Below are 70,403 nucleotides of genomic sequence, written 5' to 3'. Positions count from 1 at the left end.
TGAGAATTATTGATGGGATGGACAGACAGAGCAGTAAATAGCAGCATTGGCAGGTCGCTCTAAGGAGATTTCAGGCCCCACCAACATGGCAGGGACTCCAAAGAGGAACGGGTTTCTTTTTGTATCCTTCTGGGGATAGGGGTGGTTTCACTGCACAAGCTGAACCTGGAAGGAGGCAGGAGAGGGAACAGGATGTTTGGTCACTAATACCGTCATTGACGAAAATCACTGTCCAGGTAGAAACCCTGGACCTGGATGGAGCAGGTCAGCTGGAGAGAACAGTGTCTGGACAGAAGTGTCTCTGTGAGAGGTGAAGGGCGGTGCTGTGCCCTGAGCAGCAGCTGGATTCTGACATCACAGTCTTAGGGTGCAGAGGACAGACTGGAGGGGACCAGGCTGTGTCACTTTGCCACAGTGGAGCTGCACATGGGGATGAAAGGCCAGAACCAGGAAAATGTCGAGGCAAAAGCTTTCAGACTTTGTGATTAGCCTGGTGTGGTAGTGCATGTCTGTAACTCCAGTGTATGCAAGGGGCAGGCAGGAGGATCAGTAGTTCAAAGTCATCCTTGGGTGTGGAAGACATCAAACAAACACTCAGTGATTAGATGGATGACACGGGGACCAGGGAACAGGAACAAGTCTAAGTGATGAAAAACACTCTGGTGAAACAACCAAGCCATATAGGGACAGAAAGAGGAAGTCTGTTTGAGAGTGTGTAATGGCGGTTACTTTTCCACTGTGGTGATAAAACATCGTGAACAAAAGTAACTTGTGGAAGGAAGAATTAGATTTGGCTTGTGGTCCAGAAGGAAGGTTAATAGTGGAGGGGCAGCTGAAGCAGGACACTGAGAAGTCACATCTGCAACACAGGCAGAAAACCAGGGAGAAAGCTGGAAGTGAGGCGGGGCAATAAGTTCTCAAAACTCACCCCCAAGTGACACACACCACTTCCAGAAGGCTGCACCTCTTAAATGGTCCATAACCTCCTCAATATGACCAAGATTCCAAATAGGTAAGCCTGTGGTGAAGATTTTTCACTCAAACCTGCACAGGGGTGGGCTGACCAGCTGAGTTGGGGCTACAGTTGAAGTGCCTGTGTGGATCTCACAGAGCAGTGAAAGAAACAAAGAAGAAGAAAGAAAGAAAAGTATACTTGTAAGTAAAAAGAGAAAACTCAGAGAGATGGGTCAGGAGTTAAGAACACTTGCTGCTCTGGCGGAGAACCTGAGTTATGCTCCAGCACCCACATCAGATAGTTTACAACTGCCCGTAACTCTGGCTGCAGGCCAGTCTAAAGCCCTCTCCTGAATTCCACAGGCATCTACTCTCATGTGCACATAAATTTAAAATTCTAAAAACAAAGCAATAACAAAAAACTTTAAAAGCTACAGTAGCTAGATAAAAAAATGAATAATGGACTTTTTCTAAAGAAATACGGTAGCCCTCAGAGAGTAAAAGGTGTCAGTGTCCAAGCCTGGGAGGCACATGGCGGAGGGAACTGATAGATGCAAGTTGTCCTCTGACCTCCATACAAACTGTGGCACCACCTACCACATAAGTGGAAAAAGACTATGGTCATGAAAACAGCATAGTATGCACCAAGACAAACAGACCAGTAGAGGGAAATATAATCCAGAAAGAGGCGGTCTCCAAAGTCACAAAAAGGAAGGCTGGTGAATGCAGAGTAGATGAGGCAGGTGTGGAGTGAGGGGAACTCAAGGTTGGTGAAGGAAGCAGAGGAGACAGGGGTGGACATGGACCTAGCAGAGATCTGGGGAGGTTGCTGTGTAGGACACAGCCCAGCAGAGGGAGCTCAGGCTCCTCTCTGACTGCCTGGGGCAGGTTCTCTGCTCCCCTGTCCTCTGAAGGTGGTCTGAACACAGAGGACAGCTGAGAGGGATGGTGGAGGGTCAGCACTGATGTCACACTGACACTGTTTCTTCCCCACAGGACAGAGGACTAAAGCCGAAACCCCAGCCAGGTGAGCGCCATCAGGGTCCTCTGCAAGAGCAGCCAGCGCTCTTAACCACTGAGCCATCTCTCCAGCCAAATAACATCAAAAAAGGAGAACCACACACAGGGCTCTTCACATCTCCCTAACCACTGACTCATCCTGTCTGCTCCCTCCTTGTCCTCTATGACCTCAGGTTCCTCAGGGGACCAGATTCACACACTGACAAGGAATGCAGGGTCTCAGGAGTCTCCTTCCCAGAACAACACCCCCTTTAGGACTCAGACTTTCTCCCTCTCTCCTTCTACTTCCTGGGCTTCCCTGTCTGTCTCTATTTCCTCTCAAACTTAAACATCTGCCTGGATTCAACAGCTCTCCCATCCTTCCCTTTCTTCTCTCTGTCTTTCTTTATGGTCAGTGAGCCCCGCTGCCCCAGAATCTTTTGTTCCAGATCTTCCACATCTGTTGCTTTTTTCTCTCCACCTCCCAACCTCTCTACCCTTCTCTCCTGCCTCTTCTTTTCCTACTGTACATGGCCTGCTCTGAACCTTCCTCTTCCAACCCCTTTTTTCTGAGAAAAGGTCATATTTAGCCCATGTTTGCCTTGAACTCACTCTGTAGCCAAGGATGACTTTGAACTTCTGATCTTTTGCCTCCACCTCCCACCTGTTGGAAGGACAGGCATCAAACCACACTGGTTTATGAGGTGCTGGGATGGAACCCAGGGCCTTGTGCATATAACTCAAGCATACACAGCAACACTGCATCCCAGCTTCCTCCCTCTCTCCTCTCCCTGGGACTTTTATGACCAGATGCCCTTCCTCCAGTCCTGTTGATACACTTCAGGTTGTTTGGGGGTTCGTTTTGTTTTGTTCAGACAGTCTTGCACTGGGCTGGAACTCACCAATTAGACCAGGATGGTTGGCCAGTGAACATCAGAGTCCCCTGTCTCCACCTCCTGAGCACTGAGATTACAAGCATGCATCACCATGTCAGTTCTTTGAGTGTTTTAACATGTTCCTGTGTGTGTGCATGTGCAGGTGCACATCCACATGTGCCCAGGAGGTTAGAAACCAGAGATCAATGGTGTGTCTTTCTAAATTGCTCTCCAATCTATTTTGTGTTCCTGCATGAATTTGTGTGTGTGTGTGTGTGTGTGTGTGTGTGTGTGTGTGTGTGCACTTGTACATGAGTGTGGTGGTCATAGTTCTATGTTGTAACTCCCCTCAGTTTCTCCCACCTTTATTTAATATTTATTTTGAGTCAGGGTCTCTCACTAACCTGAAGCTCATCACTTGGGTTAGGCTGCCCAGACAATGAGCTTCAGGGATCCTCCTCTCTCCATCCCCACTCTCCAGGCACATCATGTCCAGCTTTTTTCACATGGGTCCTTAGGGATGTAAATCTGGGTCTTCGTGTTTGTGAAGAGGGCACATATCCAGCTGAACCATCTCTCCAGCCCTCCATTTATCTTTTGAGACAGGGTCTGTCCCTGAATCTAGAGCTCTTCTGTTAGTCCAGGCCAGTGAAGTCCAGCGATTTATCTACCTATCTGTACTTCTCCAGCATCCAGCATCCTGTGGGTCCTGGGTCTGCAATCAGAACTTCCTGTTTATGTGACACTTACTTTCCTAACTGAGTAGTCATCTCTGCAGCCCAGCATCTGATGTCTTCACCCTTTCCTGTCCAGATTCTGATATGTTGTTCATTTGTTCTTATGCAGGGACCTCATTGAAAACACCGAGAATGTTGAACCTGAAGGTAAATTCTGCCAGCTTCCTCTTTCCTGACCTGGCTCTGCCTTCTTCTCCCAAGACCCCACACTTACATAAGCACCCCTCTGTATTTCCCCTTTTCCCTCCTTCACCCTGTCCCTCCATGTAACCAAGATCCTAACCTCACTGTTGGAACTCCCAGCCATCTGTCTCCCTTCCTGTCACAGTTTGACTACAGCACTGCGTGTTCCTTTTCTCTAGGACAATATATGGACCCCAAGGAAAATCCCAAGGTAAGCCACTCAGACTCAGGCCTGAGGGAAGTTAAAGGGATGTTGAAGAAGGAGGCAGAAGGGTGGAGGCTGCAGGTATGGACAGGACACTCAAGCTGCAGCTGCTGCAGGTGTGAGTAGGACACTCAGGCTGCAGCTGCTGCAGGTGTGGGCAGGACACTCAGGCTGCAGCTGCTGCAGGTGTGGGCAGGACATTCAGGCTGCAGCTACTGCAGGTATGGTCCGGACATCAGGCTGCAGATGCTGCATGTGTGGTCCGGACACTCAGGCTGCAGCTGCTGCAGGTGTGGGCAGGACACTCAGGCTGCAGCTGTTGCAGGTGTGGGCAGGACACTCAGTCTGCAGCTGCTGCAGGTGTGGGCAGGACACTCAGGCTGCAGCTGTTGCAGGTGTGGGTAGGACACTCAGGCTGCAGCTGTTGCAGGTGTGGGCAGGACACTCAGGCTGCAGCTGCTGCTTTATGGTGGCCACAGCTGCACTGCTGCCATCCAACCTCTTGTCCCCGCAGGATAACAACATCGTGTACGCCTCCATTGCCCGCTCAAGCCCAGCTTCCCCAGGAACACCACCCTGCCAGCCCGTCCATGGGAACCCCCAGGAAGAGACTGTGTACTCCATCGTAAAGGCCAAATGAGTGGGTCTGGGTGAAGATCTCAGAGTCGCCTGTGCTTCTAGTAGGAAGACTCCCAGCTTCCACTGATACCCGCAGCCAGAGACAAAATCTCATGGGTCACTGATACCCATGGCCACAGACAGAAATCCACGTGTCAGGGCGTTTGAGCTCAGAGAAATTGAGAAATTCCCAGTTCCCTTTTCTAACTTCCTAGACTTTTCTCACAAATAAAACAAACAGAATTTGCCTAAATGAATCTATTTAAGAGTCACTCTTGTGACCCCTAACTTCTGGCCCTCTAAGATCCCCTCCTCTATCACTTTTTTCTAGCTGCCCAAGGCAGGGGATGCCCTAAATGTACACCCACATCTGGAAGGTAATAACCAGCACACAGTGACTGGTTCCCATGGACCACCACACTGGACATCAGCAGCAACCCTAGATAGATGGTGTGAGACAGGGAACTAAACACCAGATGGTCACAATGCTTTCCTAAGGCCATGTTGCCCCCAGGAAGTAGGAGAGTCAGGACTCACAGAGATGCTTTTCTGAAGGTTCCCCCAGGCCTGGTCCTGCTGTTGTCCCCATCCTCCTACACCCTTCAGAGAATGCAGGGTGCCACAGGGACATGAAAATTAGTACAGAAGAGGACAAAGAGCAGATGGTGGTGGGGACACTGAGCTAGGGCTGGGACTTAATGTGTTTCCTCATCACCTCCATCCTCCCTGTGTCTGAAGTGAGCAGAAACTGACCACTTCTGTGCCTGAGGTTATTAGACTGACAGACAGACAACCAGTATGGTGGGAGACACAATGAGAAATAGATGAGGAGGGGGAGGGCAGGAGTGGAGGAAATCTGGAGGTGAGGAAACAGTGATAACAGGGAAATGGACAAGAGTGGATAAGACAGGAGGTCAAGATGTAAGAGAGGAGAGCCTGGCATGGTGAGGTCAATTCTATATTTTCCTGTCAAATTTGGTTCTGGGCTTAAGGGCACAGCCATCCTGTCATTGACCATAGGGCAGATCTTTTGCAATGAGGGAAGGAAGATGGCAGAATGATGAAGGAAGTTTCTGGTCACAAGGAGGTGGAGATGGGGACGACCTGCCCCACTCTGTCCTCCACATGAGAAGACTTGGGGATTGTGTGCCCCGTTACCCCGATTCTTCCTGACTCCTGAGCACCCCAGGGTCCCTGCACAGGGCTCCTCTCCTGTGATGGCTCTGCTGGTCTCACTTCCTGGAGGGAATCAGGCCATGGCTTGGATCCTGCTTCTGCTGATGTCAGCTGCTTGTCTGCAAGCTGGTGAGTGGTGGGGACCTTGTTAGCAGGGACTCTGCCTTAACCACAGGAGGGGCCAGTGGGGCTGGGAAGAGCAGGCTGTCATGTGGACAGGGGTCTGCTAGAGGAGCCAGACAGTGCTCTGTGCCCCAAGAGAGCTCATCCTCAGAGTGAGTCCAGCCCAACACATCCTTGTCTGTCCTGTCCTGTATGGAACAGTGGGACACAGGGACAGTCCTGCCCTGTGTCTCACACCTGCCTGTTGATGGTGGCTCAACCAAAGGTCTGAGTTGTCCTTTCCATCCCCTGCAGAGACTTCAGATTCTCCCCATCCTTCCCAGGTCACTCAGTAGGACCCAACAGAGAAGGACTCTTCAATGTTATTCAGCCAACAAACCTCTCTGGTGTCCAGGGCGGCTCCATCGAGATCCCCTTCTCCTTCTCCTTCCCCTGGGAGTTGGCAGAGGATCCACAGATGAGGATTCTCTGGAGATGGAAGCACTTCCATGGGGAATTTATCTACAACTCTACCCCACTTTTCATACGTGAGCATTTCAAGAACCGGCTCATCTTGAAGTGGACACAGCCTCAGACATCCGGAGTCCTCAGAATCCTGAACTTGAAGAAGAAGGACCAGACAAAGTACTTTTGCTGATTTCAACTGAACTCAAAACGAGGCCTGGAGAGTTTGCAGTCAATTGTAGGGACCCAGCTGACCATCACCCATGGTGAGCCACCCTGGCTCTGTCTTTGGTGCCTCTGGCTTCCTTTTCCCCTAGATGTCACCTCAGTCTCCACGACTCTGAGCTTTCTTTCATATTCCTTTTCTTTGGCTCTGCCCAGGCCTCTGCAAACAGGATTTTTACCTTGTATTTGTGACAAGTCTTTGCTGCCCTTCTGACCTTGTCTGTCATTGTCTGCTAAGATGGAACCCTAACCCTCTTTAGGATTCAGCCTGAGCCCCCTCAAGTCAGTTCACCCCTACCTGTCCCAAACTAACACTGCAGGCCAGGCCACTTCTCCAGGACTTCAACTGAGTGACTTCTCCAGGAAGTAACTGACTCACTTGGTACTGGGGCAGGGCTCCCCTGAGTCCCTATATGGAGCATCTCCACACAGCTCCAACCTACACCCAGAACAACCAGCAGGTGCCCGCGGGATGATCTTGGAGTCATCTAGTCCAAGTGTAAACTGCCACCTGTAGCTAAAGATTTCTCCAAATCTGCCTAGCCCATAGGCTGGTCAAATCTCTCTCACCTGCCAGTCCCATAGTAGCTCAGACCAAACCAAGTAAACACACAGAGACTTATATTACTTACAAACTGTATGGCCACAGTAGGCTTCTTGTTATCTAGTTCTTATATCTTAAATTAACCCATTTCTATTGGTTTATAAGTTGCCATGTGGCTCCTGGCTTGCTGGTACCGTACATCTCACTTGTCATGGCGGAGGCTGGCAGCATCTATCTGCCTCAGCCTTCCTGTTCCCAGAATTCTCCTCTCTCCTTGTCCTGCCTATACTTCCTGCCTGACTACTGGCCAATCAGCATTTTATTTATACAGAGTGATATCCACAGCAGCCACTTGTCACTACAGTCACCCATTTTCCCTCGTAGCTCCCCAGCACACATCCCTTACCTGTCTCTACCCACTCCCCTATCTCCTCTCCATTCCCAACCCCCCCTTTTTCCTTACATTCTCACACTCGCCTAACCCACACAAGCTCCAAGGGGCTTAGGAAATAATGTCCCCATTTTCTAGATATTGCTTCTCTGTCTCTTGTCCTTGCCTCTCCTCTGCTGCAGAAATAATTGCATTCCCACGCAGGGGGAGCACTGAGGTCCAGCCTGGTCACTCTGTGACTGTTACCCCTGTGCCCTTCCCATGGCCCTGCAGCAGCTGGGAGACTCTGTTTGCTTAGTTGTTGATCACAGTCTTGCTCTGTGGCTTTTTTTAAAAATTTTTGTATATTTTTATATTTATATTTGGTGTTTTGTTTTTTATATGACAGGGTCTCACCATTTAGCCCTGGTTGATTTGGAACTAACACATATCTACCTGCCTCTATCTCCCAAGTGCTGCTTAGAGGCCTGTGCCACCACATCCAGCTGTAGCTCTTGACTGGACTAAGCCACCCTGTGAGAGGACGCCCACAGCACAGTTCTCTGTGCAGTCTCTATGGCCGCCATGTTGACCTGATGTAATGTCAACCAGCGGCTGCTAGTGCTGAGGGAAGGGAGAGAAAGGAGCTGTTTCATGGGTCTTGAGCAGTGGTTCTCAACCTTCCTAATGCAGAGACCCTTTAGTACAGTTCCTCATGTTGTGGTGACCATGGCACACCATAAAATTATTTTCATTGCTACTTCATAACTGTGATGTTGCTACTATTATGAATCACACTGTAAATGTCTGATATGCAGGATGTCTTATATTCTACCACTGTGGGGGTAGTGAACCACAGCTCGGGAATTGTTGTTTTAGTGAATGCAAATAGGTAAATGGTGTGCAATTTAACCTTAGTAATGTTTGTAGAGTGGATGGATGTGCTCCACCCTGCACTGAGCTGTACATTTATGGCCAAAATTAAGTATTTTTTGTTGTACATTTTCTGTATTCTCTCTATGTGTGAACATGTGGGTCTGTTTATTCAGGTGTGTTGGTTGAGGGACATGTGTGTGAATGTGTTTCATGATGTGCATGTGGAGGCTAGAAAACAACTTCAGGTGTCCTTCCTTTATTTTGAGACAGGGTCTCTCACTAGCTTCAAATTTGCCATGTAGACAAGGCTGGCTGGCCAGTGAGTCTCATTCACACGCCTGTCTCCACCTCCTCAGTACTGGGATCACAGCTCACTCAGTTCTGGTTGGTGTGGAGCTCTATACACAGACAAGGCTGGTTTGAACTTGCAAAGATCTCCTGCCTCGGCTACAGGGCTAAGATTAAAGGCAAATTCATGCCGTTCTTCATATGACTACTAAGGTTCAAACTCAGGATCTAAGGCAACAAGCAGCCAACACTCTAAGGACTGAGACATATCCTCATGTTACCTATATATATGACAAAAACAACAGTGTTCCCATGGCCTAAATACCTGTGCCCAGATGACCATCTGAGAACACAGCTCCAGGACAGGTAGAGAATGAACATTTGAGCTTGCTCTCCTGGAGTCTCAGCCTTCAGCATGTGTTCCCCTCTGTGAACTTCTCACAGCTGTTCCCATCCCACATCCCACAGAGGAGATGAGGTGTGACACTCATACCTGTCCCTCCCTTGTAACACGAATTTTAAAAGGTCTAATTAACAACAACAACAACAACAAAAAATCCAACACAAAACAAACCAAAAAAACAGCCGGGAGGTATTCGCGCACACCTTTAATCCCAGCACTTGGAAGGCAGAGGCAGGCGGATCTCTGTGAGTTCGAGGCCAGGCTGATCTACAGAGCAAGATCCAGGAAAGGCACAAAGCTACACAGAGAAACCCTGTTTTAGAAAAAAAAATCCAAAACAACAACAGAGCCAGGTACTGGGGTGAAAGCTGAAATTTCAGAAAAACAGAAAAAGTCACAACCAAGCTTACCTTACCAACTCCTCAGCCTCCAGACCGAGACTTCCTGTTGACTCACTCCTTATATGGCCATTTCTGTGCCCTGCCATCTTACTTCCTACTGCTGGGATTAAAGGAATGTGCCATCGCTCCTGGCTCTGTTTAAATATGGTCTTGAACTCACAAAGATCTAGACAGATCTCTGCTTCCTGAGTGATGGGATTAAGGGTGTGTGCCACCACTGTCTGGCCTCTATGTCTAATCTCTTGGCTGGCTCTGTCCTATGATCCCCAGATGAATTTATTAGGATACACAATATATTGGGGTACACAATATATCACCACACTCCCTCATCCAGGGGATCTGCTCACTCCTCATCTCTCCCCAGGCATCAGCACCACCATGCAGAGCCCCTCCATCGTCACCTCTGCAGTCACCACAGCTGGCCTGGAGGACACAGAGGGCCAGAGGAATCCTTCACTTGTGAACCTGGGAGCCACAGTCGGGGTGGTGGTGGCCACAGCTGTGCTCATAACCCCCGTCTGTGTGTTGATGGTCTTCCTCTGGTTGAAGCCAAGGTAAGTGGTCCAGGACAGCCCTCACCTGAGCTTCCCCTCTTTGTTTTCTCAGCTGTGGACATGGAGAAGGACGAGCTTGTGCAGGACAGAGTCCAGAGAACAGAAGGACAGAAAGGAAGCTGAACTCACCCAGGACTGAATCTGCACCTCCTTCCTTAGAATCCCAGCTGGAAATCAGAGGAGCAAGTGCAGATGAACACAGAGCCTGTGCTAGGGGATTGAAGGAGCATGCATGTGCCTCTGGGGTAACTGCTCATTTGAATAGAGCTATTTGAGTTGAGAATATGGTGAAAGATCTGTAGCCTAAAAACAGAACAGTGCTGAGAAGTTACACAACAGCCAGGACATAGCTCAGTGGGTAAAGTGCTCACCCAGGAACACAGGACTATGGGTTCCATCCCCAGGACCCACTTAAATGCTGGCCATGTTGGCAGACACGAGGACAGCAGAGTGAGTAGGATCCTTGATTCTGACTGAGCTGCCAGCCTTGCTAAATCTGTGAGAAGCCAATGACAGACCTGTCTCAAAAACAGCTCCTTCAGGACAATACCCAAGGTCCTCCTGCCTGTACAAGGCTTTCCTGAGGGAATCATCTCTCTAGATCCCTTGCATCCCTCTCATAACAAATTTCTCCAAGTATCCCCTCTAACATCCATACATGTGTGCACACATGCCAATGTACATACTGATGAAAAATAAATTAAAAAATATGGAAATACTAAGATATGTAAGGATATTTGCATACAGAAAATTTTTTTGCATGAGGTAAAATTTTATACATTAAGCCCTTACAATGCAAAACACTTGAATTATCAATGCAATCTGAATTCAAATCCCAATTGAATTTTGTAAAAGTAAATGAATCATCTTCTAAAATTAACAAGGATTCTAAGAAACAGCATGGGGACACAGTAGGGGACACCCTCATCCAGGTATTGGGAATGACAGAGAGGAGAATCAAGAGTTCAAGGTCATCTGCAGATACACAGAAAGTTGCAGGTCAACCTGGGCTCATTGAGACCTTGTGCTCACACAACACAAGAGCCAAGTGTGGCCTGTGTTCAGAGCAGATCTAAAGCCATGGTGACTAGAAGACTGCAGGACAGGAGCAGAGATGAGCAGAGAGTGGAGTGTAACAGAGAGCAGAAATAAAGTTTGAAGATGTGGCCCCTGGTCTTCAGAAGGGCTCAGCCCTCCAATAGGTAAGAGGAGCATCTGAGAGCTGGAGAGCAGCAGCCTGAGAGGCAGCAGAAGTCTGACTGGGATTCCAACCCTGAGACTGAATCTGCAGGGTGGCAGCAGCCTGCACTCACAGGGAGAGCTAGAGACCAAAGGGAGACAAAAGGGAGGCGTGGTGAGTGCAGAGCAGGGAAAGCAGGGAGGAGACATGGGTTCAAGGCAGGGGAAGGAAGCAGAGGGAGAAGGACATGGACAAGGGACAAAGGACCAGGAGAGCTGTCCTCTGATTGGCTGTGCTGTGCAGAAGGACAGCTGAGGACTGTCCTCAGGTCCTGGTGACTCTCAGAGCTGTCCCTGAATGTCTGCTGCAGAGCTGTTTGCTGCCCTGGGCCCCTGATGTTGTCTGAACACAGAGAAGAGCTGAGAGGCATATGGAGGATCAGCATGGCTGCCACACTGACACTGTTTCTTCTCCTACAGGCCAGCAGACTAAAGATGAACCCCAGCCAGGGGAGAGCCTGTCATCCCAAGGAACAGCTGAGGGGCTGTGTGGGGAAGTTTGTTATGAGAGGCATGCAGGGGAGCAGAGAGATGATTCAGTCAGAAAAGCCTTGCACATAGGCAGGAGGACCTGAGCTTCAACTGGAGACCCACATTATAAGCCAGTGGGGTGCCAGGAATTGTAATCTCCTTGCTGAACAAGTAAGACTCGTTCATAAACATGGGACTGGCTGTCCAGATACTCCAGCCAAATTGGTGAGTTCCAAGCCAATGAGAAGCTATAACATTAAAAAAACAAACAAACAAAAAAATGTAGCTTGCCAAAGAGGATAAATCATGCTAATAACATTTTCTAAATTTTTTAAAAATATTTTGTTCATTTTGCATACAAGCCACAGATCCCCCTCTAATCCCTCTTCCTCCTCCCCCCACCCCACCTAATCCCCTCCTCCAAAAGAGTAAGTTCTCCCATGAGGTGACAGCAAAGCCTGGTACATTCAGTTGAGACAGGACCAAGCCCCTCCCCCATATCTCAAGGGTGAGCAAGGTGTCCAACCATAGTAATCAGATCCAGAAAGCCAGTTCATGCACTAAGAATATAACCTAATCACACTGCAAAAGGCCCCTCAAACAGACCTGGCTACACAATTGTCTCCTGTACTCAGAGGGTCTATTCTGGTCCCATGCAGGTTCCACAGCTGTCAATCTAAATTTTGTGAGTTCCTATGAACAAAATTTGTGTGAGCCACCAAAATAGCTTAGTGGAAAAAGGAACCTGCTGCCTAGCCCAATAACCTGGATTTGATTTCTAGGGACTGAAATGGTACAAGAAGAAAATTGTCCTCTCCCTCTCAGGGTCACCCATAGGCACTGCTGAGACTTATGTTCTTCCCCAGCTAACAGACTCCAGGGGCCAGGATCTCTCACCAGGGAGGTCACTTTACATCATGTGGTTGTCACACATGGCATCTCCCTGCTTCCCTGCCTCCTGCCTGGAATCAGGGAGCATGGCTGCAGGCTTGTGTGTGAAACATCCTGTCCTTGGACAAGTACAAGAAGAGAACCCCCACTTCTGCCATGTGGGCTCTGATTTCCTCCCATCAGAACACATGTCAATTTGTCTGTCTCTGGTCCTGAGAGCCCTACTGTGCTGTTTCCTGTGTCTATTCAATCAATAACACTTTCTAATAAATATCTTACTCCCAGCAATCCATCTCAGTGTCTCTCTTGACCCCCCATGTGAGACCTCTTAGAGAGTGATGTAATTGTGTCCATGACAGGGGACACAGAGAGAGGCAGGGACCATGGTCCACACACAGAACCCAGGTTCCTCTCTCCCTATGTCCCTGGACACTGACATCTCAGTCAGAGTCCCAATGCCACCAAGCTCCTACTCAGGTGACAGACCATGGCTTGATTGGATCCCATGTTGGGCTTCCTTTCCTCACAGGCCCATCTAATCTAAGATGGTGGAATATGCCTGTAATCCCAACCATGGACAGGTAGTGATGGGAAGATCATGAATTGGAGACTCTCATTAGCACCCATTGAGCCTGAGGCCAGCCTGGGCTACATGAGACCTTGTCTTGAAATAAACAGACAACAAGGTCAACCGAAGCTCTAAACAGTACAGAGAGGTCAGGGAGGCAGGTCATCCATTTCTTCACTTTCAGATGGAGACAGAGAACTTGAAGATGTCACCATTTTTCTATTTGGATTCAGTTGGACTAATTTGTGACCATAAGTAGTTTTAGGGATTGTTTTGTTGTTGTTGTTGCTGTATTTTGGTATTTGGGTTTTTTTATGCAACATATATAATGTTGAAGAAGGAACTGTGTGTGTCTCAGTTTCTGAGACCTCCACTCAATGATTTGTGAGTTTCTGTTCCTGGCCTTGGGCATCAGCAGAAGCTGGGAGATTTCATACCAGTGGGAGATTTCATACCAGAGAAGTAGGAGACTGAGATGATCACCCAGCCTCACTCACTGGGTCTTTAGGACACAGTATAGAGTCTCTTCTTGAGGTTCCCCTGGGTAGGGGTGCAGGGAGGTGCTCATGCTGAGGTTGGCAGCACATGAGGGAGATGAAGATGATGATGTCATCCTAGGGAGAAAGAAGAGGTCAGATGGGGGTGGGGCAACTGTGCTAATGTAAAGTCTCAGGTGCAGCCTGAGTGTCCTGTCTACATACACCACCAGCCGCCATCCTTCCACCCTCTCTAGCATCTCCTCCACTCTCCTCAGGACCCAGTCTGGACATAAGACACTGAGATTCCGTCTAGGGTCTGTATGTTGTCCCTGGGGGAAAGAAATCAAGGAGTGGGAGGATAGGTGGTATGACAGGAAAGGCGGACAGATGGACAGATTTTCATCGAGGTTATCTGCTGGGTCATTACCCACAAAGCTTGTACTGTGTGTTATTTGAGGGAAGTTACTGGAATTGGATGGTTTAGACAGAAATAGGAAGTGTTAAGCCTGTTCTCTGCCATTACTGTTATGGGAAAACATAACTAGGTATTTAAAATCAGAGTCTGGATTCTGGGGACACTATCAGGAACTGGAGTCTGAAGAGTGACATAACCATGCCTGGGAGGCCATGTTTACTCAAGATGAGGACTGGGTAAATGTGTGATGGCAGATCAACTGTGAAAGGTGCCTTGTGTGATTTGTACGGTTCTTTGTGCAAGTGCATGTGTTTGCAAATAATGTGTGCTCATGTAAGTGGAAGCCAGAGGACAACCTCAGGCATTGCTAATCAGGATACGATCCACCTCTGTTTTTTAATTTTTTTGTAGGTTTTTGTTTGATTGATTGATTTTGGAGTTTTTGTTTGTTTTATTTAGTTTTTAGATAAGAGGTCACTACATAGCACTGCTGGCCTGGAATTGAACATATAGACCAGAATATATTCAAACTCACAGAGATTCACTAGCCTCTCCCTCTGCCTCCTAAATGCTAGAAATAAAGACATGCACCATCATGCCCAGCCTACCTTTGGTTTTAATAGTTTAAATTACATTTACTTATTTATTCTGTGGGGGCAGGACACACACATGCTAATGTGTGCAGCTGCCAGGACCTAACACTGCAGTCTGACACACCCATGGTCACGTGTACAGAAGCCCCATGTGTGCACACCACAGCCCCAGGCTGCTCTTCCACAGAAAGTGCCCCTCCCCTCTGAAAGCATCATGGCTGCAGGGCCCAGTCACTGCTACTGCAAAAATGGAGTTGTCGTTGCAGGAGACTGATTACAGCATCCTGGACAGAAATCATCCCACAGCAGGGTCCCTATGGGGGTTCCACTGAGTCCAGGACTTGAAACTAGAACACAGCCCATGACTTGGGACTAAGGATCCAGCAGGTGGCAGCAGTGAGGCTGAGCACAGGGAGCAGCTGGGATCTCACAGAACCCACTAGGGCCTGTTGTGTAAAAACGCTGGGGTCAACACCTGACCCACGGCAGCCACATCAGGTCAGCCCTTCCTGCAGAGACACAGCAATCCAGTGACCTTTTTCACAGACCCCAGAGAGTAAGGCAAGGGCAAATGAAGCCTGGAGGTGAGTGGTCAAGACCAGGAGAGCCCCCTCTAAGGCCTCCCTGTGGATAAAGACAAGGTTCTTTTGGTAGAGAGCTTACCTGCACAGATCCCTGGGTTCTATCTCCAAGAGGAGATAAAGGGGCACAAAGGGGAACACATGTCCCCCAGTATTTGGGAGGGCAGAAAGAAGGATCCATAGAAGTTCAAGGTTATCTTTGGCTACATAAGAAGTTCAAGGCCCAGCCTGAGATATATGAGACCCTATTCAATAACAGCGGTGTGTGTGATGGTTTCTGGTAGGTACAATAGACCCATTCCCTCTCCTTACTAACCATATCAAGCAAACTCATCCCAAAGGTTCTGTGACTCTGCATCTCCAAGGGCAGGGTGGATGGATAAAGAAGTTTGTCCATGTACTGCTGGGAGTGAGGCCATGAGTGTTTGAGCCTGGCTCAAACACATGTCAGAGGACCCTGGGGACTGTGAGGAAGGCAGAGACAGCAGATGTGACAGAGGCCGGCTGCATAGTCACCTGCAGGGAAGCATGGAGAAGGCAATCAGTGCAGGAATCTAAGGAAATGGGAAGTCGCCTCTGCACATGTCACTCAGAAATGATGCCTCTTCCTCTGGAACAATCTTGTCTTCAAGGGAACAGATGGAACCATGTCATGAGGAAGGGTAGGATGACCCTCCTACAGAACCAGCCCTGTGGCCACCACAGCCTCTGCCCCCACCTCACACACCTCCACCCCAGTCACAGGTCATCTGTGTCCACTCTCAGAGTCATCTCAGAGGATATGTCATGAGTGAGACGTTACTGCTCTGAACCTTCTTTGTCCACTTCATCCAAAGAAGATTCTAGAACAGCCACAGCTAGAGGGAGTCACTCAAGTGCTTTGTGGGAACAGTCTCCTGGGACCCAACAGCAGATCCCTGGTCTTTGAGGAGAGCTCAAAGGCTGCACGGAGCAGGCAGGCTGAAGTCTATGTGGAGTGGAGGACTACAAGTCCTTGATGGGACGAAGTCAAGTCAACCTGCCACGTGGCAGACATGTGCCGTGTGCCAGGGTTTCTCTGATCCTTGGCATCCTCTTCTGAAGTGTGTGAAGGTTGGTAGGATGTAGAAAGTCTCCTTCAGAAACTGGAGCAGCTTTGGAGTCACTGTCTAGGGGAGGGAGACGATCACCCAGGAAGCCCAGGGTAGTTACAGATTCGGCAGCAGTGAGCAGGCCAGGGTGAGAGTCTCCACTGGGCCTTGGTTCTGCCGGGTGCTGTGACGAGTCCCTGAAGGACAAGAAGAGGACAAAGAGCAGATGGTGGTGGGGACACCTAGCTAGGGCTGGGGACGGAATGTGTTTCCTCATCACCTCCATTCTCGCTGTGTCTGAAGTGAGCAGAAACTGACCAATTCTGTGCCTGAGGTTATTAGAGAGACAGACAGACAGACAACCAGTATGATGGGAGGAGACACAATGAGAAACAGATGAGGAGTGGAGTACAGGAGTGGAGGAAATGTGGAGGTGAGGAAACAGTGATTACAGGCCACATGGGAAATGGGCAAGACTGGATAAGACAGGAGGTCAAGATGGAAGAGAGGAGAGTCTGGCACGATGAGGTCAGTTCTGTATCTTCCTGTCAATAATGAGGGCTGGGCTCAAGGGCACAGATATCCTGTCAGTGACCACAGGGCAGATCTTCTGCAGAATAGGAAAGAAGAAGTCAGAATCATGAAGGAAGTTGCTGGTCACAAGAAGGTGGACATGGGGAGGTCCTGCCCCACTCTGTCCTCCACATGAGAAGACTCAGGAATTGTCTGTCTCTTTACCCTGATTCTTCCTGACTTCTGAGCACCCCAGGGTCCCTGCACAGGGCTCCTCTCCTTCCTGAGGGCTCTGCTGGTCTCACTTCCTGGAGGGAATCAGGCCATGGCTTGGATCCTGCTTCTGCTGATGTCAGCTGCATGGCTGCAAGCTGGTGAGTGGTGGGGACCTTGTTAGCAGGGACTCTGCCCTAACCACAGGAGGGGCCAGTGGGGCTGGGAAGAGCAGGCTGTCATGTGGACAGGGGTCTGCTAGAGGAGCCAGCCAGTGCTCTTTGCTCCAAGAGAGAGCTCATCCTCAGTGTGGGTCCAGTCCAACCTTTCCTTGTCTGTCCTGTCCTGTATGGGACAATGGGTCATAAGGACTGTCCTGTCCTGTGTCCCACACCTGACTATGGATGATGGCTCAGTCAGCTAGGGTTGCCCTCTCCATCCTGGGCAATAACTTCAGATCCCCATCCTTTTCAGGTAACTCAGCAGGATCCAACAGATTAAATGCCTTTGGGGTCAACCAACCAGCAAACCTCTCTGGTGTCCAGGGTGGCTCCATCGAGATCCCCTTCTCCTTCTACTTCCCCTGGGAGTTGGCAGAGGATCCGCAGATGAGGATTTTCTGGAGATGGAAGAACTTCCATGGTGAATTTATCTACAACTCAACCCCACCTTTCATTCGTGAGCATTTCAAGAACCGGCTCATCCTGAACTGGACACAGCCTCAGACATCCGGAGTTCTCAGAATCCTGGACTTGAAGGAGAAGGACCAGACAGTGTACTTCTGCCGAGTTTTTCTGAACACAAGAGAAGGCATTAAGTTCTGGCAGTCAATTAATGGGACCAACCTCACCATCAACCATGGTGAGCACATCCCAGGTCAGGCCCTGGTGGCCCTGGCTTCCTTGTACCACAGATGTCATTAGAGATCCTACACTTCTGGTCCTTCCCACAGACTCCTCTCATGTGTTCTGTCCCCTCCCCAGAGCTCTGACAACTCCACCTTTCCTCTTCTCCACAACCATCCCCAAGCCTTAGCTGCTCTCTCTGAGCTGCCCCTCATTGCCCTCAGATCCACCCCACCCCCAGTCAGCTCTTCCCAGATGGCCCAGTCTCCTGCTCCTTTCTCCAAACTGACTACCGCCCTGCCCACCCCACCCTCGTTGACACAAATCCACGTGGATCTGGCTTCTCCAGGACTGAGCAGCCTTCACCTGGTCCTGTGTCAGGGTCTCCGTTAGATCTAGACTTTACACCATATCTCGTGCCTTCCACAGTAGGTGCCTTCTGGTCCCAGATACCCCTCCTCCTCTGTCCCCTAACTTCACCAGTCTCTAAGACATACCTCACCTCTCCCTGACCCAGTCCCCCCGCCCCCCGCTTCCTCATTCCCCTCTTCCCCTTCTCCTTCCCCTTCCCCCATCTTTCCCACACAGACCCTCATGTTCTCACCATGATCAGGTTCTCTGGTCATTTCTCCTCCTCCATGGCAGCTTCCGCACAGAGTGCACACAGGCCCAACCTACTCACTGTGTGGGCATTACCCCAGCTGCCTGGCATCACTGCTGGACACACTCAGGGAGACACAGAGACCAGAAGAATTCCACCCCTGCCCAAAGTATGCTGGTGAGGAACAGGCTCTGTAAGGAACCCTTTACCTCCAAACATCTCTCATCCAGTAGACACATGGACTCTGATCGAGTTCACACTATTGCTTACGTCCCTTCTCTCTTGATTTTGTGGGATGTTTGGGGCCAGGCTGATGGGCTGTGAAGCCCATTGATCCTCTTGTCTCCATCTCCCACGGTGTTGTGGTTACAGGTGCTCACGTGGTCTGTCTTACAAATAAGGTGTATGATATCTGAGGAAGGAACACCCAAGGTTAACCTCTGACACACACACAAACACACACACATTCATGCACCATTGTGTGTGTGCACAAAACTTTAATAAAAAATACATTAAATATATATATATAATTATTAGTCAAATAATAATCATCATAAATTGTATCACCAATTCTCAGCAGTGCCAGGGATAAGCGGGTTTTTCTCTTCCAGGTTAGAACAACTTACCTCCCCCTTCCCCTCCACCCCCCTGCCCCTGGCAAACCAGTCCTCATCTTAACCCCTGTGCTAGTTCAGGATAAACTCCACAGCCAGAACTGACAGACACCTTACATCTGCATTTCCTGTGTCTCCTACAAGTTTCCCTAAATGGCTTCTCTTCTTCCAGCCTCCTCCCTCTTCCTCCTTTCCTAATGTCTCCAGCCTTTGAGATATCTATTAGGTACTTGAAGAACAATCAGTTTAAGGCAGCCATGCCTTTCTCTGCTTCAGGCAGACACAACATGTTTTTTTTCTTGTCTCCAGGGCCACGTGCACACTAGACAAGGGCTCTGTCATTGACTAACACCTCACTCCACTATGAGTTTTTCCATCAGTATTTTTTCCATCAGCATTTTAAAAATTAATTCATTAACTGAATATTCCTGCCCATTGTATTTAAAATATTAAAATTAATGATAAAAAGACATTTTCCTTTTTTTCCCATTTCTTCAAGACAGAGTCTCATGTGTCCATGTTATTCTCAAATTGCTATATAACCTAAGATGGCCTTGAACTCTTTCCCCAGAGAAGGGACCAAAATGGCGTTTCACCACTCCTGTGTCTTCTGCTTGAGATGGACTCAGGACCTCGTGCACCCTAGGCAAGCACTCCACCAAATGAACGCATAAACAGACCTCAAAAGAAATGTTTTATCTGAGCAAAATATCCTCATTTAGGGCAAAGATATCACACCCAGAGGAAATATGTGCAACAAGTATTGAAAAGAACCCTGCGGTTGGCTTATTAATTCTTTTTCCATAATTTCATTTTTGTAGCCAATTCAATAGTAGTCTCCTTTGCAATTTTCTCTTTCATGTCTAAGCAAAAGACTCCTAGTGATAGATCTCTCTCCCTCTCTGTCTCTGTCTCTCTGTCTCTCTCTCTTTCATTGGGGAGGGGATCTTTCTCCGCCTGGAACTCACCAAGTGGTCTAGGCCAGCTGGCAGTGGGCCCCAGGATCTGCCTATTTTCCCCTGTAGTGCTGGATTACAAGTGCATGGCAACACACACAGGTCCCTGGGGATGCAACTCAGGACTTTGTGATCCAGAGGTGAACTAGTTCAAGTTTCTATTGTGAAAAAAAACACCATGACCAAAGAACTTGGGAAGGAAAAGCTTTATTTGGCTTACACATCCCAATCACATTCCATTTTTAAGGGAAGTTGGGGCAGGAATTCCAGGCAGGAACTTGAAAGCAGGAACTGAGGCAGAAGCCATGGAGGGGTGCTGTTCACTGGCTTGCTTTCCATGGTTTGCTCAGCTTGCTTTGATTATAGCATCCAGGATTGTAGATGTAACCAACCATCTTATTAAATAAGAAACACAGAAACAATCCAAAGAAGAAAGCCAAGAGATCAGAGCTAAGAGCCTTACCCGCCTGCTGCAGCTAGCCTCTTCAGCCAAGAGATCTCTCTGAAAGATACCTACTTCCTGTCTGTTTGTCTTTATATAGACTTTCTGTTCTGCCTTCTCATTGGTTGTAAACCCAACCACATGACTGCCTCATCACTGCATGTATGTACAGCCCTCCAGGTCTTCCATGGTATTGAAATTAAAGGCGAGTGTCTCCAATGCTGGTTGTATTCTTGACCACACAGAGATCTACCTAGCTCTGCCTACCAAGTGCTGGGATTAAAGGCGTGCACCACGAACGCCCAGCTCTGCTATGGCTTGCTATTAGCACTGACCCCCAGGCAACCTTATTTATTAACATACAAATAAAATCACATTTCAATGCAAATAAAATACTCTGCCCAGACATGGTACCACCCACAGTGAGCTGAGCCTCCCACATCAATCACCAATCAGGAAAATGTCCTACAGACGTGCCTACGGGCAATCTGATGGAGGCCTTTTCTCAGTTGAGGTTCCTCTTCCCAGATAACTACAGCTTGTGTCACATTGACAAAATAACTAACCAGGACACAAGGCCGGTACTTGAGGACTGAGGCATCTCCTCAGTTGCTGACCTGTCGTTTCCCCCTCAGGACACACTTTCCTAGTGTCTGACTTTATCCTTGTCAATGGCTGATGAGACTGTTCCCATCTGTGTTAGTATTCTACCACTGTACTTCCAACACCTTTGTTTTTCCTTTGTTCTTTTGGGACATTCTGGGAGAGAAGGTAATATATATGTATACATCTATGTGCACACACACACACACACACACACACACACACACACACACACACAAACACGTTTGCCTACACACCCTGCTAAAATTAGAACAACAAAGGACATTCTTTATTTAAAGAAGTGGGGCTGGAGAGATGGCTCGGGGCTGGAGAGATGGCTCAGAGGTCAAAAGCACTGACTGCTCTTCCAGAGGTCCTGAGTTCAATTCCCAGCAACCACATGGTGCTTCACAACCATCTGTAACAAGATCTGATGCCCTCTTCTGGCCTGCAGTCATACATGCTGTATATATAATAAATAAATAAATCTTTGCCGGGCGGTGGTGGCACACGCCTTTAATCCCAGCACTCAGGAGGCAGAGGCAGGCGGGTCTCTGTGAGTTCGAGGCCAGCCTGGGCTACCAAGTGAGTTCCAGGAAAGGCGCAAAGCTACACAGAGAAAGCCTGTCTCAAAAAACCAAAAAAAAAAAAAAAAAAAAAGAAGAAGGTCTGGAACTGAATAGTGATGGTGGCTGCTCATAGAATGAATGTGCTATAAGCCACTGAACCATATGTTACATAGTTCAAATGATATATTTTATATTATATATATTTATACATTTGAAAATGATTTTTTTTTTCTTTTAGACAGGGTCTCACTATGTAGCTCCAGGTAGCCTAGAACTTGCAATGTATACTAGATGGGCCTTGAACTCACAGAGATCTGCTTGTCTCTGCTTCTTGAATGCTGGGATTAAAGGTGTGTGCCAACTTAAAAAGTGACTTTTTTAAAGTGGGGTGGTGCAACCTGTAATCCCAGCTCTTGGGAGGTGAAGGTAAGGAGATCAGAAGTTTAAGGTCATTAATACACAGCAAGTTCAAGGCTAATTATTACTACATGGTATTCATCTTTAAATGTGTGTGTGTGTGTGTGTGTGTGTGTGTGTGTGTGTGTGTGTGTGTGTGTGTATTAAGAGTGGTTCAGAGCACTGGCTTTGTGACCGTGAGGACCAAAGTTCAAATCCCAGGAAGCTGTGTGTCCCTGCATATCCTATGACACCAGTTCCAAGGAGGTGGAGGCAGGAGGATTGCTGAGTTTGTTGGCCTTCAGCCTAGCTGACACTTGAGCCCCCATTTCACAGAGACCTGCCTCTGAGGAACAGGTGAAGAATGTTGGAAGAGGACACCACATGCCTCTTCTGGCCTCCACATGTATAATCAAGAGCACATCTCTATCCTCTGTGTGTGTGTGTGTGTGTGTGTGTGTGTGTGTATTGTGTGTGTACCTGCCTGTGTATGTGTGTGTGAACACATGTTCATGTGCACATGTATGTGTAGGTGCACATATGTACACTCACAGACACATACTGTACACATACATAAAATTAATGGCAAAAAGATTTTAAGAAATATTTGATTATTTAAATATTTCCTACATTTCTACAATGTATTTTGATCTTATCTACATCAAATAGAGCAGTGTCTTCAGCAATAGGTTCTTACCATCTAGCTATGAAGGGGCCTCCAAGAGCAATGACAGTAGTCTACGTTGTATTGGGGTCTCTGGGCCTTGCTGACCAATAACCCATAGGGAGACAAGCCAGACCTGGTCCAGAGATTTCCATTCAATAACGCAGGTCTTTAGAGCAGCACTGTCCGCACTTGCCGACTACTTCTGTTCTAACAAGAACTGTTGTTAGAAAATGACTGCTTTTGACCTGTGTGACTTAGAGATTGCTCTTTGTAAGGGATGAAATGAGGGTCTGAGGACATTCCTACCAGGAAGCAGAGACTTGTCCTTGCTCACCCAATTCTCAGGCTCAGCACAAGTGTTCCTTTCTTCCTGTGTGAGCTTCTATGAGCTGGACCTCTCCCTGCATCCCACAATAGAGATGTGATACCCATGTGTGTTCTCCATTCAAAAAGGACCCACTTGTTACTTGAGTGCAGGATCAGAACCTGGTCCCCAGCAGCTCTAACAAGCCAGGCTTGATCATCTGTCATCAACAAGACAATGAAAGAGACGGTCACAGTGAAAAGCAGAGGGAAAAGGCTTACTCAGCATGGCCATATTGGGAAAAAGAACAAGGAGGTTCAGTGACAACCCCCCAACTCCATGAGGCTTAGTCTTAAATAGAAGACAAGACATGTGCAGAGCTGAGCAGTCCCAGGTCTGGTGTGGCCCCGCCCCCAGTGAGCCATCCCTGTCTCTGTCCATTCTCTCCTGCAGGTTGATCTGAGGAGTTCTCAGGACTGTGTGAACTCTCTTTCTGGGAGGCCAGTTCTTCCTCTGGCTGTCTCCAGACTTCAGCCTTTTCCTTCTCCAACATGAGACTCCCTGGGTGACCCCAGTTCCCTGGAGTCCATTGCTTCAGTAGTCTTAGGGGCAAGGAGTGCAGCAGAGGCATCCTCAGAGCATCAAGCCTGTCAGGGAAGTTCCATGCTGACCTCCTTTGTCTCCTCCCAGCCCCCAGGACCACCTATTCAAGCCCCACCTCTGCAACTTCTGCACTCACCAGAACTGCACTCACAGCCACAGAAGGGAAGAAGAGCGGGAAGAGTCAGACCCTGGGTCTGGGAACCAGAGTTGGGTTGGCAGTGGCTGCTGCTGTACTCCTGGCTGGGGTTTTGGGGTTGACAGTGTTCCTCAGGTGGAGGAGAAGGAAAGGTAAGTGGTCCAAGACTGCACCCCCATGACACTTCCTGAGTTTTACACAGAACAGTCCACACCAGAGTCCTGGAAGGGGATTGATGAGAGCGCAGTTGTGAATCCTCAGGGCATGGCTGAGTCAGGAAAGTGCTGCCATGCAAGCTGGAGGTTCCATGACCACAATCCATGTAATCCCAGTGCTGAGGAGGTGGAGACAGATGATCCCTGAGGGTGGATGGCTGCTATACTGGCCTAACTGGTGAGCCTCGGGTCCCAGGGAGAGACCTGGTCTTAAAAAGAAGTAAGGTGGTCAGATTTAGAGGAGCAATAGCGAAGGGTGGATTCTTGCTTCCCCAGGGCAGATCCCTGACGGCCTCCTCCTGAGTCCAGAGTCAGGCTCTGGGCTTGAGCTTAGAGTACCTGGGGTCTGTTTGCTGCTGTGGTTTGTTTGGTGACTGCAGCCCTGCACTGCTAACCTCACTGGGATTCTACCTGAAGCCGCTTCCTCAAGTGAGGTTCTGCAGGGCTAAGTCTGTGAACCGCACAGTCCAGTCATGGCTCAGTGGAGAACAGACTGGAGGGGGCCAGGCTGTGTCACTTTGCCACAGTCGGGCTGCACATGGGGATGAATGGCCAGAACCAGGAAAATGTCGAGGAAAAAGTTTTCAGACTTTGTGATTAGCCTGGTGTGGTAGTGCATGTCTGTAACTCCAGTGTGTGGAAGGGGCAGGCAGGAGGATCAGTAGTTCAAAGTCATCCTTGGGTGTGGGAGACTTCAAACAAACACTCAGTGATTAGATGGATGACACGGGGACCAAGGAACAGGAACAAGTCTAAGTGTGTTGAAGAATACTTTGATGAAACCAACAAGCCCATTTAGGGCCTGAATAAGGAAGTCTGTTCAAATTGTGTAATGGTGGGTATTTTCCACTGTGGTGATAAAACATCATGATCAAAAGTAACTTGTGGAAGGAAGTTATTTGTGGAAGGATTTGGCTTGTGGTCCAGAAGGAAGGTTAATAGTGGAGGGCCAGCTGAAGCAGGACACTGAGAAGTCACATCTTCAACACATGCAGAAAACCAGGGAGAAAGCTGGAAGTGAGGTGGAGGCAATAAGTTCTCAAAACGCAACCCAAGTGACACACACCTCTTCTAGAAGGCTGCACCTCCTAAATAGTCCATAACCTCCATAATATGAACAAGATTTCCAATAGGTGAGCCTGTGGTGAAGATTTTTAACTCAAACCTGCACAGGGGTGAGCTGACCCGCTGATTTGGGTTACAGTTGAAGTGCGTATGTGGATCTAACAGAGCTGTCCAAGAAAACAAAGAACAACAAAGAAAGGTGTACTTATAAGTCAGAAGAGAAAACACAGAGAGATGGGTCAGGAGTTAAGAACACTTGCTGCTCTGGCAGAGAACCTGAGTTCTGCTCCAGCACCCACATCAGGCAGTTTACAACCGCCTGTAACTCTGGCTAAAGGCCTGTCTGAAGCCTTCTCCTGAATTCTACAGGCATCTACTCTCATGTGCACATAAACTTAAAATTCTAAAAACAAAACAATAGAAAAACTTTAAAATCTACAGTAGCTAAATAAATAAATGAATAATAGATTTTTCTAAAGAACACGGTAGCCCTCAGAGGGTAAAAGGTGTCAGTGTCCAGGCCTGGGAGCACAAGGTGGAGGTAACTGATGGCCACAAGTTGCCCTCTGACCTCCATACAAACTGTGCCACACCAACTACCATATAATCAATAAGTGGCAAAAAAAAAAAAAAAAAAAAAAAACCAAAAAAAAAAAAACCCCTATGGTCATTAAAACAGCATAGTATGGACCAAGACAAATAGACCAGTAGAGTGAAATACAATCCAGAAAGAGACGGTCTCTAAAGGCAAAAAGGAAGGGTGATGAATGCAGAGTAGATGAGGCAGGTGTGGAGTGAGGGAACTCAAGGTTGGTGAAGGAAGCAGAGGAGACAGGGGTGGACATGGACCTAGCAGAGATCTGGGGAGGTTGCTGTGTAGAACACAGCCCAGCAGAGGGAGCTCAGGCTCCTCTCTGACTGCCTGGGGCAGGTTCTCTGCTCCCCTGTCCTCTGAAGGTGGTCTGAACACAGAGGACAGCTGAGAGGGATGGTGGAGGGTCAGCACTGATGTCACACTGACACTATTTCTTCCCCACAGGACAGAGGACTAAAGCCGAAACCCCAGCCAGGTGAGCGCCATCCGGGTCCTCTGCAAGAGCAGCCAGCGCTCTTAACCACTGAGCCATCTCTCCAGCCCCTTCAAATAACAATTAAAAAAACAAAAAAAAGGAGAAACACACCCCGGGGTCTTCACTAACCACTGACTCATTCTGTCTGCTCCCTCCTTGTCCTCTATGACCTCAGGCTCCTCACGCACCAGATTCACACTGACAAGGAGTTCAGGGTCTCAGGAGTCTCCTTCCCAGAACAACACCCCCTTTAGGCCTCATTCTTCCTCCCTCTCTCCATCCATTTCCTGGGCTGCCCTCTCTGTCTCTGTTTCCTCTCAGCCTTGAACACCCGCCTGGATTCAACAGCTCTCCCATCCTTCCCTTTCTTCTCTCTGTCTTTCTCTATGGTCAGTGAGCCCTGCTGCCCCAGAATCCTTTGTTCCAGATCTTCCACATCTCTTACCCTTTTCTCTTCACCTCCCAACCTCCCCACCCTTCTCTCTTGCCTCTTCTTTTCCTACTGTACATGGCCTGTTCTGAACCATCCTTCTCCAACCCCTTTGTTCAGAGAAAGGTTCTCCTTTAGCCCAGGCTGGCCTCAAACCCACTATGAAGCCAAGATGACATTGAACTTCTGATCTTTTACCTCCATCTCCCACCTGTTGGAAGGACAGGCATCGAACCACACCCGGTTTATGAGGTGCTGGGATGGAATCCAGGTCCTTGTGCAGATAACTCAAGCATCCACAGCCACACTGCATCCCAGCTTCCTCCTTCTCTACTCTCCCTGGGGCTTCTTTGGCCAGATGCCCTTCCTCCAGTCCCATCTCAGGTCCTTTCTTGCTTGAACCCAGTCTAAGCACCTACCCAGGAGATCTGAGACTTTCTTGTCTTCTAGTTTTCCAGGTAGTGAGAGAGAATAGACTTGGTTCTTCTTATTTCTAGTCTCTGTTCCTGTCCAGGGCAAGCCGATTCCTAGAATGACTCCCCTTCAGCTAGTGCTGAGAGACCTCGGCCAGGCCACCTTCCCAATGGCCTCTCATTCTCTTCCAGAGAATGTCTAATTCTGAGGATGGAACTCAGTCATGCTCATCTAGAGTCACTGAGGATGGCAGAGACCACTCAGAGGGGACCAGCTCCTGGTGTGTATGTGTATGTGTGTGTGTGTGTGTGTGTGTGTGTGTGTGTGTGTGTGTGTGTGTGAGTCTGTGTCTGTGTGTGTTTGTGTGACTGTGTTCTCTGGTGCCAATCACTCTTTTAAATAATTATTTTTATTACATTTTGTTTGTGTATATGTGCATACATGTGTATGTGTATGACTGGATATGGCACACATGTGGAGGTCACAGGACAACTTCTGAGAGCTTTCTCTTTCCTTCCAATTGTGAATCCTTGGGTATTTCTCAGGTTGTCAGTATTGATGGTCTGGCCTGACCACTAAGTCATTTCTCCAGATCCCACTTGGGCCTTGGGTTGTTGTTGTTGTTATTGTTTGGGTTTGTTTGGTTTGGTTTGGTTCAGACAGGGTCTGGCACTGATCTGGAACTCACAGTTGGACCAGGTTGGTTGGCCATTGAATACCAGGAGTCCTCTATCTCTACCTCCTGAGCACTGAGATTACAAGCATGCAACACCATGTGTGTGTCGTTACTGTTCCTGTGTGTGTGTGTGCATGTGCAGGTGCACATCCACGTGTGTTCATGTGTGTAGAAGCCAGAGATCAATGGAGTGTCTCTCAGTTACTCTCCATTCTGTTTTGTGTCCTGCATGTTTGTGTGTGTGTGTGTGTGTGTGTGTGTGTGTGTGTGTGAGTGTGTGTGTGTGTGTGCACCTGTGCATGTGTGTGGAATCCAGAGTCTATGTGGTGACTCCCCTCAGGCAGGGTCTCTCACTAACCTGAGTTCATCAGTTGGGCCAGGCTGCCCAGACAATGAGCTCCAGAGATCCTCCTCTCTCCATCCCCAGTCTCCAGGCACATCGTGTCCAGCTTTTTTCACATGGGTTCTTGGGGATCTAAATCTGTGTCTTCGTGTTTGTGAAGTGGGCACTTTGCCAGCTGAACCGTCTCTCCAGCCCTCCACTTTATCTTTTGAGACGGGGTCTGTCCCCGAATCTAGAGCTCTTCTGTTAGTCCGGGCCAGTGAACTCCAGGGATTTATCTACCTGTCTCTGCTTCTCCAGCATCCAGCGTTCTGTGGGTCCTGGGTCTGCAATCAGGACTTCCTGTTTATGTGACACTTACTTACCTAACTGATTCATCTCTGCAGCCCAGCACCTGATGTCTTAACCCTTTCCTGTCGAGATTCTGATATGTTGTCCATTTGTTCCTGTGCAGGGACATCATTGAAAACCCTGAGAATGTTGAACCTGAAGGTAAATTCTGTCAGCTTCCTGTTTCCCCACCTCGCTGCCGTCTTCTCCCAAGACCCCACACTTACATGAGCATCCCTCTGTATTTTCTCCCTTCCCTCCTTCACTCTGTTTCTCCCGTGTAACCAATGTCCTCACCTCACTGTTGGAATTCCCAGCCATCTGTCTCCCTTCCTGTGACAACTTGACTTCAGCACTCCATGTTCTTTTTTCTCTAGGACAATATATGAACCCCAAAGAGAACCCCAAGGTAAGCCACTCAGACTTAGGCCTGAGGGAAGTTAAAAGGATGTTGAAGAAGGAGGCAGAAGGGTGGAGGCTGCAGGTGTGGGCAGGACACTCAGGCTGCAGCTGCTGCAGGTGTGGCAGGACACTCAGGCTGCCGCTGCTGCAGGTGTGGTCAGGACACTCAGGCTGCAGCTGCTGCAGGTATGGCAGGACACTCAGGATGCAGCTGCTGCAGGTGTGGTCAGGACACTCAGGCTGCAGCTGCTGCAGGTATGGCAGGACACTCAGGATGCAGCTGCTGCAGGTGTGGCAGGACTCTCAGGCTGCTGCTGCTGCAGGTGTGGGCAGGACACTCAGGCTGCAGCTGCTGCAGGTGTGGTCAGGACACTCAGGCTGCAGCTGCTGCAGGTGTGGCAGGACACTCAGGCTGCAGCTGCTGCAGGTGTGGCAGGACACTCAGGCTGCTGGAGGTGTGACAGGACACTCAGGCTGCAGCTGCTGCTTTATGGTGGCCACAGCTGCACTGCTGCCATCCAACCTCTTGTCCCCACAGGATAACAACATCGTGTACGCCTCCATTGCCCGCTCAAGCCCAGCCTCCCCAGGAACACCACCCTGCCAGCCCGTCCATGGGAACCCCCAGGAAGAGACTGTGTACTCCATCGTAAAGACCAAATGAGTGGGTCTGGGTGACGATCTCCGAGTCGCCTGTGTTTCTAGTGGGAAGACTCCCAGCTTCCACAGATACCCACAGCCAGAGACAACAACTCATGGATCATTGATACCCATGGCCAGAGACAGAAATCCACACATCAGGGCGTTTGAGCTCAGAGAAAATCAGAAATTCCCAGTTCCCTTTTCTAACTTCCTAAACCTTTCTCACAAAAATAAAACAATCCACAGAATTTGCCTAATGAATCTAATTAAGAGTCATTCATGTGACCCATAACTTCTGACCCTCTAAGATCCTCTGAAGGGTTCACAACATGCCCCCACGGTCGTATATACCAGGCAGACACTTCCGCCTAGCCAATTCCAAGTCAAGATAGCCATTTCCGGGTCAAGGCGTCTCGCGTGACCAGGATCCGTGACGTTACATGGCCACATAAGCGCGCAACGTGACCATGTGATCTACGCACATGTGTGGAGTAGTGACGTGACCTGGCCACGCCCCCAGCCGGTTTTTAAAGCAGAGCGCCATATTCCCGGCTCTCTCTCTTCTCTCCTCTCTTCTTCTCCACGCACGTGTCTCTCCCACAGGCCTGTGCACTCTGTACCTTTAACTCTAATAAACTCGTATAAGCGGATTCTGTCGTGTTTTGTGACACTTCCTTGCAGGGTAAGAACACAACGCAGCTAAATAATTAACATTTTGGTGCCGAAACCGAGCGGGCGCTTCCGGGTGCCCTGCACCTGGAAGCCCGCAAACCGGGGAATCTGCTCCGTACGCGACAGACCGCTCTCCATTCGCCTGAACTGCATCCAAATTGCATCCAACACCGCTTTCTTCGATTGGTGAGTCCCCCCATTTTTCGGCCAGTGTAAACGGTTTCCTGAATCTGTGAGAACGACCGTTGATCGTCCGGCGCCTCACACGTGTTCTTGAGACCGGGGAACCCCCGACCACGGTCTTCATTGGCTACGGTTGGCCCCTATCGCAGGCCTAACTTTTCTAGCCATCTCCCATGTCTGCAGCCTGAGATATTTCTCAAGTTAGGGCCACCACCGTTGGTGCGTCCTGGGAGCCACGTGAGCCCGGCATATCCATCTCCTTGACGAAGGGGCAAACATTGTCTGGATTCCCGGGGAATCCTTTCCTCACCGTGGAGGGGGCCCCTGCTTCTGTGGCTGACGAGTCAAGGAGCAGCCTGCGCCCGGTATCCGCCCTTGGCCTTTGGGACGCCTGGGGCCTTGGCTCCGGATCACGTTTATTTTTTATTATTATTTTTCTGCCTCCGCTGCAGACATGGGAAACAAGGCTTCCAACCCTGTTAGTCCTTCCTCTCCGTTAGGCTGTCTTGTTGAAGCTTTAAAACCTCTCAGTTTAATGCCTTACGTAAAGATTTCTAAGCTAACTCGTTTATGTTCAAAAAAGTGGCCAAAGTATGCTTTAAAAAATAACAAAGAGCCGCCGAGCGGCTCCTTAGATCCCGATATTTCACGGGAGCTATCCAATCACTGTTGGCATTCAGGCAAATGGAAAGAGTTGCTTTCTTCTTTCTCAACGCTAACCTGTCTCTTCTCTTTTCCTTCTTTCCTGCTCATATGCTCCTAGCTGTACGTAAACCAGAGGATTCTCTGACTCGGAATCTCTGACTCTAGATCTTGCTAAGGAACCAATAATTAAAATTCATGTTCCATCCTCTCTCTCTAACAGAACTCTCTCAGATACAAAGTAAGCTGGGTTCTTATACATCTAATTCTGCTTCCTTTATTAAACAGTTTCAATATATAACTCAATCTTATAGTCTCACCTTTCATGACTTCCTGAGGAGCTCAGGTGTGTATGGGAGCAGGCTAGGACTCATACAGACGAAATTCATCAAACTAACCTTTCACATCCCCCAGGAGCTGAAGCGGTTCCTGACCGAGAGCCACAATGGGACTACAACACCCAGAGTGGCTGTCTAGCCAGAGATAGGTTTATTACCTGTCTCCTGACAGGCCTCTGTAAGGCTGCCCTAAAACCAGTAAATAATTCAGGATAAGGACGAAAATCTGTCTCTTGTTCCCCAGACCTACCTGACTAAAACTTAAGCATCTGGAGAGCAAGGCTCCTGACCCCACGGGCAAAAGAGTCACCTGTGGCATTTAAGGTGTGCCAGGGAAGAGATAAAAGCCCGAAAACAAAATTGCCAAGTGCTGGCACTCACTGACTTCCAAAAGCTGTTGGGTCCCTGTTTTAAATGAGGAAAAGGCCACGGGCTACCGAATGCCCTGCCAGGCCATCAACAGCCTTGTTAAAAGTGCCGCCTAGAAAGACAGAGTCAGCTGACTGCCCCCAGGCACCAAGATGCATGGGTACATCAAGCTAAGACCTCCAACAGACCTAGGCTTGGCTACAGACATGGCAGGGAACCCAGAACGCAGCAGGGAAGTGATCTGTTTCTTTCCTTCTGGACACCAGAGCCACTGACTCAGTCCTGGGAGTTTTGGGATGCCACCTCTCCTTTATTGTCGGGTACAGAGGACAGCCTTACCTGCCTCATCAGACACCGCCATTTAATTGTATTTTCAGAGGCATCCCTCTCTCACACACATTCTTAGTGGTGCCAAGCTGCCCTGTACCTTTAATGGGGAGGGATCTCCTAGCTAAGATAGGAGCGTCCATTTCTTTTGCTCCACACATTCGCCTTCTCCCAGACATGCCAGCAGCTCTCCTACTTCTCCTCCTAGCCACTAACGCTACAGACTCCAAATATGCTTTTCATATCCTCCTGTCCCACACTGTTATTTGGAGGGAGCGTGGACTTCTCACAGCAAAAGGAGGATCCGTGTCTAACTCAGGCCATATAATGGCCATGCTGGAGGCTTCCCACCTCCCCAGGGCTACAGCTCGATTTTACCCATATGCCCACCGTCAGGAAAAGTTAAATATCTCCTCAGACCAGTTCTAACACCAGGTCTTTTTTTCCAAGCCTCCAACTGTTCCAGATAGCCTGTTAACTCCTCTTTTATGTCACCTAAGGTCTATTCTATGGAGCTATGCGGACTGCTCACTGCCTCAGCCGTGTGACAATCCTTGCCCATCTCCAATACACATTGGGGATCAGGTTCTTCTCTTTCCTCCAGGCCAGCGCCCTTTACCCCTTTCCCCTAAGTGGCAGGGACCCTTCAAGGTAATTCTTGTAACCCCCACAGCTGCTAAACTCGAGGGCTTTCCTCACTGGGTCCACCTGTCTCACCTAAAACCTTTTATCTCACCTCCATCCCAGAAAAATCTCTCTTCATATACAGTGAAACAAACAGGGCCTCTCACTCTCAAGCTCCAGAGGACATCAGGATCCACTGCCTTGTCACCAATTCCAGAGGAATAAGGTATCACCCCTCCCTTTCCCACCCAGGGCCACACAGAGCCGGAGGCAAAAAGGACCATCAAAAATATCCAGGCGGTAAGGAATAATGTAATACAACAATTTATCATTGTTCAATACTCAGCAACTGATCACCTGTGTTTCCTAAGTGCTAACCTAATAAGGAAAACAGGTGCCTTAAATGAACCACCTCTAATGAGGCTTGTCTCAGATAGAAATTAAGCAGAGTACTAAGGTCAGATCTACCTCAGGTAAATGTCACATGCCTCTATCTGGGCAATCTACTTCAGACAAATGCCAACTCCAAAATAAAATAATAATGATTCTTTCTCTCTAAGCTCTTTCTATGTCAACAGTATCTTGTCAAACAGAAGGTCCCCAGCAACAGCACGGGAGGTCCCCAACCACAGCACGGATGGACAGCTGCAGAACGAGGAGACAGCAGAACGTCATTCCAGGACCTCCACCATCATTCCCGGACTTCACAAGATACCCCTCACCTCCCCCTCCAAGAGCCAACCAACGCCCACTATTCAGCTGGAAGCAGTCTTTGAGAGAAACGTCGCCCCCATACCCAGTCAACCACAATTTTTTCTTTTTTAAAAAGGAAAGAGTCGGGAATGAAGGGTTCACAACACGCCCGCACGGTCGCATATACCAGGCGGACACTTCCGCCTAGCCAATTCCAAGTCAAGATAGCCATTTCCGGGTCAAGGCGTCTCGCGTGACCAGGATCCGTGATGTTACATGGCCACATAAGCACGCAACGTGACCATGTGATCTACGCACATGTGTGGAGTAGTGACGTGACCTGGCCACGCCCCCAGCCGGTTTTTAAAGCAGAGCGCCATATTCCCGGCTCTCTCTCTTCTCTCCTCTCTTCTTCTCCATGCATGTGTATCTCCCACAGGCCAGCGCACTCTGTACCTTTAACTCGAATAAACTCGTATAAGCGGATTCTGTCGTGTTTTGTGACACTTCCTTGCAGGGTAAGAACACAACGCAGCTAAATAACTAACATCTTCTCCTCTATCACTTTTTTTCTGGCTGCCCAAAGCAGAGAATGCCCCAAATGCTGGCAGACAGTCTACATGATGGACACCCACATCTGGGAGGGTAATAACCAGTACACAGTGACTGGTTCCCATGGACCACCACACTGGACATCAGCAACAACCCTAGATAGATGGTGTGAGACAGAGAACTAAACATCAGATGGTCACAATGCTTTCCTAAGTCCATGTCACTACCAGGAAATAGGGGAGCCAGGACTCACAGAGATGCTTTTCTGAAGGTTCCCCAGACCTGGGTCCTGCTGCTGTCCCCAGCCTCCTACACCCTCCAGAGAAGGCAGGTTGCCATAGCGACATGAAAGGAAGCACAGCCTAAACAGTGGACACAGAGACCTGCTTTATTACCCATGATGCACAGCTCTGACTTGAAGCATGGAGCAGGTCACCAACCCCAACATTCAACATCTGCTCAGGATCACTGAGAGGCAGTCAGCAGTAGAAGGACCAGAGCACACTACTCCTCAAAGAGGCCCGCCAGGAACTCCTCTGAGCCATCCCTCTGCTGCGACTCCCCTCTCTCTTCTGCCTCTCCAGTGTCTTCCATGAGTTGTTCCAAGTCCAGGTCACTGGAACCATCATCTTCAGGGGGAAACTTGCTGCCTCTTATGTCAGGGGCTCCTGAGGTCCAGTTCCTTCCTTTTCCAATGGACAAGCCCCATGCCGAACTGGTGGAGCAGGGCACTTTGATATGATTTTAATTTCCTTCTCCTCGGGTAAGCTGGTCACTGAGGCCTTGCTTTCAGGAATCTTAATTTTTTTAGGGCCTAAAGAGAACAAAGGACAACTTGAGAGTCCCTTTAAGTCAACCTATCCTGATGTTTTACAAGCAAGATTTCTGGATTCTTGTGTTTAAAGCATCTGAAAGGATAGAATGAGGAGTATGGGCTTTCAGGTCACACTTGGACTCCAGCCTTGTGTTAGCTGTGTAGTCAACATGTGTCTTGAAGAAATCTGAACTCTTCAGTGTCTAACTTAGTACTTTTGTATCTGAAATGTCAAGGGGCTGGAAAGATGGCTCAGCAGTTAACACAACTTGCTGCTCTTGTAGAGAACTGGGTTTCAATTCCCAGTGCCCACACAGTGGCTCCCAACCACCTGTAATTCCAGTTCCAGAGAATATGACATCTTGAATATTATCCATGGATCAGCCTTAATAATATTCTTCCCAGGGGCCCAGAAGAAATGCTACCATTGTCGGGGGAATGAATCTAGATTCACCAAGTTCTTTGTCCATTTACTTTATTCCTCTATGACAAATAGCTTGAGCCCCATCCTCACATTCAGGTCCTCTCTGTAGATGAATTTCTGAATGATCTTATTAAATAAAAAACATGGAGACAGAAATTTGGGTTAAAGCCTTAGAGAGATCAGAGAAGCAGAACAAGCCACAGCTAACATCACCTGTCCTACTTCTCAGCCAATCCTGTTTCCACAACTGGAAGCCTCTGAGTCCTCATCTGAATGGATCTCAGCTGAACTGCTGCTCAAAGGCCTAAAGCTTAAAAAAAGCTCTAGTTCCTGGTTTTCATGCCTTATGTACCTTTCTGCTTCCTGTCATTACTTCCTGGGATTAAAGGCATGTGTCTTTCCCAATCAAGACATGAGATCTCAAGCTCTGGGATTAAAGGTGTCTGTCACCACTGCCTGACTCTGTTTACAGTGTGGCCTTGAACTAACAGATGCATCTCTGCCTCTGGAATGCTACGGTTTAAGGCATGTGCTACCACTGCCTAAACCTCGACATTTAATATAGTGGCTGTTCTGTGAATTTGAAGTCTGCAGAAAGATGATGGGGCCCCACCTCTCTGTGCCTATTTTTCCTGTCCTCATAGTTTTAGTAAGCTCCTATGCTTTTGACCTCATCTTCATCCTCTGTTCCTTTGTCCTCCATCTCGCCTACTTAGCTCCTTGCTCCTGGCTCTCAAAAAACTCTACAAGAGATCTGCCTTACCCTCTACAGAATCTTCCTCCCTTATCTCTGGCCATGTGGTTCTGTCTCCCAGGAATCCTGTTCCACCTTTCCCTGTACCTGGATATGTAAAAACCTCCTTTGTTCTCAGTCAATTGCTCTGGAGTGCCACTAGGCCTGAAGGCAAGGGATGGTCTCAGATGTTCTGTCCCCTGCTAGTCCTTCAGTGCTTTGTTTGAGGCTGCCCCTACCTGAAGGGGAAATTTGCAAAAGGCAGACACCCAATTCAAATGTTAAAATGGAGCAGGGAGCTCAGAGGCAGAAGTCCCTACCTTTGTGACCTTATCTAAGTACTGGCAAAAGCAGGATGCTCATACATACATGTTCTATGAGAATTATGAGCACAAGAAATTCATCAAAATGAGCAGCTGAATATTAAAGCTGAATAACACCAAATATTCCATGATAAGTGGCTTCCCACTTGAAAGAGCCTTGGTCGGCCAAGGCATAGCTTATTATATACAGCTAGACTCCTTATATTCCACATATTCGTGTGGCTCACCTCAATGACACCCTCTTCTGGCCTCTGTGAGCACCAAGTATGAATGTGGTGCACAGATATATGTGCAAGCAAAACACCCATACACATACAAATTTTAAATATGTATATTAAAAATAAATAAATAAAATGTCAAAATTCTAAGGCCCATTCCATGAGATGGAACCCATACCTGGCACTTTCAAAGGGTCCAAGAACCTGTGTGTAGACAAATCTTAGGCCCTAAGGAAAATCCACTCCCATCCTCTACTTAATGGACATGGAATTAAAGTGACTCTAACAACTTCACTGCTGTCCCCACAGATCTGTGCGTCTCTCAACCTTGTCAGAGCTGCTTCTCCTTGCAGCAGGTGACAATCAACAGAGTTGCTAAAGGTGCCTACATCATTTTGAGAATAAGAGATTGTGGCATCTCAGTCCTCATCAGGACATACCACACCCCTCTACCCAAGGCTCAAGGATCTTTGAAAAAGAGGGGGGTCAGGGCAAAAGACTGTATAAGAGCCAGGTGATAGAAACAGTATTTTCTGAACACATCAGGACAGTTGCACAAATGAACTCACAGTGATTGTGACAGCAGGCACAAGATCTACCAAAGCTTGGGCCAGATAAAATTCAGTGTGGAAAAGGCATGAAATCTAACTACAGACTGAAAAGCTAGTGGCATTTCTTTTAAAAAGATTTAAATATGTTTCATGTATATGGCTGTTTTGCCAGCATGTATATGCATCACATATGGGAAGTGCCCAGGTTTCCAGAAGGGCTCAGCCCTCCAGTAGGTAAAAGGAGCATCTGAGAGCTGGAGAGCAGCAGCCTGAGAGGCAGCAGAATTCTGACTGAGATTCCAACCCTGAGGCTGAATCTGCAATGTGGCAGCAGCCAGCACTCACAGGGAGAGCTAGAGAGCCAAAGGGAGACAAAAGGGAGGCGTGGTGAGTGCAGAGCAGGGAAAGCAGGGAGGTGACATGGGTTCAAGGCAGGGGAAGGAAGCAGAGGGAGAAGGACATGGACAAGGGGCAAAGGACCAGGACAGCTGTCCTCTGATTGGCTGTGCTGTGCAGAAGGACAGCTGAGGACCAGCTTCAGGTCCTGGTGACTCTCACAGCTGTCCCTGAATGTCTCCCTCAGAGCTGTTTGCTGCCCTGGGCCCCTAATGTTGTCTGAATACAGAGAAGAGCTGAGAGGCAGATGGAGGATCAGCATGGCTGCCACACTGACACTGTTTCTTCTCCTACAGGCCAGCAGACTAAAGATGAACCCCGGCCAGGGAGAGCCTGTCATTCCAAGGAGCAGCTGAGGGGCTGTGTGGTGGTTTGAATAAGAATGGCACCCATAGGCTCAAGGATTGGTATGCTGTGTCACAAGGTTGTAACACATAGGATGTGAGGCCTTGTTAGTGTAGGTGTGGCCTTGTTGGAGGAAGTGAGTCAGTGAGGGCGGGTTTTCACACTTCAAATCATCAAGCCAGGACCAGTGTCTCCCTCTCTCTTCCTGCTGCCTGCTATCTGAATGTAGAATGCTCAGCTACCTCTCCAGTACCATATCTGCCTGTGTACCACCAACCTTTCCACCATGATAACCAACTAAACCATTGACACTGTAAGCCAAACCCCATTGAAAGTGTTCTTTACAAGAGTTTCCATGGTCGTGGTATCTTTTCACAGCAATGGAACTTTGATTAAGACAGGCTGTTTGGGGAATTTTTTTTATAAGAGGCATGCAATGGATCTGGAGAGATAATTTCACCAGAAAAGCCTTGCACACAGGCTGGAGGACCTGAGTTTGATTGGGAGCACTTTCATTATTAACTAGGGAGGGGATGGAAATTTGTAATCCCAGCCATGGACAAGCAAGAGACAGCCAGAGTTGTGGAGCTGTCTGTCCAGCAGGTTTAGCCTAATTGCTGAGTTCCAGAACAATGAGAGACCATGTCATAAAAAATAATGTGGATTCCTCAAGGGGATAAATTATGGTGATAACATTTTTCAAATTTATTTTAAAATAAGTATTTAAAAATTACAAATTAATGGAGAAAAGTGGGGAGCAGATTGATAGCTCAGTGTGAAAGGGTGTTGGCAGCCTAGCCCAATGATCTGCATATGATTCTGGGAACCCAAATGGTGCAAGGAGAAAACTGACTCTGGAAAATGTTTCTCTCCTTCTAGAGACAAACATTGTCTGTCAGTCCCCAGCTAACAGACCTCCAGGGCGGTGAACTCTCACCAGGGAGGTCAGTTTACATCAAAGTGGGGATTGATGGCCACACATCCTGCATCTCACCACTTCCCTGTCTCCTGCCTGGGAATCAGGGAGCATGGGTGCAGTCTTGTGCTGGGACACATCCTGTCCTTGGATAGGTACAAGAAGAGAACCCCCACTTCGGCCCTGTGGGCTCTGATGCCCTGTGTCTGTCTCTGGTCCCGAGAGCACAACTCTGCTGTTCCTGTCTGTTCCTGGAGCTCTCAACCCTTTTTCTTTTTTAAGCACAAATTGCTAAACAGTCTTATTAATAAAAAATAAAAACCCAGAGCCAGTTATTGGGGTGAAAGCTGAAAGATCAGAGGATTAGAACAAGCCAACCACTAGTTCTTACCTCTAGGAAATCCTCAGACTCAGAACAGTGAGTTCCATTTTCCTCATGCCTTATATTCCTTTCTCTGCCCAACCATCTTACTTCCTGGAATCAAAGGCATATATGCTTCCCAAGCAAAGGCATGAGATCTCAAGTGTTGGGATTAAAGGAGTGTTTCACCACACCTGGCTCTGTTCCCAGTGTGGTCTTGAACTCACAGAGATCCACACAAATCACTGTCTCCCAGTGATAGGATTAAGGATATGTGCCATCACATTCTGACATCTATGTCTAATCTAGTGGCTGGCTCTGCCCTCTGATCCCCAGATAAGGTTATTGGGGTGCACAATATATCACCACACTTACTAGTCATGTCTCATGGTATATCAACTTGATGAGTCTATTAAGAAACTGTCCCCAATTCCCATGAGACTGGTTGAAGACAGGAGGGGTCCTGGAGAAGTCACCCAGGCTTCTCCTGGCTGAAGTGAGGTCTCCTGAGGCAGCTGTGAGATGTCTGCAGTGGTGTAACTGGATCCAAGCCTCCTGAGGCTGAACTCAGCAGCAGCCATGGTCACAGTGATCTTGGCAGCTGGGGTGGTGTCTCCTCTGAGCATCTCTGGGGTGTTCACACCAGCAGGCTGCCAGGGTGATGGTCGGGCCAGTCATCAATGGGAGTGTCCATTCATCATCTCCTCCCTGCAGTGAGCTGGGCACAGGGAAGGGGCCTCAAAGCTGTTACTCCAGTGCTCACGTGACTTGCCATGTCAGTTTCCATTGTTCAAAAGGAAGAAAAAGCAAAGGAGCCCACACCAAAGACTTCACAGAACCAACATTCTCAACAACATTTAGGTCAAATAGCCTCAGGGTGAAGGAACATTACTGTTGGAATGGGGAGCATACATGGGTTCTAGCGTGACTACCAGTGTTTGGGATTTGTGTTCCCTGGCCTGAGCCAGTCAGTTAAAAGAAGTACTAGAGGAAGCCAGGCAAGGTGGTATATGCCTGTAATCCAATGACTGACTGTAGAGATAGCAAGACCATGAATTGGAGGCTATCATTAGTACCTAATGAGTTTGAGGACAGCCTGGGCTATGTGAGACTCTGTTTCTAAACTAAACAAACAGCAAGCTAACCATAATTCCAAAGAGTCAGCAAAGTCATAGAGGCTGGTTATCTGTTAGTTCACTTTGGTAGGAGACAGAGAACTTGAAGATATCACCAGTTTTTTCTTTAGATTCTCTCAAACAAATCATGTGACTATTTATAGTTTCATTTAAGCAATATACAGTGTTAAAGAGGAAATTGGGAGTTTCTCCATTTCTGTGACCTCAAACATGTAAGTTTCAGCCTCTGGCCTTAGCTCTCTGCAGAAGATGGGAGAATTCATGCAAAACACTGAGCTGATCACCCAGCCCTGCTCACTCAGCCTTAAGACACTTTAGATTCCCTTCTTGATCTCCCCTGGGCAGGGGTACAGGGAGGTGCCATGCTGATGTTGGGCAGCACATGAGGGAGATGAAGATGAGGATGTCATCCTAGGGGAGAAAGAAGAGGTCAGATGGGGGCAGGGCAACTGTGCTAATGTAAAGTCTCAGGTGCAGCCTGAGTGTCCTGTCTACACCACCAGCCGCCATCCTTCCACCTTCTCTAGCATCTCCTCCACTCTCCTCAGGACCCAGAACTGGGCTAGTCTTTGGTTACATCTAGGGTCTGTATGTTGTCACTGGGGGAAAGAAATCAAGGAGTGGGAGGGTAGGTGGTGTGCCAGGAAGGGCAGACAGATGGACAGTTTTCCTCAATGAGGTTATCTGGTGTGTCAGGCCCACAGGGTCTGCACTGTGGGTTATTTGAGGGAAGTTTCTGGAACTGGATTTTTCACCCAGAAATAGGTGGGCCAATCCGGTTCTCTGCCACCACTGTTATGGGAAAACACAGCTGGGTATAAAATCAGAGTTTGAATGCTGGGGTCACTGTCAGGAACTGGAGTCTGAAGAGTCACAGAGCCTGGCCGGGGAGACCATGTTTACTCAGGATGAGGACTGGGTAAACATGGTGACAAATCAGCTGTGAAAGGTGCCTTGCATGATTGTGTGTGTCTGTGTTCATGTGCGTGTGTGTGCAAGTGAGTCTGTGCATGTGGAAGCCAGAGGACAGCCCCAGGCATTACTAATCAGGACACCATTCACCTTGTGGTTTTTGGTTCTTTTTTGTGGTTTATGTTCTTTGGTTTGGATTTTGTTTTTTATTTTGATTGCTTTTGTTTTTTTGAAACAGTAACTATATAGCTCTTGCAGGCCTGGAACTGTATATGTAGATCAGGATAGCCTGGAACTCAAAAAGATCCATTTGCCTCTTGCTCTGCCGCCCCCCCCCCCCGCAAAAAAAAGTAGAATTAAAGGAATGCATCCTTATGTCCAGCCCACCTTGTGTTTAAATATTTAAAATTACATTTCCTTCTTTATTCTGTGAGGGCAGGGCACACATGTGCTACAGTCTGAGCAGCAGCCAGGTTCTCACACTGCAGTCTGACACTCCCCATGGTCATATGTGCAGAAGCCCTGTGCACACCCCAAAGCCCCAGGCTGCTCCTCCACAGAAAGCGCCCCTCCCCTCTGAGAGCATCATGGCTGCAGGACCCAGTCACTGCTGTAGAGGGAAATGGAGTTGGCAATGCAGGAGACTGATTACAGCATCCTGGGCATAAAAATATCCACAACAGGGTCCCTATGGTGATTCAACTAAGGACTTGGAACTCCAATGGAGTCCATGACTTGGGACTCAGGGTCCAGCAGGTGGCAGCAGTGAGGCTGAGCACAAGGGGCAGCTGGGGTCCTGAAGATCCAACCAGAGCCTGCTGTGTAAAAATGCTGGGGTCTAACACTTGACATATGGCAGCCTCATCAGGCCCAGCCTTTCATGCAGAGAGTTAGCAATCCAGTGACCTTTTTACCCACAGACCCAGACTGTAAGGAAAGACCAGATAAAGCCTGGAGGTGAGTATCCATGACCAGGAGGATCTTCTCTCGGACTTCACTGAGGATAAAGATGTGGTTCATCTGGTAGAGTGCTTACCTGCCTGGCATGCACAGAACACTGGGTTCTATCTCCAGCAGGAGACAAAGGGACACAATGGGGCACACCTGTCACCCCAGCCCTTGGGAGGGCAGAGACGAGGATCTGTAGGTTTTCAAAGTCATCCATGGGCACATAGCAAATTCAAGGCCCAGCCTGGGCTACATGAGGCCACATTCAATAAAGGTTAGAGGGGCCCTTCTGACAGATTCAATAGACCCTAACCCCTCTCCTAACTAACCATCTGGGACCAACTCATCTCAAAGGTTCTGTGTATCTGCGTCTCCAAATGCAGGATAGATGGACATAGAAGTGTGTCCATGTGCTGCTGGGAGTGAAGCCATAAGTGTTTCAGCCTGGGTCAGGTCAAGAAATCAGAGAACCATGGGAACTGTGGGGAATGTGAGGAAGACAGAGACAGCAGATGTGACAGAGGCGGCTGCACAGCCACCTGCAGGGAAGCATGGAGAAGGCAATCAGTGCAGGAATCTAAGGAAATGGGAAGTCACCTCTGCACATGTCACTCAGAGAGAATGATGCCTCTTCCTCTGGTACAAAATTGTCTTCCACAGAACTGATGGAACCATGTCAAGAGGAAGGGTAGGATGACCCTCCTGCAGAACTTGGCCTGAGGTCATCAGAGCCTCTACCCCCACCTCTCACCCCTGCATCCTAGTCACTGGGCAGTGTGTCCACTGTCAGAGATGTCCCAGGCAACATGTCATGAGTGACACATGGCTGCTCTGAGTCTTTTTTCCACTTCATCCAAAGAAGGTTCTAGAACAGCCACAGCTACAAGGAGTCACTCAAATGTTTTGTGGGAACAACCTCCTGGGAACCCAGCAGCAGATCCCTGGTCTTTGAGGAGAGCTCAGAGGCTGCACGGAGCAGGCAGGCTGAAGTCTGTGTGGAGTGGAGGACTACAAGTCCTTGATGGGACGAAGTCCAGTCAACCTGCCCTGTGACAGTCATGTGACATGTGCCAGGGCTTCTCTGATCCTTGGCATCCTCTTCTGAGGTGTGTGGAGGCTGGTGGGATGTAGAAAGTCTCCTTCAGAAACTGGAGCAGCTTTGGAGTCAGTGTCTAGGGGAGGGAGACGATCACCCAGGAAAACCAGGGCAGTTACAGCAGCAGTGAGCAGGCCAGGGCGAGAGTGTCCACTGGGCCTTGGTTCTGCCGGGTGCTGTGAAGAGTCCCTGAAGGACAAGAAGAGGACAAAGAGCAGATGGTGGTGGGGACACCAAGCTAGGGCTGGGAGTGAATGTGTTTCCTCATCACCTCCATTCTCATTGTGTCTGAAGTGAGCAGAAACTGACCACTTCTGTGCCTGAGGTTATTAGAGAGACAGACCTACAGACAGACAGACAGACAGACAGACAACCAGTATGGTGGGAGACACAATGAGAAACAGATGAAGAGGGAAAGGGCAGGAGTGAAGGAAATCTGGAGGTGAAGAAACAGTGATTACAGGCCACATGGGAAATGGACGAGACTGGATAAGATAGGAGGTAAAGATGGAAGAGAGGAGAGCCTGGCATGTTGAGGTCAATTCCTTATGTTCCTGTCAAAAATGGGGGCTGGGCTCAAGGGCCCGGCCATCCTCTCAATGATCACAGGGAGGATCTTCTGTAACACAAGAAAGAAGAAGCCAGAATCATGAAGGAAGCTGCTGGTCACAAGGAGGTGGAGATGGGGAGGTTCTTCCCGGGCTCAGTCCTCCACATGAGAAGGCCCTGGGGTTGTGTTCCACTTTACTCTGATTCTTCCTGACTCCTGAGCACCCCAGGGTCCCTGCACAGGGCTCCTCTCCTGTCTGATGGCTCTGCTGGTCTCACTTCCTGGAGGGAATCAGGCCATGGCTTGGATCCTGCTTCTGCTGATGTCAGCTGCTTGTCTGCAAGCTGGTGAGTGGTGGGGACCTTGTTAGCAGGGACTCTGCCCTAACCACAGGAGGGGCCAGTGGGGCTGGGAAGAGCAGGCTGTCATGTGGACAAGGGTCTGCTGAAGGAGCCAGACAGTGCTCTGTGCCCCAAGAGAGAGCTCATCCTCAGAGTGGGTCCAGCCCAACCTTTCCTTGTCTTTCCATATGGGACAGTGGGACATAAGGACTGTCCTGCCCTGTGTCCCACCCCTGCCTGTGGGTGAAGGCTCAGGAAGGTCTGGGTTGTCCTAACCATTCCTGCAGTGGCTTCAGATGCTCTCCGTACTTCCCAGGTAACTCTGCAGGATCTAACAGAGTAAATGCCTTTGGGGTCAACCAACCAGCAAAACTCTCTGGTGTCCAGGGCGGCTCCATCGAGATCCCCTTTTCCTTCTACTTCCCCTGGGAGTTGGCAGAGGATCCACAGATGAGGATTCTCTGGAGATGGGAGCAATTCCATGGGAAATTTATCTACAACTCCACCCCACCTTTCATATATAAGCATTTCAAGAGCAGGCTCATCCTGAACTGGACACAGCCTCAGACATTTGGAGTCCTCAGAATCCTGAACTTGAAGAAAAAGGACCAGACAAAATACTTCTGCCACGTTAGTCTGAACACGAGATATGGTATGGAGGTGTGGCTGTCAATTGAAGAGACCCACCTCACCATCACTCCTAGTGAGCACATCCCAGGTCAGGCCCTGGTGACCCTGGCTTCCTTGTACCACAGATGTCATTAGGGATCCTACACTCTGTTCCTTCCCACAGACTCCTCTCATGTGTTCTGTCCCCTCCCCAGAGCTCTGACAACCCCACCTTTCCTCTTCCCCACAACCATCCCCAAGCCTTAGCTGCTCTCTCTGAGCTGCCCCTCATTGCCCTCAGATCCACCCCAGCCCCAGTCAGCTCTTCCCAGATGGCCCAGTCTCCTGCTCCTTTCTCCAAACTGACTACCGCCCTGCCCACCCCACCCTCGTTGACACAAATCCACGTGGATCTGGCCTCTCCAGGACGGAGCAGCCTTCACCTGGTCCTGTGTCAGGGTCTCCATCAGATCTAGACTTTACACCATATCTCGTGCCTTCCACAGTAGGTGCCTTCTGGTCCTGTGAACCCCTCCTCCTCTGGATCCCCCCACTTCACCAGTCTCTGGACGCATCCCTCACCTCTCCCTGCCCCAGTTTCTTTTTTCCCTCCCTCAATTCCCTCTTCCCCTCCTCCCTCCCCATCCCCCATCTTCCCACACAGACCCTCATGTTCTCACCATGATCAGGTTCTCTGGTCACTTCTCCTCCATGGCAGCTGTAACTGCAGCTTCCACACAGAGTGCACACAGGCCCAGCCTAGTCACTGTGTGGACATTACCCCAGCCACCTGTTACCACTGCTGGGCACTCTCATGGTCATTGTACAGAGCAACACAGAGACCAGTAGATTTCAACAGCTGCACAAGTTCATGCTGGTGAGGAACAGGCCCTGAAATGGACCCTTTACCTCCAAACATCTGTCAACCAGTAGACACGTGGTCTCTGTGGAGTTCACACTATTGTTTGCCTGGCTTCTATCTTGACTATGTGGAGTGTGTATATATTGTGTAAGCATGCACGTGTATGCATGTGTGCTGCATGGATTCACATGAGTGTGAGGGGGTTCAGTTTGTGCTTGGGAAGTCCCAGAGGTGGATGGACATTAGGAGTCCTCCTCTAGTAAGACCCACCTTATTCCGTTGAGGCAGGGTCTCTCACTGAACCTGGAGCTCACTGTTTGGGGCCAGGCTGATGGGCTGTGAAGCCCATTGATCCTCTTGTCTCCATCTCCACAGTGTTGTGGTTACAGGTGCTCATGTGGTCTGTCTTACAAATAAGGTGAATGACATCTGAGGAAGGAACGCCCAATGTTAACATCTGACACACACACACAAACACATGTAGAGGCATTCACACACACACACACACACACACACACACACACACACACACACACATTCATGCACCATTGTATGTGTGCAAAAATTTAATATAAAAATACATTTTTGGAAAATAAAATATAAAATTAGTAGTCAAATAATAATTATCATTAATTACATCCCCAATTCTGAGCCGTGCCAGTGATAAGCAGGTTTATCTCTTCTAGATTAAATGCACCATCCCACTCCCCACCTCCCGGCAAACCAGTCCTCATCTTAACCCTGTGCTGGTTCAGGATAAACTCCACAGCCAGAGCTGACAGGCACCTTACATCTGCATTTCCTGGGTCTCCTACACATTTTCCTAAATGGCTCCTGTTCTTCCAGCCTCCTCCCTCTTCCTCCTTTCCCAATGTCTCCAGCCTTGGTGATAATCTATTAGGTGCTTGTAGAACAATCAATTTAAGGCAGCCATGCCTTTCTCTGCTTCCGGCAGACACACCATGTGTTTTTTCTTGTCCCCAGGGCCACGTGCACACTAGACAAGGGCTCTGTCATTGACTTACACCTCACCTCCACTATGAGTTTTTCCATCAGTATTTTTTTTATCAGCATTTTAAAAATTAATTCATTAACTGGATATTCCTGCCCATTGTTTGTAAAATATTAAAATTAACATTAAGAAGGCATTTTTCTTTTTTTCCCATTTCTTTAAGACAGGGTTTCATGTGTCCATGCTAGTCTCAAATTGCTATATAACCTAAGATGGCCTTGAACTCTTTCCCAAAGCTGGGACCAAAATGGAGTTTTTCCACTCCTGTGTGCCCTGCTTGAGATGGACTCAGGGCCTCGTGCACCCTAGGCAAGCACTCCACCACTGAGCTGCATCCACAGACCTGGAAAGAAATGTTTTATCTGAGCAAAATATCCTCATTTAGGGCAAAGGCAAATGCATTGCATCCAGAGAAATATGTGCAACAAGAGCCCTGTGGTTGACTTAATAATTCTCTTTTCATAATTTCATTTTTGTAGCCAAATTCAATAGTACTCTCCTTTGCACGTTTTCTCTTTCATGTCTAAGCAAAGAGACCCCTAGTGATAGATCTCTCTCTCTCTCAATCTCTCTCTCTCTCTCTCTCTCTCTCTCTCTCTCTCTCTCTCTCTCTCAATCTCCCTCTCGCTCTCTGTCTCTCTCTCTCCTTCCCTCTCTCCTTCTCTGTCTCTCTGTCTCTGTCTCTCTCTGTCTGTCTCTCTCTTTTCCTCTCTCTTGCTCTGTCTCTCTCTTTCCCCTCTCTCTCACTCTCTGTCTCTCTCTATCTTTGTTTCTCTCTCTCTCTATCTAACTCTCTCTCTCCCTCTCTTCCTCTGTTTCCTTTGATGGGTCGTTCTCTGGGCTAAACTCACAAAGTGGGCTAGGACAGCTGGCAGTGAGCCACAGGGATCTGCCTATTTTCCCCCTTGAAGTACTGGGATTACAAGTGCATGGCAACACACACAGGTTCCCTGGGGATGCTGGGAAGAGGAGGGTTGAGTCAGGAGTCCTCAGGCAGATGCAGAGAACACAAGATGAGACTGCACTACTGAGAAAAGGTACCAAGTTAAACATGGATACGAATTATGGGTTAATTTAAGTGTAAGAGCCAGTTAGTAATAAGCCTGAGCTACCAGCACAGCATTTATACATAATTATATTATTATATAATATAATGTATATTAATTATATAAGTCTCTGAGAGGTAATTTGGGAAGCAGTTGCCAGGTATTTGGGTGTTCCTGAAGGGACAGAAACTTCCACTTACACCAAAGCCCCACGCTGCTCCTCCACAGGAAGTGCCCGACCCCTGTGAAAGCATCATGGCTGCAGGGTACAGTCACTGCTATTGGGGGAATGGAGTTGGCACTGCAGGAGACAGATTGCAGCATCCTGGACAGAAATCGTCCCTCAGCAGGGGCCCTATGGGGATTCAACAGAGGACTTGAAACTAGAACAGAGCCCATGACTTGGGATTCAGAGGCAGCAGGTATCCTAGTTCGAGTTTCTATTGCTGTAAAAAGCTCCATGACCAAAGAACTTAGGGAGGAAAAGGTTATTTGACTTACACTTCCCAATCACGTTCAATGCTGACTTCCTTTGTCTCCTCCCAGCCCCCAGGACCACCTCTTCAAGCCCCACCTCTGCAACTTCTGCACTCACCAGAACTGCACTCACAGCCACAGAAGGGAAGAAGAGCAGGAAGAGTCAGATCCTGGGTCTGGGAACCAGAGTTGGGTTGGCAATGGCTGCTGCTGTACTCCTGGCTGGGGTTCTAGGGTTGATAGTGTTCCTCGGGTGGAGGAGAAGGAAAGGTAAGTGGTCCAAGACTGCACCCCATCGCACTTCCTGAGTGTTTCCACAGAACAGTCCACACCAGAGTCCTGGAAGGGGATTGACGACAGCCCAGATGCGAGGGTCAGGGCATGGCTGAGTCAGGAAAGTGCTTGAGTCCTGGACATTGTCCTCTAACACACCCACACCATGGTATGTGCACACTCACATACACAGTGAATAAATATATCTAATACAACTTAAAAATGAAACACTGACAGCCAATTGTGATCCACGCCTCAGTAAGTGTGCTGGGAGGTGGAGGCAGGAGGATCTTGAGTTCAAGACTAGCCTGGATTATATGAGAATTTATCTCAACACTCCTCCTTCCACAAAATAGCCAAGAAAGGACTGGAAGTCATGTAGAGGACACTCTGTGGCCCTCCAGGAAAGGGAAACCATCTCAGGAACTCTTGAGCAGTGTGGTGCTGGTGGGGGAGGCAGGAGATGACCAGAGGGAACCTGGTAAATCAGGTCCCCAAGTCTCTGATACCAGAGGAAAAATGAAGTGGCCACCACAGCGCCCTGGTGTAATGACATCAGTATTGTGAAAATCTCAGATTCAAGAGGGCCACTGGGACAGATTACCAGGGAGGAAGGAGTTTACTAAAGGTTATCGATGTGATGGACAGACAGAAAGTAGATATCAACATGGCAGGGCACTCTAAGGAGATTTCAGGCTCCACGCACATGGCAGAGGCCCTAAGAGAGAAGGGGATTCTTTTTATGTCCTTCTGAGGAGGATAGTGGTGGTTTCACGGCACAAGCTGAACCAGGAAGGGGGCAGGAAAGGGAACAGGATGTGTGGTCACTAATACCGTCACTGACTAAAATCACTGTCCAGGTGAAACCTTGGACCTGGATGGAAGCAGGTGAGCTGGAGAGAACAGAGTCTGGACAGCAGTGTCTCTGTGAGAGGTGAAGGGCGGTGCTGTACCCTGAGCAGCAGCTGGATTCTGACATCACAGTCTTAGGGTGCAGAAGACAGACTGGAGGGGACCAGGCTGTGTCACTTTGCCACAGTGGAGCTGCACATGGGGATGAATGGCCAGAACCAGGAAAAAGTCAAGGCAAAAGCTTTCAGACTTTGTGATTAGCCTGGTGTGGTAGTGCATGTCTGTAAGTCCAGTGTGTGGAAGCGGCAGGCAGGAGGATCAGTAGTTCAAAGTCGTCCTTGGGTGTGGGAGACCTCAAACAAACACTCAGTGATTAGATGGATGACACGGGGACCAGGGAACAGGAACAAGTCTAAGTGTGTTGAGAAACACTCTGGTGAAACCACCAAGCCATATAGGGACAAAAAGAGGAAGTCTGTTTGAGAGTGTGTAATGGCGGTTACTTTTCCACTGTGGTGATAAAACATCATGATCAAAAGTAACTTGTGGAAGGAAGAATTGGATTTGGCTTGTGGTCCAGAAGGAAGGTTAATAGTGGAGGGGCAGCTGAAGCAGGACACTGAGAAGTCACATCTGCAACACATGCAGAAAACCAGGGAGAAAGCTGGAAGTGAGGCGGGGCAATAAGTTCTCAAAATGCACACCCAGTGACACATAACTCTTCCAGAAGGCTGCACCTCCTAATTGGTCCATAACCTCCCAAATATGACAAAGATTTCAGATAGGTGAGCCTGTTATGAAGACTTTTCATTCAAATCTAACCCTTATCTAACCCCAACAATTAAACAATGAAAACAATTTAATTGTTCGGGTTAGTTAGGAGTGGGCTAACCAGCTGAGTTGGGGATCTATTAGACGTGCCTGTGTGGATCTCACAGAGCTGTCAAAAAACAAACAAATAAAGTGTATTTATAAGTCAAAATAAAAAGACATAGAGAGATGGTTCAGGAGTTAAGAGCACTTGCTGCTCTGGCAGAGGACCCCAGTTCAGATCCCAGCACCCATAGGGAGCTCACAACCTCCTGTAAGTCTAGCTTCAGGCACCCAGGGCTCTCTTCTGGTCCCCCAACCCCCACCCCGCCATGGGAACAGGATGGCAAACACAATCATGCACACATATATACACACACAAAAATAAAAATAAAACTCTAAAACTAAAATTATAATCTAAAAACACTTAGGGAAGGCCAGGCGGCAGTGGCACACGCCTTTAATCTGACCACTTGTGAGTCAGAGTCAGGCAGATCTCTGTGATTTCAAGGCCAGCCTGGACTACAGAGCAAGCTCCAGGACACACAAAATAAAAAACTATACAGAGAAACTGTCTCAAAAAACAAAACAAATATACAGTTAGGGAAAAAGCCTAAACTAAGGCACCAAATGACTTGTTCTCCAAAACCCAGTGGTTGACATTGTTGAAAGAAAGAGGAAGCGGGTGAGTAGGAATCAGCTCATTCTTAAAATGGAAAAAGTAGTTCAGATGTCTGTATTAGGAGGCTGGAGAGACGGATCATTTGTTAAGAGCACTGGCTGCTCTTGCAGAGGACCAGGGTTTGATTCCAGCACCCAGACAATGGCTCACAATAACCTGTAACTGCTGTTCCAGGGGATCTGGTGTCCTCTTCTGACTGCCATAGGGACCAGACACATGTGTGGCAAACAGAAATACCAGCAGGCAAACAGTCACACAATAAAAATGAATTAAGGATTTTTTTAAAAAGATGTCTGTACTACAAAAATAATCAGTAAATTCAATACAATTCTTATCTAAAGTACAATGGGAGTTTTGAAAAATAATTCATCTTCTCAAATTCACATACATTCTCAAAAACAAAAAGAAATGAAATAACAAAAATGGCCAATAATGGAGCACTCACCCTGCCTGATCCCAGAGTTTATCAAAGTTGCAACAGGAGACTGGAGGGATGGCTCCGCAGTAAAGAGCACTGGCTGCTCGGGCAGAGAACCTGAGTTCTGCTCCAGCACCCACATCAGGCAGTTTACAACCGCCTGTAACTATGGCTCCAGACATATCGATCAGAAGCCCTCTCCTGAATCCCACAGGCTTCTGTTCTCATGGCATCCACACCAAAAGAGGTGCAGATAATTTTAAAATTCTTAAAGCAAAACAAAACAAAACAACATCAACAAAAGTTTTAAAGCTATCGTAGCTAAATAAATAAATAATGAAAGTTTTGTTTTGTTTTTTAAAAAGCTACAGTAGCCCTCAGAGGTTAAAAGGAGTCAGTATGGAAGCCTGGGAACCACATGGTGGAGGAAATCGACTCCTGCAAGTTGCCCTCTGACCTCCATACAAACTGTGGTACACCCCCTACCACATAATAAATAAGTGACAATTTTAAAGGTTTAATAATTAAAAGAGAACAGTATGCACCAAGACAAATAGACCAGTAGAGGGAAATATAATCCAGAAAGAGACGGTCTCTAATGGCACAAAAAGGAAGGCTGGTGAATGCAGAGTAGATGAGGCAGGTGTGGAGTGAGGGAACTCAAGGTTGGTGAAAGAAGCAGAGGACACAGGGGTGGACATGGACCTAGCAGAGATCTGGGGAGGTTGCTGTGTAGGACACAGCCCAGCAGAGGGAGCTCAGGCTCCTCTCTGACTGCCTGGGGCAGGTTCTCTGCTCCCCTGTCCTCTGAAGGTGGTCTGAACACAGGACAGCTGAGAGGGATGGTGGAGGGTCAGCACTGATGTCACACTGACACTGTTTCTTCCCCCACAGGACAGGGGACTAAAGTCGAAACCCCAGCCAGGTGAGCGCCATCCGGGTCCTCTGCAAGAGCAGCCAGCGCTCTTAACCACTGAGCCATCTCTCCAGCCCTTTCAAATAACACCAAAAAAGGAGAACCACACACAGGGCTCTTCACATCTCCCTAACCACTGACTCATCCTTTCTGCTCCTTCCTTTTCGCCTATGACATCTCCCTCCTCAGGCACCAGATTCACACACTGACAAGGAGTGAAGGGTCTCAGGAGTCTCCTTCCCAGAACAACACCCACTTTAGGACTCATTCTTCCTCCCGCTCTCCTTCCATTTTCTGGGCTGCCCTCTCTGTCTCTGTTTCCTCTCAGCCTTGAACACCCGCCTGGATTCAACAGCTCTCCCATCCTTCCCTTTCTTCTCTCTGTCTTTCTCTATGGTCAGTGAGCCCCGCTGCCCCAGAATCCTTTGTTCCACATCTTCCACATCTCTTACCCTTTTCTCTCCACCTCCCAACCTTTCCACCCTTCTCTCCTGCCTCTTCTTTTCCTACTGTACATGGCCTGCTCTGACCCTTCCTTCTCCAACCCCTTTTTTCTGAGAAACAGTCTCATTTAGTCCAGTCTCACCTCAAACTCACTCTGTAGCCATTGATGACTTTGAACTTCTGATCTTTTGCCTCCACCTCCCAACTGTTGGAAGGACAGGCATCAAACCACACCCGGTTTATAAGGTGCTGGGATGGAACCAGGGCCTTGTACAGATAACTCAAGCATCCACTAGCAACACTGCATCCCAGCTTCCTCCATCTCTCTTCCTCCTGTGGCTTCTTTGGCCAGATGCCCTTCCTCCAGTCCCATCTCAGGTTCTTTCTTATCAAACCCAGCCTGAGTACCTACCAAGAGATCTGAAACTTTCTTGTCTTCTAGTTTTCAGGGTAGTGAGAGAGGATAGACTCGGTTCTTCCTATTTCTAGTCTCTTTTCCCACCCAGGGAATGCCCATTTCCTAGAATGACTCGCCTTCAGCTATTGCTGAGAGACCTTGGCCAGACTCCTTCCCAATGGCCTCTAGTTCTCTTTCAGAGAAATTATAATTCTGAGAGCCAAACACCGTGATGCCATCTTGAATCACTGAGGATGGCAGAGACCATTCAGAATGAACCAGCCCCTGGTGTGTGTGTGTCTGTGTCTTTGTGTGTGTGTGTGTGTGTGTGTGTGTGTGTGTGTGTGTCTTTGTGTCTTTGTGCGTTCTCCAGTGCCATCCACTCTTTTAAATAATTATTTTATTACATTTTATCTGCTTGTATCCATGTGTGTGGATATGACTTGACATGGCCCACATGTGGAGGACACAGGACAACATCTGAGAGATTTCTCTTTCCTTCCACCTTGTGGATCTTTGGGATGAAACTCAAGTTGTCAGTCTTGATGGTCTGGCCTTACCCACAAAGTCATTTCACTTTGGGTTTTGGATCTTTGTTGTTGTTATTGTTGTTGTTATTGTTTGGGTTTGTTTTGTCTGGTTTAGTTCAGACAGGGTCTCCCACTGGTCTGGAACTCACCAGTTGGACCAGGTTGGTTGGTCTGTGAACATCAGGAGTCCCCTGTCTCCACCTCCTGAGCACTGAGATTGCAAGCATGCACCACCGTGCCCAGTTCTCTGTGTGTTGTTACTGTTCCTGTGTGTGCACATGTGAAGGTGCACATCCACATGTGTCCATGTGTGTAGAAGCCAGAGATCAATGATGTGTCTCTCAGTTCCTCTCCATTCTGTTTTGTATTCCTGCATGTTTGGTGTGTGTGTGTGTGTGTGTGTGTGTGTGTGTGTGTGTGTGTGTGTATGTGTGTATGTGTGTGTGTGTTTGTGTGTGTGTGTATGTGTGTGTGTGTGTGTGTGTGTGTGTGTGTATGCACCAGTATTGCATGTGGAGACCAGAAGTCTATGTTGTAACTTCCCTAAGTTTCTCCCACCTTTATTCAATATTTATTTTGAGGCAGGGTCTCTCACTAACCTGAGTTCATCAGTGGGGCCAGGCTGCCCAGACAATGAGCTTCAGGGATCCTCCTCTCTCCATCCCCACTCTCCAGGCACATCGTGTCCAGCTTTTTTCACATGGGTCCTTGGGGATCTAAATCTGGGTCTTCATGTTTGTGAAGAGGGCACATATCCAGCTGAACCATCGCTCTAGCCCTCTACTTTATCTTTTGAGACAGGGTCTTTCACTGAATCTAGACCTCATCTGTTAGTCCAGGCCAGTGAACTCCAGGGATGTATCTGCCTGTCTCTGCTTCTCCAGCATCCAGCCTTCTGTGGGTGCTGAGTCTGCAATCAGAACTTCCTGTGTATGTGACATTTACTTTCCTAACTGAGCCATCTCTGCAGCCCAGCACCTGATGTCTTCACCCTTTCCTGTCGAGATTCTGATATGTTGTCCATTTGTTCCTGTGCAGGGACCTCATTGAAAACACTGACAATGTTGAACCTGAAGGTAAATTCTGCCAGCTTCCTGTTTCCCCACCTCGCTGCCGTCTTCTCCCAAGACCCCACACTTACATGAGCACCCCTCTGTATTTTCTCCCTTCCCTCCTTCACCCTGTCCCTCCCATGTAACCAAGGTCCTCACCTCACTGTTGGAACTCCCAGCCATCTGTCTCCCTTCCTGTCACAGTTTGACTTCAGCACTCTGTGTTCCTTTTCTCTAGGACAATATATGGACCTCAAAGTGAACACCAAGGTAAGCCACTCAGACTCAGGCCTGAGGGAAGTTAAAGGGATGATGAAGAAGGAGGCAGAAGGGTGGAGGCTGCAGGTGTGGGCAGGACACTCAGGCTGCAGCTGCTGCAGGTGTGGGCAGGACACTCAGGCTGCTGCTGCTTCATGTGTGGGCAGGACACTCAGGGTGCAGCTGCTGCAAGAGTGGGCAGGACACTCAGGCTGCAGCTGCTGCAGGTGTGGGCAGGACACTCAGGCTGCAGCTGCTGCTTTATGGTGGCCACAGCTGCACTACTGCCATCCAACCTCTTGTCCCCGCAGGATAACAACATCGTGTACGCCTCCATTGCCCGCTCAAGCCCAGCCTCCCCAGGAACACTACCCTGCCAGCCCGTCCATGAAGACCCCCAGGAAGAGACTGTGTACTCCATCGTAAAGACCAAATGAGTGGGTCTGGGTGATGATCCCTGAGTCCCCTGTGTTTCTAGTGGGAAGACTCCCAGCTTCCACAGATACCCACAGCCAGAGACAAAATCTCATGGGTCACTGATACCCATGGCCAGAGACAGAAATCCATGTGTCAGGGCGTTTGAGCTCAGAGAAAATCAGAAATTCCCAGTTCCCTTTTCTAACTACATAGACCTTTCTCACAAAATAAAGTAATCCACAGAATTTGCCTAAATGAATCTAATTAAGAGTCACATCCCCTCCTCTATCACTTTTTTCTGGCTGCCTAGTTCAGGGGACGCCCCAAATGCTGGCAGCCTGTCTACACGATGTACACCCACATCTGGGTGGGTTATAACCAGCACACACTGTGACTGGTTCCCATGGACCACCACACTGGACATCAGCAACAACCCTAGATAGATGGTGTGAGACAGGAAACTAAACACCAGATAGTTACAATGCTTTCCTAAGTCCATATCACTCCCAGGAAGTTGGGCAGCCAGGACTCACAGACATGCTTTTCTGAAGGTTCCCCAGGCCTGGGTCTTGCTGCTTTCCCCAACCTCCTATACCTTCCAGAGAAGGAAGGTTGCCATAGTGACATGAAAGGAAGCACAGCCTAAGCAGGAGCCCCAGAAACCTGCTTTATTACCCATGGTGCACAGCTCTGACCTGAAGCATGGGGCAGGTCACCAACCCCAACATTCAACATCTGCTCAGGATCACTGAGAGGCAGTCAGCACTAGAAGGACCAGAGCACACTACTCCTCAAAGAGGCCCACCAGGAACTCCTCCGAGCCATCCCTCTGCTGCGACTCCCCTCTCTCCTCTGCCTCTCCAATGTCTTCCATGAGTTGCTCCAAGTCCAGGTCACTGGGACCATAATCTTCAGGGGGGAAACTTGCTGCCTCCTGTGTCAGGGCCTCCTGAGGTCCAGGACCTTCCTTTCCCAATTGACAACCCATCGTGTGGAACTGGTGGGGTAGGGCACTTTGATACAATTTTTATTTCCTTCTTCTTAGGTAAGTGGTCACTGATTCCTTCTTTTAGAAACGCCAATTTTTTTCCTGTTTTTTTCTTTTTGGTTTTTCCAACAAGATTTCTCTGTGTAGCTTTGGATCCTGTTCTGGAACTCACTCTGTAGACCAGGCTACCTCAGAGATCTCAGAGATCCACCTGCCTCTGCCTCCCAAGTGCTGGGATTAAAGGTGTGTGCCACCACAGCCCAGCCTCTTAATTTATTTTTTTAGGGCCTAAAGAGAACAAAGGACAAAGTTGAGAGCCCCTTTAAGTCAACCTATCCTGATGTTTTACAAGCCAGATTTCTTGATTCTTATGTTTAAATCATCTGAAAGCATTGTCTTCCTCAGAATTCGGAACATGGACTTTCAGGTCACACTTGGACTCCAGCCTTGTATTACCTGTGTAGTCAACATGGGTCTTGAACAAATCTGAACTCTTCAGAGCCTTACTTAGTACAGTTGTATCTGAATTGTCAAGGGGCTGGAAAGATGGCTCAGCAGTTAACAGAACATGCTGCTCTTGTAGAGAACTGGGTTTCAATTCCCAGTGCTCACATGGTGGCTCACAACCACCTGTAACTCCAGTTCCAGAGGATATGACATCTCGAATATTATTCATGGACCAGCCTTAACAATACTCTTCCCAGGGGCCCAGAAGAGCCGCTACCAACATCGGGTTAATGAATCTAGATTCACCAGCTCTTTGTCCGTTTACTTTATTCCTCTATGACAAAATTCTGTCTACACAGCTTCAGCTCCATCCTCACATTCAGTTCCTCTCTGTAGATGAATTTCTAAATGATCTTATTTAGTAAAGAATATGGAGCCAGAAATTTGGGTTAAAGCCTTAGAAAGATCAGAGAAGCAGAACAAGCCACAGCTAACATCACCTCACCAAATTCTCAGCCGATCCTGTTTCCAGGAACTGGCAGCCTCTGAATCCTCATCCGAATGGATCTCAGCTGAACTGCTGCTGTGAATTTGAAGTCTCCAGAAGGATGATGGGGCCTCACCTCTCTGTGCCTATTTTTCCTGTCCTCATAGTTTTAGTAAGATCCTATGCTTTTGACCTCATCTTCGTCCTCTGTTCCTTTGTCCTCCATCTTGCCTACTTAGCTCTTTACTCCTGGCTCTCAAAAAACTCTACAAGAGATCTGCCTTACCCTCTACAGAATCTCTGTCTTCCTCCCTTATCTCTGGCCCTGTGGTACTGTCTCCCAGGAATCCTGTTCCACCTTTCCCTGTACCTGGATGTATAAAAACCTCCTTTGTTCTCAGTCAATTTCTCTGGAGTGCCAGTAGGCCTGAAGGCAAGGATGGTCTCAGCTGTTCTGTAACCTGTTAGTCCTTCAGTGCTTTGTTTGGAGCTGGCCCTAGCTAAAGGGGAAATTTGCAAAAGGCAGACACCCAATTCAAATGCTTAAATGGAGCAGGGAGCTCAGAGGCAGAAGTCCCTGCCTTTGTGACCTTATCTAAGTACAGGCCTAAGCAGGATGCTCACACATACACGTTCTATGGGAATTTTGAACACACAAATTCATCACAAGGAGCAGCTGAATATTAAAGCTGAATAACACTAAATATTCTGTGATAAATGGCTTCCCACTTGAAAGAGCCTTGGTCAGTCAAGGTATAGCTTATTGTATACAGCTGTACTCCTTATATCCACATATTCTTGTGGCTCACCACAAAGACACCCTCTTCTGGCCTCTGTGAGCACCAAGTATGAATGTGGCACACAGATATATGTGCAAGCAAAACACCCATACACATACAAATTTTAAATATGTATATTAAAAATAAATAAATAAAATGTCAAAATTCTAAGGCCCATTCCATGAAATGGAACCCACACCTGGTACTGTTAAATGGTCCAAGAACCTGTGTGTGGACAAATCCTAGGCCCTAAGGAAAATCCACTCCCATCCTCTACTTAATGGACATAGAATTAAAGTGACTCTAACAACTTCACTGCTGTCGCCACAGATCTGTGTGTCTCTCAACCTTGTCAGAGATGCTTCTCCTTGCTGCAGGTGACAATTAACAGAGTTGCTCAAATGGCCAACATCCAGAGAATAAGATTGTTGCAACTCAGCCTTCAATGGGACATACAACACATCTCTACTTCAAACTCAAGGATCCTTGAGAAAGGGGGGTCAGGGCAAAAGACTGTATAAAAGACAGAGGTGATGGAAACATATTTTCTGAACACACCAGGGCAGTTGCACAAATGAACTCACAGGGATTGTCACAGCAGCTATAAGTTCTATGCAAGCTTAAACCAGGTAAAATTCTGTGTGGAAAAGGCATGAAATCTAATAACAGACTGAAATTCTATTGGCATTTGTTTTAAAAAGATTTAAATATGTTTCATGTATATGGCTGCTTTGCCACCATGTATATGCATCACATATGGGAAGTGCCCAGGTTTCCAGAAGGGCTCAGCCCTCCAGTAGGTAAGAGGAGCATCTGAGAGCTGGAGAGCAGCAGCCTGAGAGGCAGCAGAAGTCTGACTGGGATTCCAACCCTGAGGCTGAATCTGCAGGGTGGCAGCAGCCTGCACTCACAGGGAGAGCTAGAGAGCCAAAGGGAGACAAAAGGGAGGCGTGGTGAGTGCAGAGCAGGGAAAGCAGGGAGGAGACATGGGTTCAAGGCAGGGGAAGGAAGCAGAGGGAGAAGGACATGGACAAGGGGCAAAGGACCAGAAGAGCTGTCCTCTGATTGGCTGTGCTGTACAGAAGGACATCTGAGGACCAGCCTCAGGTCCTGGTGACTCTCACAGAAGGCAAGCTATGTATGTGCTGTCAAGGGTGGGGTCAAAGAAATGTTTTAGGCCAAGTCTCTAAATTAAACAATCAAAAGGATTGTGAATGAATCCCAGATGTTGAACTTGGGGATTGTTTACGCGTTGGAGCTTGGTTTTGCCTTATACTGATTATGATTATGCCATGTTTTCTTCCTCTTGAAGTAAAAGAGGGTACTTTATTTTTGATACTGCAGGAAGACATTTGAGAGACTTTATCCTTTTTAAGAACACTTTTTAAAAGATTTAAATTTATAAGGCTATGGGACTGCTTTAATTAATGACAGGGATGAGCTTTACTTAGTGCCTTGCAAGTGTTTTCAGGGTTGAGCTTAAAACAAGTAACTAGAAACAAATGTTTGTCTATTCAGATATGTCTGGACAGCCCTCATACTTCAGAGTTCTGCAGAATATGGCATTTAAAATCTTGATTAAAAATCTTATTATATTAGACATAGACTCCCAGATACTAGCAGAGACTCAAGGTCTCCAATGAAGATTATTGGGCACCACAATGTCTCCCCTTGGATTATGGCAATGCGAGCCACAGGGCAAGAAGTCCTGCCTCCAGGACGCAGCCCAGACTGTGGACAAGCAGCAGGACACTGGAGAATGGATGACAACCCTTTGGCCTAGACAAATAAGGTCAGCTTTCCCCTTGTCCTTCTGCTGAAGAAAAACTCTCCCCTTATGGGACTTGGAGCTGAAGATTTATGCTGGTTTGATACTTAAGCCTCCACCACTATATAGACCTTGGGATGGCTAACTGGGAATGTAATGGTCCCTGTCATTTTTAATAGAATCAGAAGCTGCTTCATCTGTACTCGGGTATAATTTTATCCTTCTAAAATCTCTGATAGTATTGCTGGCTAGGCTGGCTATAACTCTGTCAGCTTGGCAGCATCAGACAACCAGATTCTTCTACAAGGCTATAGCCAGCTTGTTAGCTCATCTTTAAGAAAATGTTCTAAGATATGAATGTTTAAATAAGTCATAAAGTTTTAAATATGGGTCTGAAAAAAAGGTCTTAGGATATGAAAGTCTATGGAAGTTTTAAAGGTCTAATGATGTCTTTTTTTTTTAAGATTTATTTATTTATTGTGTATACAGTGTTCTGTCTGCCTGTATCCCTGCAGGCCAGAAGAGGGCACCAGATCTCATTACAGATGGTTGTGAGCTACCATGTGGTTGCTCGGAATTGAACTCAGGACCTCTGGAAGAGCAGTCAGTGCTCTTAGCCTCTGAGCCATCTCTCCAATGCCCAAGAATGTCTTAACATATATAAAGTTCTAAGGATATAAAAGCTTATAAGCTTCGAGGATCTCAAAAACTGGTTTAAAATATAAATGCAAGTTGTGAAGATATAAATTAATGGTTTATATAATAAGAAATGTTTTGAATTGCTTTCAGCTTCTATGTCATAGGTCAGAGCTTAACATTTAATAGAGTTCTGATAAGCTGGTAGAATAGTGATTACTTCCTGTTCAGTCACAAGCTCAACATTTTAGATTTATTTTGGTTGTCATCTCAATATAAACTTAAAAGTGCTTCTCATCAAGCTAAAGTAATTTCTGTCTAATCTACACCTGGCTCTCTGGTCAGAAGGAAAATGCACATACTTTTAACCAAAATCTGTAGTTTTTGCTTGGACTTATAAAAGGTCTGAGTCCACTTCTGCTGTTTTACAGATTCTCATTATATGCTTTGTCTATGACATGGATTTCAATACAGATTGGTAATATTAATGCATCTAAAATTTTTATGGCATTTTGTAAGATAATTCAAATAGGCCTCAGAGGATTAAAAAGAGTCACAAAACTTGGATGTTCTAAATGGAGGTAAAAAGGACTCCCATTAAGTACAGCTTAAATTTTCCCCACTTGTCTATTTCTAAGGGTGGTATTTTTATCTCTCCTGGTGTTGGGACTCCTGCCCTTCCCAATTACTAAGATGATGGGGCTGAAACTTCCAAATAAGTTAATAAATTTTAACTTCTGTTCCTAGTTTAAATTTGTCTCAGCAGGTTTCCACTTGGCTGGCAGCCACCTCCAAGCTTCAGTTGCTGACTACACTGCCACAGTGACTACGATCTCTGGACTTGTGGAAAGCAGATGTGGACCAGCACAGCCAATGTGATTGATCCCTGTCTCAACAGCTGGGTCAGATAACCACAAGCTCCTGACAAATGCCCCATTGCCCAGCCTTTGACTAGCCTTTCGACATTTCTGGGCCCTGACAACAACACCTCAGTGTCAGCTTGAAGCAGTTCCAGAAGAGAATAGGATGTCTCATGCTCCCTTCCCAAAATAGGTTGAAATTCTGGGTCAAAAAGAAAATCCCTGGCATAGGGGGCAAAATGGCTCACTATATGGCCATTAACATATGAGAAAAATAAATTCAGAATTGTCAATTGATGAATGTATTAACTAAAATGGTTCTGCAGTAAGATAAGACACTTGATCTTCTTTCTGCAGAACCAAAGAGGTATTTTATGGCCTCACATGTATACAAAAGTCCCATGTGTGCACATCAAATTTCCAGGCTGCTCTTCCTCAGAAAGTGCCCCTCCCCCTGTGAAAGCATCATGGCTCTAGGGCCCAGTCACTGCTGTTGGGTGAAACAGGGTTGGCATTACAGGAGACTGTTTACAGCATCCTGGACAGAAATCATCCCACAGCAGAGTCTCTATGGGGATTCAACTGAGGACTTGAAACTAGAACAGAGCCCATGACTTGGGACTCAGGGTCCAGCAGGTGGCAGCAGTGAGGCTGAGCACAAGGGGCAGCTGGGATCCTGAAGATCCAACCAGACCCGGTTGTGTAAAAAGGCTGGGGACCAGCACCTGACATGGCCACCTTATCAGGTCCAGCCCCTCCTTGGTGACATAGAAATTGTTGAAGTTTTATTCACAGACTCCAGACAGTCGGGCAAAGCCAGTAAGACCTGGAGGTGAATACTAATGACCCGGAGGACACACTCTCAGACCTCACTGAGGATAAAGATGTGGTTCATCTAGTAGAGTACTTACCTGCCTGGCACACACAGACCCCTAGGATCAATATCCAGACTGAGATAATGGAGCACAAATGGGGCACACCTGTCACCCCAGCACTTGGGAGGACAGAGAAGAGGATCTGTAGTAGTTCAAGGTCATCCTTGGCTATATAGCATGTTCAAGGCCCAGCTTGGGTTATAGAAGACACCACTGCCTGCCAAAAAAAGAAGAAAAAGCCCTTGGAAAAGTACAATGGCCTTGTCCCCTGTCCTGACTGACTGTAAAACTGTGGCCAATTCATCCTTGAGATTCTGTGCCTTGCTGGGCGGTGTTGCAAGCCTGAATTCCCAGCACTCAGGAGGCAGAGCCAGGCGGATCTCTGTGATTTCTAGGCCAGCCCGGTCTACAGAGTGAGATCCAGGACAGGTACCAAAACTACACAGAGAAACCCTGTCTTGAAAAAAAAAAAAGATTCTGTGCCATGATCAGGCTAAAGGTGCAATGAATATAGAAATGTGTTCTTGGGCAGCTGGGAGTTAGGCTCTGAGAGTTTTGCCTGGCTCAGGTCAAGGGATCTGAGGACCATGAGGACTATAAAAAATATGAGCAGATGTGACAGAGGCGGCTGCACAGCCACCTGCAGGGAAGCATGGGGAAGGCAATCAGTGCAGGAATCTAAGGAAATGGGAAGTCGCCTCTGCACATGTCACTCAGGGAGAATGATGCCTCTTCCTCTGGTACAATCTTGTCTTCCTGTCCTACGGTGAGCTGATGGAACCATGTCATGGGGAAAGGTGAGATGACCCTGCTGCAGGACCAGCCCTGAGGTCACCACAGCCTCTGCCCCAACCTCTCACACCACCACCCCAGTCACAGGGCAGTGTGTCCACTCTCAGAGATGTTCCAGGCAATATGTCATCAGTGACACATTGCTGCTCTGAGCTTCATCTCAGCATCCCATTCTTCTCCGCATCCCACTCTTCTCAGCTTGTGGGTGGCTTCATCTCTTTTATTAAATGCCAGTCTACAATTGAGAGGTTAGACTCCATCAGCTTAATTACTCTTTCAAGAATAACTGTTTCAGCTACTGTTCCGCTGCACACCAGAAGCCATCGGTCCCCTGCCTGTTCAGCTGCCTTAGAAGAAAGGGGCACTGTACCTTTTCCGGATTGCAAAGGCCACTTCAGCGATGGTGTCATATTGTCCTGGCCTCAGAGGATGCCTGTTGCTAAAGCCACAACCACAAGCCAAGAAGAATGGACAGCTGAATTTCAAAATCATCAACAATTTCCAGAGTTTAAAATCCTGAATCATGATAGGACACTAGTGGAATTCAGGTTTTTCTGGTACATGGACTGCTCTCACCAAATGTGAGGTCGAACTGTAGGCCTTGTGTACATCTTACTTCACAATTGAGTCTGTCAGATACGCTAAGCCTATAGGCTGAAGATGATGCCCCAATATTGCGGAGAAATCTCGGGTGACTGTCCAGGCAGCTGGCTGTTTCTGTCAAATCACATTTTTTTTGGAAGCTGTTACATGCAATTCCTGTTTTTTTAGGTAATATAATTCCCTTCTTGGGTCTCTGATGGCGTTGTAGATTAGATAGTTATAGTTCTAGTTTTCCTTATTAAGAATTTCACAAAAGAAACTCACTAAGATGTGTAAAGAGTATAAATTTGGAATACATTATAAGATAGTTCTCTGTTAGTAATATAAGTTAATAGAAAGTGAATCAGTTACATTTTGGACTTACCAACATAGGATAGATAATGGAATATTTTCTCTGAGTTCATCAAATGCAAATGGATTAGACATTGTTTAGGCATTTATTGCTTGTATATATTGTATATAGTTATTGTACTTTTGTATATAGTTTTTCTTATATTAGTTATAACTTTTTCTAATTTTTTCTTTTTATTAGAATAATAGGGGAAAGATGTTGATATTTTAATAGTGCTGAAATATGATTTTATTTGTATGTTAATAAATAAAGCTTGCCTGGGCATCAGAGGTCATTAGTGAGCCAGAAATAGAAGTCAGGTGGTGGTGGTACCCCTTGCCCTTAATCCAATCACATGGCAGGCAGAGTCTCTGTGTGGTCAAGGACACAGCCAAGCATGGTGACCCTTGAGTCTTTAATCCCAGTACCAACTATAGAGACCAGGAGGTCTGTATAGACAGGCAGTGACGAGGAAGTCATGTGCCTGGGCTTAGAGCCAATGAGAAGGCAGAACGAGAAAGCAATAAAAGACAACACACACAGAAAGAAGGTCTCTCTCAGGGGAAGGATAACAGCGAGTGGTAAGCTAAAGGTAGTCGTGGCTTTTGTTCTGATTTCTTAGGCTTTAACTCTGTATTTGGTTCTGTGTTTCTTATTTAATAAGACTGTTTAGAATTTCGTCTACAGTCAATTGCATATCTTCCTGGCAAAAATGGGATCTGGGCTCAAGGGCACGGCCATCCTGTCAGTAACCACAAGGAAGGATGTTCTGCAACGTGGGAAGGAAGAAGGCAGAATCATGAAAGAAGTTGCTGGTCACAAGGAGGTGGAGATGGGAAGGTCCTCCTCCATCTGTCCTCCACATGAGAAAACTCAGGGGTTGTGGGCCCCTTGACCCCAATTCTTCCTGACTCCTGAGCACCCCAGGGTCCCTGCACAGGGCTCCTCTCCTTCCTGATGGCTCTGCTGGTCTCATTTCCTAGAGGGAATCAGGCCATCACTTGGATCCTGCTTCTGCTGATGTCAGCTGCATGGCTGCAAGCTGGTGAGTGGTGGGGACCTTGTTAGCAGGGACTCTGCCTTAACCACAGGAGCCAGTGGGGCTGGGAAGAGCAGGCTGTCATGTGGACAGGGGTCTGCTAGAGGAGCCAGAGAGACAGACTGTCCTTAGAGAGACTCATCCTCAGAGTGGGTCCAGTCTAACCCTTCCTTGTCTGTTCTGTCCCATATGGGACAGTGGAACATAGGGACAGTCCTGCCCTGTGTCCCACACCTGCCTGTGGGTCAAGGATCAGGTAGCTCTGAGTTGTCCTTTCCATTCTCTGCAGAGACTTCAGATTCCCCCATCCTTCCCAGGTAACTCAGCAGGATCCAAGAATAAAAGTACCTTTGGAGTCAACCAACCAACAAACCTCTCTGGTGTCCAGGGCAGCTCCATCGAGATCCCCTTCTCCTTCTCCTTCCCCTGGGAGATGGCACAGAATCCACAGATGAGGATTCTCTGGAAATGGCAACACCTCCTTGGGGAATTTATCTACAACTCCTCCTCAGGTTACACACATGAGCATTTCAAGAACCGACTCTTCCTGAAGTGGACACAGCCTCAGACATCCGGAGTCCTCAGAATCCTGGACTTGAAGGAGAAGGACCAGACAGTGTACTTTTGCCAAGTTCAACTGAACACAACAGAAGGCATGAAGGGTTTGCAGTCAATTGCAGGGACCCAGCTGACCATCACCCATGGTGAGCCACCCTGGCTCTGGCTTTGATGCCTCTGGCTTACTTGTCCCCTAGATGTCACCTCAGGCTCCACAACTCTGAGATTTCTTTCATATTCCTTTCCTGTGGTTCTGTCCAGGCCTCTGCCAACAGGATCTTTACCTTGTGGTCCTGACAGATCTTTGCTGCCTCCTCTGACCTTGTCTGTCATTCTCTGATAAGATGGAACCCAAGCCCTCTCTAGGATTCCACATGCCCCCTCCCAAGTCAGTTCACCCCCTACCTGTCCCAAACTAACACTCAGGCCAGGCCACTTCTCCAGGTCCTCAATTGAGTGACTTCTCCAGGATGTAGCTGACTCACTTGGTCCTGGGGCAGGGCTCCCCTGAGTCCCTGTATAGAGAATGTTCACACAGCTCCAACCTACACCCAAACAAACTGCAGGTGCCCGCCGGATGTTCTTGGAGTCCTCCGGTCCCACTGTCAACTGCCACCTGTCACCACAGCCCCCATTTCCCCTCCTAGCTCCCCAGCACACACCCCTCACCTCTTTCTACCCAACTCCCTGTCCCCTCCACTTTCACAACCCCCTCTCTCCTTCCTGACCTTCTTGCCCTCACCTCTCCCACACAAGCTCCAAGGCTCTTGGGAAATAATGTCCCCATTTTCATGATGTGGCTGCTCTGTTTTCTGATCCCTTCCTCTCCTCTGCAGCAGAAGTAACTGCAGTCCCATGCACAGGGAGCACTGAGGTCCAGCCTGGTCACTCTGTGACTGTTACCCCTGTGCTCTTCTCATGGCCCTGCAGCAGCTGGGAGACTCTGTGCTTAGTTGTTGATCACAGTCTTACTCTGTGGCTCTTTTTTTATATTTTAGTATTTTAATTTTTATAAGACAGGGTCTCACCATTTAGCCCTTGTTGTTCTGGAACTCACAGAAATCTACCTGCCTCTGTCTCCCAAGTATTGAGATTAGAGGCCTGTGCCACCACATCCAGCAGTGGCTCTTGACTGGATTAAGCCACCCTGTGAGAGGACGCCCACAGCACAGTTCTCTGCACAGTCTGTGTGGCTGCCATGTTGACCTGATGTCAACCAGCAGCTGCCAGGGCTCTGGGAAGGGGGAGAAAGGAGCTGTATCTTGGGTCTAGAGTAGTGATTCTCAACCTTCCTAATGCAGAGACTCTTTAATACAGTTCTTCATGTTGTGATGACCACCCTACACCATAAAATCATTTCCATTCCTCTTTCATAATTGTGATTTTGATACTGTTATGAATCATACTGTAAATGTCTGATATGCAGGATGTCTTATATTCACCACTCTGGGGATAGCAAACAACAGGTTGGGAACTGTTGGTCTAGTGTTTCCAAATAGGTAATTTGTGGAAATTAATCATAGTGATGTTTGTAGAGCAAAAGAATGCATTCTGCCCTGCACTGAGTTGTACACTTATGGCTAAAATTATATATTTTCTGTCATATATTTTTATGTATTCTCTGTGTGTGAACATGTAAGCCTGTTTCTCCAGGTGTGTGTGTGTATGTTAATGTTCCTATTTCTTCATGTGCATATGTAGGCCAGAGGACAACTTCAGGTGTCCTTCCCTTATTTTGAGACAGGGTCTCTCATTAGCTTCAAGTTTGCCAAGTAGATAAGGCTGGATGGGCAGTGAGAACCAGAGACATTCCTGTCTTCATCTCCTCAGGGCTGGGATTACAGCTCAGTAGCCCTCTTTGGTGTGGAGCTCTACATATAGATGAGGCTGGCTTTGAACTTATGAAGATCTCCTCCCTCTGCCCCGTGGGTTAAGATTAAAGGCCATGACAAGTTCATCCAGCTCTTTACATGACTACTAGGGATCAAACTCGGTTCTGAGGCAGCAAGTAGCCAACACTCTGTGAACTGAGACATGTCTGCATGTTACCTGCATCTGTGATAAACAACTGTATTTCTATGGCTTAGGTGTCTGTGATGAGATAACAATCTGAGGACACAGCTCCACGACAGGTGGAGAGTGAACATTTGAGCTTGCTCTCCTGGAGTCTCAGCCTTCAGCATGTGTTCCTCTCTCTGTGAACTTCTAATAGCTGTTCCCATCCCACATCCCACAGAGGAGACAAGGTGTGACACTCACCCCATCCCTCCCTCATCCAGGGGATCTGCTCACTCCTCATCTCTCCCCAGGCATCAGCACCACCATGCAGAGCCCCTCCATCATCACCTCTGCAGTCACCACAGCTGGCCTGGAGGACACGGAGGACCAGAGGAATCCTTCACTTGTGAACCTGGGAGCCACAGTAGGGGTGGTTTTGGCCACGGCTGTGCTCATAACCCCCGTCTGTGTATTGATGATCTTTCTCTGGAGGAAGAAAAGGTAAGTGGTCCAGGACAGCCCTCACCTGAGCTTCCCCTCTGAGTTTCTCAGCTGTGAGACATGGAGAAAGGTAAAGATGTGCAGGGAAAAGTAAATAGAACAGAAGGACAGGAATGTAACTTAATTAAACAAGAACTGAATGGTCTCCTACTTTCTTTAGAGACCTGCTGGATCAGGTGCAGATGAACACAGAGCCTGCCCCTAAGGATATCAAGGGAATATGGGGATGTCTCAGATCATGCAGGTCAATGACCAAGGTGGTTCTCTGCCGTCCTCATGTGTGTGCATGTATGCAAATATACATATACATATATATGTATATATATATGTATGTATATACTGTCCAAATCCAAATTTTTTAAAAATTTAAGGAAGTACTAAAAAAAAGTAAGGATATTTGCATAATGGAAAATGTATACTCTAAGTACTTATACTGCAAAAGAATTTAGAAATCAATGCAATTTCTATTCAATTCCTACTGCATTTATGTAAAGACAAATTACTTGTCTTCTAACATTCTTATGGATTCTGAGAAACAAATATGGGGACACAGATGGGAACATCTTTAAACTCAGTATTTGGGAAATAGAGACAGAAGGATCTGGAGTTGAAGGCCATCTGCACATACAGAGAAATTGCAGGTTAACCTGGGCTCATTGAGACCTTGTGCTCACACTAAACAAGAGCCAAGTGTGGACTATGTTCATAGCAGATCTAAAGCCATGGTGACTAGAAGACTGCAGGACAGGAGCAGAGATGAGCAGAGAGTGGAGTGTAACAGAGAGAGCAGAAATAATGTTTGAAGATGTGGCCCCTGGTCTTCAGGAATACTCAGCTCTCCAATAGGTAAAAGGAGCATCTGAGAGCTGGAGAGCAGCAGTCTGAGAGGCAGCAGAAGACTGACTGGGATTCGAACCCTGAGACTGAATCTGCAGGGTGGCAGCAGCCTGCACTCACAGGGAGAGCTAGAGAGCCAAAGGGAGACAAAAGGGAGCCGTGGTGAGTGCAGAGCAGGGAAAGCAGGGAGGAGACATGGGTTCAAGGCAGGGGAAGGAAGCAGAGGGAGAAGGACATGGACAAGGGGCAAAGGACCAGGAGAGCTGTCCTCTGATTGGCTGTGCTGTGCAGAAGGACAGCTGAGGACTGTCCTCAGGTCCTGGTGACTCTCACAGCTGTCCCTGAATGTCTGCTGCAGAGCTGTTTGCTGCCCTGGCCCCCTGATGTTGTCTGGACACAGAGAAGAGCTGAGAGGCAGATGGAGGATCAGCATGGCTGCCACACTGACACTGTTTCTTCTCCTACAGGCCAGCAGACTAAAGATGAACCCCAGCCAGGGGAGAGCCTGTCATCCCAAGGAGCAGGTGAGGGGCTGTGGGGAAGTTTGTTATGAGAGGTATCCAAGGGAGAAGAGAGATGATTCAGTAAGAAAAGCCTTGCACATAGGCAGGAGGACCTGAGCTTGAACTGGAGAACCCACATTATAAGCCTGTGGGGTGCCAGGAATTGTAATCTCCTTGCTGCACAAGCAAGAGTCTTTCAGAAACATGGGGTTGGCTGTCCAGATACTCCAGCCAAATTTGTGAGTTCCAAGCCAGTGAGAAGCTGTATCATTAAAAAAAAAAAAAAAAAGATTCCCCAAGAGGATAAATCATGATAATAACATTTTCTAAATTTTTTTTAAAAAATATTTCACTCATTTTGAAGACCAACCTCAGAACTCCCGCTCATCCCTCCTCCTGTCCCCTCCACTCCCTCCTAGCCCGCCCCATCGACCCCCCATTCCCTCCTACAAAAGAGTATGTTCTCCCATGAGGCGACTGCAAAGCCTGGTACATTCAGTTGAGACAGGACCAAGCCCCTCCCCCATGTCTCAAGGGTGAGCAAGGTGTCCAACCATAGTAATCAGATCCAGAAAGCCACCTCATGCACCAGGGATAGATCCTGATTCCACTGCCAGGAGCCCCTCAAACAGACCCAGCTACACAACTGTCTCCTGTATGCAGAGGGGGTCTAGTTCAGTCTCATGCCTTTTCCACAGATGTCAATCTAAAGTTCGTGAATTTCTATGAACAAAAAATTGTGTGAGCCAGCAAGATAGCTCAGTGGAAAAGGTGCCTGCTGCCTAGCCCAATAACCTGGGTTTGCTTTCTAGGGATCCAAATGGTACAAGAAGAAAACTGACTCTGGAAAATTGTCCTCCTCTTCTCTGGGTCACCCTCAGGCACCTGCTGAGACATTGTCTGTTAGTCCCCAGCTAACAGACTCCAGGGGCCAGGATCTCTCACCAGGGAGGTCACTTTACATCATGTGGTTGTCACACATGCAGCATCTCCCCGCTTCCCTGCCTCCTGCCTGGAATCAGGGAGCATGGCTGCAGGCGTGTGTGTGAAACGTCCTGTCCTTGGACAAGTACAAGAAGAGAACCCCCACTTCTGCCCTGTGGGCTCTGATGTCCTCCCATCAGAACACATGTCAATTTGTCTGTCTCTGGTCCTGAGAGCCCTACTGTGCTGTTTACTGTGTCTATTCAATCAATAACACTTTCTAATAAATATCTTACTCCCAGCAATCCATCTCAGTGTCTCTCTTGACCCCCTATGTGAGACCTCTTAGAGAGTGACGTAATTGTGTCCATGACAAGGGACACAGAGAGAGGCAGGGACCATGGTCAACTCACAGAATCCAGGTTCCTCTCTTCTTCTCCCTGGACACTGACATCTCAGCCATAGTCCTAATCCCTCCACGCTCCTACTCAGGTGACAGACCATGGCTTGATTGGATCCCATGTTGGGCTTCCTTTCCTCACAAGCCCATCTAATCTAGGATAGTTACATATGCCTCTAATCCCAACCATGGACAGGTAGTGATGGGAAGATCATGAATTGAAGGCT

The 70,403-nt window shown here is 47.9% G+C and overlaps 3 protein-coding genes and 1 pseudogene across 6 annotated transcripts; all 4 read left to right on the top strand.

Moving 5' to 3' along the window:
- Nucleotides 1-3,830: 3,830 nt before the first annotated feature.
- LOC102919532 (paired immunoglobulin-like type 2 receptor alpha) lies at nt 3,831-29,592 on the top strand. 3 transcript variants are annotated; one of them, XM_076561300.1, is made up of 8 exons: nt 3,831-3,959; nt 4,468-5,876; nt 17,483-17,869; nt 23,696-23,896; nt 26,064-26,094; nt 28,412-28,449; nt 28,665-28,696; nt 29,228-29,592. In XM_076561300.1, the coding sequence occupies exons 2-8, from the start codon at nt 5,789-5,791 to the stop codon at nt 29,351-29,353; spliced, it is 903 nt and encodes a 300-aa protein (XP_076417415.1). In that variant the 5' UTR covers nt 3,831-3,959; nt 4,468-5,788; the 3' UTR covers nt 29,354-29,592. The 3 variants fall into 3 exon arrangements, with proteins under 3 accessions (XP_076417415.1, XP_076417414.1, XP_076417416.1); XM_076561299.1 differs by lacking the exon at nt 3,831-3,959 and having other exon boundaries at nt 4,401-5,876; XM_076561301.1 differs by lacking the exons at nt 3,831-3,959; nt 4,468-5,876 and adding an exon at nt 16,896-17,169.
- LOC143270625 (paired immunoglobulin-like type 2 receptor beta) lies at nt 6,063-11,932 on the top strand (annotated as a pseudogene). The gene is made up of 4 exons (XR_013047849.1): nt 6,063-6,070; nt 6,165-6,580; nt 9,786-9,975; nt 11,635-11,932. The product of XR_013047849.1 is annotated as a paired immunoglobulin-like type 2 receptor beta (transcript).
- A 13,686-nt stretch (nt 29,593-43,278) lies between the features above and the next one.
- LOC121820866 (paired immunoglobulin-like type 2 receptor alpha) lies at nt 43,279-45,192 on the top strand. The gene is made up of 2 exons (XM_042268537.2): nt 43,279-43,801; nt 44,112-45,192. The coding sequence occupies exons 1-2, from the start codon at nt 43,714-43,716 to the stop codon at nt 44,558-44,560; spliced, it is 537 nt and encodes a 178-aa protein (XP_042124471.1). The 5' UTR covers nt 43,279-43,713; the 3' UTR covers nt 44,561-45,192.
- Nucleotides 45,193-60,137: 14,945 nt separating this feature from the next.
- Nucleotides 60,138-70,073, top strand: LOC102923191 (paired immunoglobulin-like type 2 receptor beta-2). The gene is made up of 5 exons (XM_006998568.4): nt 60,138-64,461; nt 64,773-65,159; nt 67,323-67,512; nt 68,817-68,873; nt 69,665-70,073. Exons 1-4 carry the CDS (start codon nt 64,374-64,376, stop codon nt 68,827-68,829), a joined length of 678 nt encoding a protein of 225 aa, XP_006998630.4. The 5' UTR covers nt 60,138-64,373; the 3' UTR covers nt 68,830-68,873; nt 69,665-70,073.
- Nucleotides 70,074-70,403: the final 330 nt, after the last annotated feature.

The sequence above is a fragment of the Peromyscus maniculatus genome, chromosome 23 (assembly GCF_049852395.1).
Source record: "Peromyscus maniculatus bairdii isolate BWxNUB_F1_BW_parent chromosome 23, HU_Pman_BW_mat_3.1, whole genome shotgun sequence".
NCBI lineage: Eukaryota > Metazoa > Chordata > Mammalia > Rodentia > Cricetidae > Peromyscus > Peromyscus maniculatus.
This window is presented reverse-complemented; position numbering and strand designations above follow the sequence as displayed.

Coding starts and splice junctions, on each gene's coding strand:
- LOC102919532 (XM_076561300.1), top strand. CDS start 5,789: ATGGCTCTGCTGGTCTCACTTCCTGGAGGGAATCAGGCCATGGCTTGG. Junction 26,095..28,411: donor AAAGCCGAAACCCCAGCCAG/GTGAGCGCCATC, acceptor GTTCCTGTGCAG/GGACATCATTGAAAACCCTG. Junction 28,697..29,227: donor ACCCCAAAGAGAACCCCAAG/GTAAGCCACTCA, acceptor TTGTCCCCACAG/GATAACAACATCGTGTACGC.
- LOC121820866 (XM_042268537.2), top strand. CDS start 43,714: ATGGCTCTGCTGGTCTCACTTCCTGGAGGGAATCAGGCCATGGCTTGG. Junction 43,802..44,111: donor AGCTGCTTGTCTGCAAGCTG/GTGAGTGGTGGG, acceptor CGTACTTCCCAG/GTAACTCTGCAGGATCTAAC.
- LOC102923191 (XM_006998568.4), top strand. CDS start 64,374: ATGGCTCTGCTGGTCTCATTTCCTAGAGGGAATCAGGCCATCACTTGG. Junction 64,462..64,772: donor AGCTGCATGGCTGCAAGCTG/GTGAGTGGTGGG, acceptor CATCCTTCCCAG/GTAACTCAGCAGGATCCAAG. Junction 65,160..67,322: donor CCAGCTGACCATCACCCATG/GTGAGCCACCCT, acceptor ATCTCTCCCCAG/GCATCAGCACCACCATGCAG.